The sequence below is a fragment of the Engystomops pustulosus genome, chromosome 5 (genome assembly GCF_040894005.1).
Source record: "Engystomops pustulosus chromosome 5, aEngPut4.maternal, whole genome shotgun sequence".
In the NCBI taxonomy this organism is placed as follows: Eukaryota; Metazoa; Chordata; class Amphibia; order Anura; family Leptodactylidae; genus Engystomops; species Engystomops pustulosus.
The window spans coordinates 213,787,089-213,857,790 of record NC_092415.1 but is presented as its reverse complement, the minus strand read 5'-3'; the positions used below and the strand labels follow the sequence as shown (position 1 = coordinate 213,857,790).

Below are 70,702 nucleotides of genomic sequence, written 5' to 3'. Positions count from 1 at the left end.
TGCACTGTCTCCCTTTGTCTCTGCACTGTCTCCCTCTGTCTCTGCACTGTCTCTCTCTGTCTCCGCTCTGTCTCGCTCTGTCTCCCTCTGTCTCCGCTCTGTCTCCCTCTGTCTCTGCACTGTCTCTCTCTGTCTCCGCTCTGTCTCCCTCTGTCTCCGCTCTGTCTCCCTCTGTCTCTGCACTGTCTCTCTCTGTCTCCGCTCTGTCTCCCTCTGTCTCCCTCTGTCTCCCTCTGTCTCTGCACTGTCTCTCTCTGTCTCCGCTCTGTCTCCCTCTGTCTCCGCTCTGTCTCCCTCTGTCTCTGCACTGTCTCTCTCTGTCTCTCTCTGTCTCTGCTCTGTCTCCCTCTGTCTCTGCACTATCTCCCTCTGTCTCTGCACTGTCTCTCTCTGTCTCTCTCTGTCTCCGCTCTGTCTCCCTCTGTCTCCGCTCTGTCTCCCTCTGTCTCTGCACTGTCTCTCTCTGTCTCTCTCTGTCTCTGCTCTGTCTCCCTCTGTCTCTGCACTGTCTCCCTCTGTCTCTAAACAAAATGAATTCAATAGAGACATTACCGAACAAAAACAGGTTATTGCCAAAGGTCTTAATTTTGTACCAGCTACCAATCTTTATTTATATCACACTTTGTTGGACGTAAATAAATTTGTACGACTATTAACTTTGAAAAGACATTTTTTTCAACCAAGATTTTGCAGAAATTCATCAAGCGAAACATGCACCTGAGAGATCGGATGCCACCGTATCTAATGAATACAGAGACCATGTTTTTCCTGATCAATGTGTAATCCTGGATCTACAACAATTGTCAGATAGCGGCAGAACCAAACAAGAGGATGAGCCACATATAGCTACCAAGAACAAATCCCATAGGGTCTAGAACGCATACAACGAAATATGACCAGAGCAAGGAGAAGGCGTTGAAGGAGAATATAATTGTTGGCACGGCGGACAAGGGCGGCTCCATTGTTGTTATGGACAGTGGCTTATATGAAAATGTATAATGCAAATGTTGAGTGATACTACGGTATATAAAACACTCACTAGTGATCCCACCAATAACATCAAACATAAGGTGACACAAAGCATACAGCGGGGGGTGTCCCTGGGTCTGCAGACGGAAAAAGAGGCTTCTTTTTTGGTTCCGGATTTCCCATTTTTCATGATTTTCCCAAAACACATAAAAATATTTTCCCTGTCACTACGTCCAATCATCTCAGGGGCTGATTCCATCTTGGAGCGTCTTAGTGGGTGGCTGGATTCTTATTTACAGCCAATGGTGAGAGCATTACCCGGTTACATACAGGACACCAAACACTTACTACAGATTATGGAGAGACTCGAATGGAAGGAAAGTTTCTTGTGGATCACGTGTGACATAATTTCATTATACACCAACGTACCGCACAACAAAGCATCAATAGCCCTAGAGCAGCACATGAGTCTATTTACAGACTATTCTTATGAGTTACAGCAATATATCCTCCCAGTGACACATATACTACTTACCAACAACCTCTTCTCCTTTATCAAGACCTTCTATATGCAGACCCAGGGATGTCCCATGGGATCATGTTTTTCGCCATCATTGGCTAATATTTACGTAGCCTGGTGGGAACGTAACCAACAATGTATATTGGTACGGAGGTATATAGATGACGCCCTGCTCATATGGGACGGATGTGAGCGTCATCGATTTTATGCGGTACATTAATAACAATGGGGCAGATTTACTTACCCGGTCCATTCGCGATCCAGCGGCGCGTTCTCTGCGCTGGATTCGGGTCCGGCCGGGATTCATTAAGGTAGTTCCTCCGACGTCCGCCAGGTGGCGCTGCTGCACTGAAGAGCATCGGAAAGCACTGGAGTTCACCGAGGCCGGCTGAGTGAAGGTAAGTGCATGCTCCGCAACAGATTTTCCGTTTTTAAATGCCGCAGTTTTTCCGAATCCGTCGGGTTTTCGTTCGGCCATGCCCCCCGGTTTCCGTTGCGCGCATGCCGGCGCCGAAGCGCCACAATCCGTTCGCGCACGCCAAAAAAAAAAATCGGAAAAATTTGCGCAAATCGGAAATATTCGTTTAACACGTGGGGAAAACGCGAATCAGGCCCTTAGTAAATGACCCCCAATAACTGCAATCTTTCCTTTACCTACGAGATTAACAAACATAAAATACCACATCTAGATGTTATGTTGGTAGGTAATCTGGAGACACAATCCATAGAGACGGAACTATACGGTAAAAGCACCAGTGGTAATTCGGTATTACAAGCACCCAGCTGCCACCCTCGCCATGTGATAACAAATTTGCCAGTAGGAGAGTTTATCGGCGCTCGTAGAAGTTGTGGCACAGAAGAATCCTTTTCTAGAGAATGTGACATTGTAACTAATAGATTATCTGAAAGAGGGTATCACAACCCGTCATAGATAGAGCCAAAACCAGAACCAGTCTCTGCTATCTGATAACCGGAAAAAATCTGGTACCCTACAGCAATGAATCTGAACAAATAGTGGCTATAATGAAAAATACTTACCAATGCGGACAGCAGATAGTTAACTGAAGCAGATTTTGAACAATGGATGCCAGTACATATCACGCAGGGCCCGTACAATCGCTAATGTAGTTTCCCCCATGTGTTAGGATCCATAACACACGGCTCACTGTGCTCTTACAGATGTGGGGCCAATAGATGGCACAACCATAGATGTCACATGCGCACAACCATTACTTTTTCTAATTGTACTGCGAGCAGGGAATGGAATATAAAATCATGTATTAACTGCAATAAAAATGTGTAGTATACTTGTAGGGATGTATGTGGGCAGTACCCAAGGATCGCAAGACACGACAGACGGCTCCGGGTTCCGTTTGCCAGACAAAGCCATATCCAGCTGCTCGAAACATTTTCTGGACAAAACATGATGGGGACCTGACGAGCCTCATGGTTACCGGCATAGAAAGAGTTACCGCCCCAAGTAGAGGCAGGGATCGCACTCACAAACTCCGTAACCCAGAGATGCTGTGGATTCTCCAGTTAGACACGCGCATGCCTAGTGGTCTTAACAGCAAAACTGATACAATGGGGGTCATTTACTAAGGGCCCGATTCGTGTTTTCCCAACGTGTTACCCAAATATTTCCGAATTGCGCCGATTTCCCCTGAATTGCCCCGGGATTTTGGCGCACGCGATCAGTTTGTGTCGCATCGGCGCTGGCATGCACATGACGGAAATCGGGGGGGGGGGAGGAGGGGCGTGGCCCAACGGTAACCCGACGGATTTGGAAAAACCGCCGCATTAAAAAAAAAAAAATTGGTCGCACGGGCCATACTCACATGCACCACGATGAAGACGATGAACTCCGGGGCACCTCGGCAGACTTTGGTGCAGCAGCGCCAACTGGTGGACATCGGGCGCAGGACCTTCATGAATCGCCGGAAGACCCGAACGCTCGTCAGAGAAGCCGCCGCTGGAACGCGAATGGACTGGGTAAGTAAATGTGCCCCAATGGAACAGATTTACTTACCTGGTCCATTCGCGATCCAGCGGCGCGTTCTCTGCGGAGGATTTGGGTCCGGCCGGGATTTATTAAGGTAGTTCCTCCGACGTCCACCAGGTGGCGCTGCTGCGCTGAAGTTCCCCGAGGTCCGCCGGAATGCACCATCCTATACCTGGTGAAGGTAAGCGTGAGTCCTGCGACACTTTTTTTGATTTAATTGAGTCAGTTTTTCCGAAGCCGTTGGGTTTTTGTTCGGCCACGCCCAACAATTTCCGTCGCGTGCATGCCAGCGCCGATGCGCCACAATCCGATCGCGTGCGCCAAAAACCCGGGGCAATACAGGGAAAATCGACGCAAATGGGAAATATTCGGGTAACACGTCGGGAAAACGCCAATCGGGCCTTTAGTAAATGACCCCCATTGTATCTATATTATTGTGTTTGGAGTAAAATCGCTAATTATATGTACCATTTCCTGTAACACCTAACAATCATTGTGACACAGTAACATGTCTAGCTGTTCTATTATGCGCATGTGCTAATTAGTTTGGTTCCATTCACCTGTTGTACACTTTTTTAAATGTAGGTCCTTGCTAAAGCCCCTTAGACCATGAGTAAGAACTAATGTTAATGTTCGAAACGCGTGGGTCTTATGGACTATGCACTATGGCCACCTCGTGTATTGTAATGGATTTTGAATAAAGAAGAATTATGTTTTAGAAAGCCTGGAGTGTCGATCTCTACCTCTTCCTATTTTTTGACTCCCTCTGTTTCCGCTCTGTCTCCCTCTGTCTCCGCTCTGTCTCTGCTCTGTCTCTGCACTGTCTCCGCTCTGTCTCCCTCTGTCTCCGCTCTGTCTCTGCTCTGTCTCCGCTCTGTCTCCCTCTGTCTCCGCTCTGTCTCTGCTCTGTCTCCGCTCTGTCTCTCTCTGTCTCCCTCTGTCTCCGCTCTGTCCCCTCTGTCTCCACTCTGTCTCCGCTCTGTCTCTGCTCTGTCTCCGCTCTGTCTCTCTCTGTCTCCCTCTGTCTCCGCTCTGTCTCCGCTCTGTCTCCGCTCTGTCTCCCCTGTCTGTCTCTCTCTGTCTCCTCTGTCTCCGCTCTGTCTCCGCTCTGTCCCCTCTGTCTCCGCTCTGTCTCCCCTCTGTCTCCCTCTGTCTCTGTTGCTGCTCTGTCTCCGCTCTGTCTCCGCTCTGTCTCCCTCTGTCTCCCTCTGTCTCTGTCGCTGCTCTGTCTCCCTCTGTCTCCGCTCTGTCTCCCTCTGTCTCTCTCTGTATCCTCTGTCACTCTTTGTCTCCCTCTGTCTTTGCTCTGTATCCTCTGTCTCTCTCTGTCTCCCTCTGTCTCCGCTCTGTCTCCCTCTGTCTCTCTCTGTATCCTCTGTCTTTGCTCTGTATCCTCTGTCTCTCTCTGTCTCCCTTCTGTCTCCCTCTGTCTCCCTCTGTCTCTCTCTGTCTCCCTCTGTCTCTGCTCTGTCTCCCTCTCTCTCCGCTGTGTCTCACCTCTGCCAGTCTCTCCACTCTCAAATTCACTTTCAAATATTAGCAATTACTTACAAAGCCGTCCACAGCCGGTCACTTCAATCAGGAGCGGATTAAAACAGCCATAGGCCCTGAGCCATAACAAAATTGTGGACCATAACAAGTCTAAGTATTTAATGGCCTTTATATGGTACTAGAATCAGGCTATTTGGGGAAAGAGAGAGGAACCTTCTGTCCACTTTTAGTTCTGCAGTTTGAAGAAGACCTTCAAAGATCCTACAAGGACCCTTGTATACATACGTGTTGAGAGTCTGAGGACTTTATGTCTGGAGGTTCTCGACGCTTATAGATTGGTTCATGTGGTCTTGGAAGCCGTAGAAGCTTTGGGCCCCAGCCGACCACACCTCGTGTCTCCATCTACCCTCCATATAGATTGTGTCCTCACCTCGTGTCTCCATCTCCCCTCCATATAGATTGTGTCCTCACCTCGTGTCTCCATCTACCCTCCATATAGATTGTGTCCTCACCTCGTGTCTCCATCTACCCTCCATATAGATTGTGTCCTCACCTCGTGTCTCCATCTACCCTCCATATAGATTGTGTCCTCACCTCGTGTCTCCATCTATCCTCCATATAGATTGTGTCCTCACCTCGTGTCTCCATCTATCCTCCATATAGATTGTGTCCTCACCTCGTGTCTCCATCTACCCTCCATATAGATTGTGTCCTCACCTCGTGTCTCCATCTACCCTCCATATAGATTGTGTCCTCACCTCGTGTCTCCATCTACCCTCCATATAGATTGTGTCCTCACCTCTTGTCTCCATCTAACTTGCATATAGATTGTGTCCTCACCTCGTGTCTCCATCTACCCTCCATATAGATTGTGTCCTCACCTCGTGTCTCCATCTACCCTCCATATAGATTGTGTCCTCACCTCGTGTCTCCATCTACCCCCCATATAGATTGTGTCCTCTCCTCGTGTCTCCATGTACCCTCCATATAGATTGTGTCCTCACCTCGTGTCTCCATCTACTCTCAATATAGATTGTGTCCTCACCTCGTGTCTCCATCTACTCTCCATATAGATTGTGTCCTCACCTCGTGTCTCCATCTACCCTCCATATAGATTGTGTCCTCACCTCGTGTCTCCATCTACCCTCCATATAGATTGTGTCCTCACCTCTGGTCTCCATCTAACTTGCATATAGATTGTGTCCTCACCTCGTGTCTCCATCTACTCTCAATATAGATTGTGTCCTCACCTCGTGTCTCCATCTACTCTCCATATAGATTGTGTCCTCACCTCGTGTCTCCATCTCCCTCCATATAGATTGTGTCCTCACCTCGTGTCTCCATCTACCCTCCATATAGATTGTGTCCTCACCTCGTCTCTCCATCTACCCTCCATATAGATTGTGTCCTCACCTCGTGTCTCCATCTCCCCTCCATATAGATTGTGTCCTCACCTCGTGTCTCCATCTACCCTCCATATAGATTGTGTCCTCACCTCGTGTCTCCAGCTACCCTCCATATAGATTGTGTCCACACCTCGTGTCTCCATCTCCCCTCCATATAGATTGTGTCCTCACCTCGTGTCTCCATCTACCCCCCTCCATATAGATTGTGCCCTCACCTCGTGTCTCCATCTACCCCCCTCCATATAGATTGTGCCCTCACCTCCTGTCTCCATCTACCCTCCATATAGATTGTGTCCTCACCTCGTGTCTCCATCTCCCCTCCATACAGATTGTATCCTCACCTCGTGTCTTCATCTGCCCTCCATATAGATTGTGTCCTCACCTCGTGTCTCCATCTACCCCCCTCCATATAGATTGTGACCTCACCTCGTGTCTCCATCTACCCTCCATATAGATTGTGTCCTCACCTCGTGTCTCCATCTACCCTCCATATAGATTGTGTACTTACCTTGTGTCTGCATCTACCCTCCATATAGATTGTGTCCTCACCTCGTGTCTCCATCTACCCTCCATATAGATTGTGTCCTCACCTCGTGTCTCCGTCTCCCCTTCATATAGATTGTGTCCTCACCTCGTGCCTCCATCTCCCTCCATATAGATAGTGTCCTCCACTCCTGTCTCCATCTACCCTCCATATAGATTGTGACCTCACCTCGTGTCTTCATCTGCGCTCCATATAGATTGTGTCCTCACCTCATGTCTCCATCTACCCCCCTCCATATAGATTGTGTCCTCACCTCGTGTCTCCATCTACCCTCCATATAGATTGTGTTCTCACCTCGTGTCTCCATCTCCCCTCCATATAGATTGTGTCCTCACCTCGTGCCTCCATCTCCCTCCATATAGATTGTGTCCTCCACTCCTGTCTCCATCTACCCTCCATATAGATTGTGTCCTCACCTCGTGTCTCCATCTGACCTCCATATAGATTGTGTCCTCACCTTGTGTCTCGATCGACCCTCCATATAGATTGTGTCCTCACCTCGTGCCTCCATCTCCCTCCATATAGATTGTGTCCTCCACTCCTGTCTCCATCTACCCTCCATATAGATTGTGTCCTCACCTCGTGTCTCCATCTACCCTCCATATAGATTGTGTCCTCACCTCGTGTCTCCATCTACCCTCCATATAGATTGTGTCCTCACCTCGTGTCTCCATCTACCCTCCATATAGATTGTGTCCTTACCTTGTGTCTGCATCTACCCTCCATATAGATTGTGTCCTCACCTCGTGTCTCCATCTACCCTCCATATAGATTGTGTCCTCACCTCGTGTCTCCATCTACCCCCATATAGATTGTGTCCTCACCTTGTGTCTCCATCTACCCTCCATATAGATTGTGTCCTCACCTCGTGTCTCCATCTACCCTCCATATAGATTGTGTCCTCACCTCGTGTCTCCATCTACCCTCCATATAGATTGTGTCCTTACCTTGTGTCTGCATCTACCCTCCATATAGATTGTGTCCTCACCTTGTGTCTCCATCTACCCTCCATATAGATTGTGTCCTCACCTCGTGCCTCCATCTCCCTCCATATAGATAGTGTCCTCCACTCCTGTCTCCATCTACCCTCCATATAGATTGTGACCTCACCTCGTGTCTTCATCTGCCCTCCATATAGATTGTGTCCTCACCTCATGTCTCCATCTACCCCCCTCCATATAGATTGTGTCCTCACCTCGTGTCTCCATCTACCCTCCATATAGATTGTATTCTCACCTCGTGTCTCCATCTCCCCTCCATATAGATTGTGTCCTCACCTCGTGCCTCCATCTCCCTCCATATAGATAGTGTCCTCCACTCCTGTCTCCATCTACCCTCCATATAGATTGTGACCTCACCTCGTGTCTTCATCTGCCCTCCATATAGATTGTGTCCTCACGTCATGTCTCCATCTACCCCCCTACATATAGATTGTGTCCTCACCTCGTGTCTTCATCTACCCTCCATATAGATTGTATTCTCACCTCGTGTCTCCATCTCCCCTCCATATAGATTGTGTCCTCACCTCGTGCCTCCATCTCCCTCCATATAGATTGTGTCCTCCACTCCTGTCTCCATCTACCCTCCATATAGATTGTGTCCTCACCTCGTGTCTCCATCTACCCTCCATATAGATTGTGTCCTCACCTCGTGTCTCCATCTACCCTCCATATAGATTGTGTTCTCACCTCGTGTCTCCGTCTCCCCTTCATATAGATTGTGTCCTCACCTCGTGCCTCCATCTCCCTCCATATAGATAGTGTCCTCCACTCCTGTCTCCATCTACCCTCCATATAGATTGTGACCTCACCTCGTGTCTTCATCTGCCCTCCATATAGATTGTGTCCTCACCTCATGTCTCCATCTACCCCCCTCCATATAGATTGTGTCCTCACCTCGTGTCTTCATCTACCCTCCATATAGATTGTATTCTCACCTCGTGTCTCCATCTCCCCTCCATATAGATTGTGTCCTCACCTCGTGCCTCCATCTCCCTCCATGTAGATTGTGTCCTCCACTCCTGTCTCCATCTAACCTCCATATAGATTGTGTCCTCACCTCGTGTCTCCATCTACCCTCCATATAGATTGTGTCCTCACCTCGTGTCTCCATCTACCCTCCATATAGATTGTGTTCTCACCTCGTGTCTCCATCTCCCCTCCATATAGATTGTGTCCTCACCTCGTGCCTCCATCTCCCTCCATATGGATTGTGTCCTCCACTCCTGTCTCCATCTACCCTCCATATAGATTGTGTCCTCACCTTGTGTCTCGATCTACCCTCCATATAGATTGTGTCCTCACCTCGTGCCTCCATCTCCCTCCATATAGATTGTGTCCTCCACTCCTGTCTCCATCTACCCTCCATATAGATTGTGTCCTCACCTTGTGTCTCCATCTACCCTCCATATAGATTGTGTCCTCACCTCGTGTCTCCATCTACCCTCCATATAGATTGTGTCCTCACCTCGTGTCTCCATCTCCCCTCCATATAGATTGTGTCCTCACCTCGTGTCTCCATCTACCCCCCTCCATATAGATTGTGCCCTCACCTCGTGTCTCCATCTACGCTCCATAAAGATTGTGTCCACACCTCTTGTCTCCATCGCCCCTCCATATAGATTGTGTCCTCACCTCGTGTCTCCATCTACCCTCCATATAGATTGTGTCCTCACCTCGTGTCTCCATCTACCCTCCATATAGATTGTGTCCTCACCACGTGTCTCCATCTACCCTCCATATAGATTGTGTCCTCACCTCGTGTCTCCATCTACCCTACATATAGATTGTGTCCTCATCTCGTGTCTCCATCTCCCCTCCATATAGATTGTGTCCTCACCTCGTGTCTCCATCTCCCCTCCATATAGATTGTGTCCTCACCTCGTGTCTCCATCTCCCCTCCATATAGATTGTGTCCTTACCTCGTGTCTCCATCTCCACTCCACATAGATTGTGTCCTCACCTCGTGTATCCATCTCCCCTCCATATAGATTGTGTCCTCACCTCGTGTGTCCATCTACCCTCCATATATATTGTGTCCTCACCTCGTGTCTCCATCTACCCTCCATATAGATTGTGTCCTCACCTCGTGTCTCCATCTCCCCTCCATATAGATTGTGTCCTTACCTCGTGTCTCCATCTACCCTCCACATAGATTGTGTCCTCACCTCGTGTCTCCATCTACTCTCCATATAGATTGTGTCCTCACCTCGTGTCTCCATCTACCCTCCATATAGATTGTGTCCTCACCTCGTATCTCCATCTACTCTCCATATAGATTGTGTCCTCACCTCGTGTGTCCATCTACCCTCCATATAGATTGTGTCCTCACCTCGTGTCTCCATCTACTCTCCATATAGATTGTGTCCTCACCTCGTGTCTCCATCTACCCCCCTCCATATAGATTGTGTCCTCACCTCGTGTCTCCATCTCCCCTCCATATAGATTGTGTCCTCACCTCGTGTCTCCATCTCCCCTCCATATAGATTGTGTCCTCACCTCGTGTCTCCATCTCCCCTCCATATAGATTGTGTCCTCACCTCGTGTCTCCATCTGCCCTCCATATAGATTGTGTCCTCACCTCCTGTCTCCATCTCCCCTCCATATAGATTGTGTCCTTACCTCGTGTCTCCATCTCCCCTCCATATAGATTGTGTCCTCACCTCGTGTCTCCATCTACCCTCAAAATAGTTTGTGTCCTCACCTCGTGTCTCCATCTACCCTCCATATAGATTGTGTCCTCACCTCGTGTCTCCATCTCCCCTCCATATAGATTGTCCTCACCTCGTGTCTCCATCTACCCTACATATAGTTTTTGTCCTCACCTCATATCTCCATCTACCCTCCATATAGATTGTGTCCTCACCTCGTGTCTCCATCTCCCCTCCATATAGATTGTGTCCTCACCTCGTGTCTCCATCTACCCTCCATATAGATTGTCTTCACCTCGTGTCTCCATCTACCCTCCATATAGATTGTGTCCTCACCTCGTGTCTCCATCTACCCTCCATATAGATTGTGTCCTCACCTGGTGTCTCCATCTCCCCCCCATAGAGATTGTGTCCTCACCTCCTGTCTCCATCTACCCTCCATATAGATTGTGTCCTCACCTCGTGTCTCCATCTCCCCTCCATATAGATTGTCCTCCCCTCGTGTCTCCATCTACCCTCCATATAGATTGTGTCCTCACCTCGTGTCTCCATCTACCCTCCATATAGATTGTGTCCTCACCTGGTGTCTCCATCTCCCCCCCATAGAGATTGTGTCCTCACCTCCTGTCTCCATCTACCCTCCATATAGATTGTGTCCTCACCTCGTGTCTCCATCTCCCCTCCATATAGATTGTCCTCACCTCGTGTCTCCATCTACCCTCCTTATAAATTGTGTCCTCACCTCGTGTCTCTCGTGTCTTGCTGTATGTAGATTATGTAGCGTCCCATGGAATTAATGCTGCTCTATAAGTAATAATTAATGATGTGCGCCCCAGACCCTGTTACCCGCAGCCTCATGCATGTTGTGCAGCGTGTATGGATGATGTATGTGTGATGCAGGTGTCTCCGGGGAGGGGTCAGAGTTATTACAGGGTGTATCCTGTAATAATTCCCAGGACTATCAATAACCTGCAGTGGACAATCCACAATATTCTGCAATGATCAGGGACTACGACTGCACTCGCCAAGATCGAGGGTCACTTCTGTCTCACTATTGACACAGATTCAAGGTTGTGGCCTTGGAAATTGCGACTTGTCCAGATGAATTATTAACAGACTACATAGAGCAAGCGCTGCCACATCATGGAGGACACAGGTCCAGTGCAGGCCGCAGCTGATTTGTCAGGTGCTGAGCAAGGTCAGGGGTTTTGACTTGCTGTAGGCCTTGGCCGAAGGTTTTGAGGTTCAGCAGGTCTTGGTCAGGGGGTGTGAGGTGCAGCAGGTCTTGGTCAGGGGTTGTGAGGTGCAGCAGGTCTTGGTCAGGGGTTGTGAGGTGCAGCAGGTCTTGGTCAGGGGTTGTGAGGTGCAGCAGGTCTTGGTCAGGGGTTGTGAGGTGCAGCAGGTCTTGGTCAGGGGTTATGAGGTGCAGAAGATGTTGGTCAGGGGTTGTGAGGTGCAGCAGGTCTTGGTCAGGGGTTGTGAGGTGCAGCAGGTCTTGCTCAGGGGTTGTGAGGTGCAGCAGGTCTTGGTCAGGGGTTGTGAGGTGCAGCAGGTCTTGGTCAGGGGTTGTGAGGTGCAGCAGGTCTTGGTCAGGGGTTGTGAGGTGCAGCAGGTCTTGGTCAGGGGTTGTGAGGTGCAGCAGGTCTTGGTCAGGGGTTATGAGGTGCAGAAGATGTTGGTCAGGGGTTGTGAGGTGTAGCAGGTCTTGGTCAGGGGTTGTGAGGTGCAGCAGGTCTTGGTCAGGGGTTGTGAGGTGCAGCAGGTCTTGGTCAGAGGTTGTGAGGTGCAGCAGGTCTTGGTCAGGGGTTGTGAGATGCAGCAGGCCTTGGTCAGGGGTTATGAGGTGCAGAAGATGTTGGTCAGGGGTTGTGAGGTGCAGCAGGTCTTGGTCAGCGGTTGTGAGGTACAGCAGGTCTTGGTCAGGGGTTGTGAGGTGCAGCAGGTCTTGGTCAGGTGTTGTGAGGTGCAGCAGGTCTTGGTCAGGGGTTGTGAGGTGCAGCAGGTCTTGGTCAGGGGTTGTGAGGTGCAGCAGGTCTTGGTCAGGGGTTGTGAGGTGCAGCAGGTCTTGGTCAGGGGTTGTGAGATGCAGCAGGTCTTGGTCAGGGGTTGTGAGGTGCAGTAGATATTGGTGAAGGGTTGTGAGGTGCAGCAGGTCTTGGTCAGGGGTTGTGAGGTGCAGCAGGTCTTGGTCAGGGGTTGTGGAGTGCAGCAGGTCTTGGTCAGGGGTTGTGAGGTGCAGCAGGTCTTGGTCAGGGGTTGAGAGGTGCAGCAGGTCTTGGTCAGGGGTTGTGAGGTGCAGCAGGTCTTGGTCAGGGCTTGTAAGGTACAAAATGTCTTGGTCAGGGGTTGTAAGGTGCAGCAGGTCTTGGTCAGGGGTTGTGAGGTGCAGCAGGTCTTGGTCAGGGGTTGTGAGGTGCAGCAGGTCTTGGTCACGGGTTGTGAGGTGCAGCAGGTCTTGATCAGGGGTTGTGAGGTACAGCAGGTCTTGGTCAGGGGCTGTGAGGTGCAGCAGGTCTTGGTCAAGGGTTTTGAGGTGCAGCAGGTCTTGGTCAGGGGTTGTGAGGTACAGCAGGTCTTGGTGGGTGGTTGTGAGGTGCAGCAGGTCGTGGTCAGGGGTTGTGAGGTACAGCAGGTCTTAGTCAGGGCTTGTGAGGTGCAGCAGGTCTTGGTCAGGGGTTGTGAGGTACAGCAGGTCTTGGTCAGGGGTTGTGAGATGCAGTAGATTTTGGTCAGGGGTTGTGAGGTGCAGCAGGTCTTGGTCAGGGGTTGTGAGGTGCAGCAGGTCTTGGTCAGGGGTTGTGAGGTGCAGCAGGTCTTGGTCAGGGGTTGTGAGATGCAGCAGGTCTTGGTCAGGGGTTGTGAGGTGCAGCAGGTCTTGGTCAGGGGTTGTGATGTGCAGCAGGTCTTGGTCAGGGGTTGTGGGGTGCAGCAGGTCTTGGTCAGGGGTTGTGAGATGCAGCAGGTCTTGGTCAGGGGTTATGAGGTGCAGAAGATGTTGGTCAGGGGTTGTGAGGTGCAGTAGATATTGGTCAGGGGTTGTGAGGTGCAGCAGGTATTGGTCAGGGCTTGTGAGGTGCAGCAGGTCTTGGTCAGGGGTTATGAGGTGCAGAAGGTGTTGGTCAGGTGTTGTGAGGTGCAGAAGGTCTTGGTCAGGGGTTGTGAGGTGCAGCAGGTCTTGGTCAGGGGTTGTGAGGTGCAGCAGGTGTTGGTCAGGTGTTGTGAGGTGCAGCAGGTCTTGGTCAGGGGTTGTGAGGTGCAGAAGGTCTTGGTCAGGGGTTGTGAGGTGCAGCAGATCTTGGTCAGGGGTTGTGAGGTACAGCAGGTCTTCATCAGGGGTTGTGAGGTGCAGCAGGTCTTGGTCAGGGGTTGTGAGGTGCAGCAGGTCTTGGTCAGGGGTTGTGAGGTGCAGCAGGTCTTGGTCAGGGGTTGTGAGGTGCAGCAGGTCTTGGTCAGGGGTTGTGAGGTGCAGCAGGTCTTGGTCAGGGGTTGTGAGGTGCAGCAGGTCTTGGTCAGGGGTTGTGGAGTGCAGCAGGTCTTGGTCAGGGGTTGTGAGGTGCAGCAGGTCTTGGTCAGGGGTTGTGAGGTGCAGCAGGTCTTGGTCAGGGGTTGTGAGGTGCAGCAGGTCTTGGTCAGGGGTTGTGAGGTGCAGCAGGTCTTGGTCAGGGGTTGTGGAGTGCAGCAGGTCTTGGTCAGGGGTTGTGAGGTGCAGCAGGTCTTGGTCAGGGGTTGTGAGGTGCAGCAGGTCTTGGTCAGGGGTTGTGAGGTGCAGCAGGTCTTGGTAAGGGCTTGTAAGGTACAAAATGTCTTGGTCAGGGGTTGTAAGGTGCAGCAGGTCTTGGTCAGGGGTTGTGAGGTGCAGCAGGTCTTGGTCAGGGGTTGTGAGGTGCAGCAGGTCTTGGTCAGGGCTTGTAAGGTACAAAATGTCTTGGTCAGGGGTTGTAAGGTGCAGCAGGTCTTGGTCAGGGGTTGTGAGGTGCAGCAGGTCTTGGTCAGGGGTTGTGAGGTGCAGCAGGTCTTGGTCACGGGTTGTGAGGTGCAGCAGGTCTTGATCAGGGGTTGTGAGGTACAGCAGGTCTTGGTCAGGGGTTGTGAGGTACAGCAGGTCTTGGTCAAGGGTTTTGAGGTGCAGCAGGTCTTGGTCAGGGGTTGTGAGGTACAGCAGGTCTTGGTCGGGGGTTGTGAGGTGCAGCAGGTCGTGGTCAGGGGTTGTGAGGTACAGCAGGTCTTAGTCAGGGCTTGTGAGGTGCAGCAGGTCTTGGTCAGGGGTTGTGAGGTGCAGCAGGTCTTGGTCAGGGGTTGTGAGGTGCAGCAGGTCTTGGTCAGGGGTTGTGAGGTGCAGCAGGTCTTGGTCAGGGGTTGTGAGGTGCAGCAAGTCTTGGTCAGGGGTTGTGAGGTGCAGCAGGTCTTGGTCAGGGGTTGTGAGGTGCAGCAGGTCTTGGTCAGGGGTTGTGAGGTGCAGTAGATATTGGTCGGGGGTTGTGAGGTGCAGCAGGTCTTGGTCAGGGGTTGTGAGGTGCAGCAGGTCTTGGTCAGGGGTTGTGAGGTGCAGCAGGTCTTGGTCAGTGGTTGTGGGGTGCAGCAGGTCTTGGTCAGGGGTTGTGAGGTGCAGCAGGTCTTGGTCAGGGCTTGTGAGGTGCAGCAGGTCTTGGTCAGGGCTTGTGAGGTGCAGCAGGTCTTGGTCAGGGGTTGTGAGGTGCAGCAGGTCTTGGTCAGGGGTTGTGAGGTGCAGCAGGTCTTGGTCAGGGGTTGTGAGGTGCAGCAGGTCTTGGTCAGGGGTTGTGAGGTGCAGCAGGTCTTGGTCAGGGGTTGTGAGGTGCAGCAGGTCTTGGTCAGGGGTTGTGAGGTGCAGCAGGTCTTGGTCAGGGGTTGTGAGGTGCAGTAGATATTGGTCGGGGGTTGTGAGGTGCAGCAGGTCTTGGTCAGGGGTTGTGAGGTACAGCAGGTCTTGGTCAGGGGTTGTGAGGTGCAGCAGGTCTTGGTCAGTGGTTGTGGGGTGCAGCAGGTCTTGGTCAGGGGTTGTGAGGTGCAGCAGGTCTTGGTCAGGGTTTGTGAGGTGCAGCAGGTCTTGGTCAGGGGTTGTGAGGTGCATCAGGTCTTCATCAGGGGTTGTGAGGTGCAGCAGGTCTTGGTCAGGGGTTGTGAGGTACAGCAGGTCTTGGTCAGGGGTTGTGAGGTGCCGCAGGTCTTGGTCAGGGGTTGTGAGTTGCAGCAGGTCTTGGTCAGGGGTTGTGAGGTGCAGCAGGTCTTCATCAGGGGTTGTGAGGTGCAGCAGGTCTTGGTCAGGGGTTGTGAGGTGCAGCAGGTCTTGATCAGGGGTTGTGAGGTACAGCAGGTCTTGGTCAGGGGTTGTGAGGTGCAGCAGGTCTTGATCAGGGGTTGTGAGGTACAGCAGGTCTTCATCAGGGGTTGTGAGGTGCAGCAGGTCTCGGTCAGGGGTTGTGAGGTGCAGTAGGTCTTGGTCAGGGGTTGTGAGGTACAGCAGGTCATGGTCAGGGGTTGTGAGGTGCAGCAGGTCTTGGTCAGGGGTTGTGAGGTGCAGCAGGTCTTGGTCAGGGGTTGTGAGATGCAGAAGGTCTTGGTCAGGGGTTGTGAGGTGCAGCAGGTCTTGATCAGGGGTTGTGAGGTGCAGCAGGTCTTGGTCAGGGGTTGTGAGGTGCAGCAGGTCTTGGTCAGGGGTTGTGAGGTGCAGCAGGTCTTGGTCAGGGGTTGTGAGGTGCAGCAGGTCTTGGTCAGGGGTTGTGAGGTGCAGCAGGTCTTGGTCAGGGGTTGTGAGGTGCAGCAGGTCTTGATTAGGGGTTGTGAGGTACAGCAGGTCTTCATCAGGGGTTGTGAGGTGCAGCAGGTCTTGGTCAGGGGTTGTGAGGTGCAGCAGGTCTTAGTCAGGGGTTGTGAGGTGCAGCAGGTCTTGTTGAAGGATAAGGAAGGGCAGCAGGTCTTGTTGAAGGTTAAGGAAGGGCAGCAGGTCTTGGTCAAGGATAACAAGGTGTAACAGGTCTTCTTGGTCAGAGTTCTATGAGATGCAGCAGTTTTTGGTCAGGGGTAATGGAGGTTGCCAGTCTTGTTAAATGATTGTGATGTTGTATTGAGGGGGTTTGAGGTGCAGCAAATTTTTCTGGTCAGGGGCTTGTAAATCCTCAGTTTACATTACGGGCTGGGCCCTTAAGCTCGCAATCATAGACAATGCGAGGGCCACATTCTTTTTTGTGGAGCCTGATAATGGGACCCTGTGATGAACCTGAAAGCTGCTTATCTGAAAGTTGACTATAAGAAGCTGAGGCAGGAGTCTTCCCTCCATAAATGCAGGTCCATGGTCCAGGGTCTCGCACCTTATACTGTGGTATTATCAGATGGAGAGATACCACAATCATCTGTGTGACCATCCGGGGTTACTATAGGTCAGGGCTGAATGAGCTTCTCCTAAATCATAGTCTGTTTTATGCCCGATGAAGATCTACAAGTTCTTCAAAAAACAATAAACTTCAAATATTAAAGTCTTCAATAAGCCGCTTCTTCTTTCTGCAATATTGTAGGTAACTGCCTGCAGATGGTGGGGGTTATCGAGCTCCCTGTCAGGATCAGTGGATCCTCCGGACCCCCGCTGGAGATTGTACTAGCCGACACCTGGGACCAGAGCCCACCGCAAAGCAGGTTGGACTTGCTGCGGCAGGATACCACCAGGTCGTTCCCAGGTGCGGCTAGCCTGCGGTGGCAGCCAAGGTCGAGGTACCTTAGAGGAAGACAGACTCATGGTCAGGTCCAGGCTCGGGGTCAGGGCAGGCGGCAGAGATGCAACGTCAAGTCCGGGGAAGAGCAGGATCCGGGAGAGGTGAGTGAACTGGCCGGGCTGCAGCGGGGGCACACGGAGGAGCACGGATGCGCCCGCGATCCGAGACAGGGAGTGCAGGAGCACCCGTGACACTCCCATTTTCATCTGTTTATATATTAAATTAACATTTTCTTATTTTCAGGAAAATAAAACTCATGTTCCCACAAACTTCGGCCGGACAGCGATGGGGTCTCGTCCCACCCCAAACACTTGCAATTAATGTGGCCTGGTCTAGGCCTCCATAGATGGGATGATGATCTTCCATGACCTGTCACCTGGTCTAGGCCTCCATAGACGGGATGATGATCTTCCATGACCTGTCACCTGGTCTAGGCCTCCATAGATGGGATGATGATCTTCCATGACCTGTCACCTGGTCTAGGCTTCCATAGATGGGATGATGATCTTCCATGACCTGTGACCTGGTCTAGGCCTCCATAGACGGGATGATGATCTTCCATGACCTGTCACCTGGTCTAGGCTTCCATAGATGGGATGATGATCTTCCATGACCTGTCACCTGGTCTAGGCCTCCATAGATGGGATGATGATCTTCCATGACCTGTCACCTGGTCTAGGCTTCCATAGATGGGATGATGATCTTCCATGACCTGTCACCTGGTCTAGGCCTCCATAGACGGGATGATGATCTTCCATGACCTGTCACCTGGTCTAGGCCTCCATAGATGGGATGATGATCTTCCATGACCTGTCACCTGGTCTAGGCTTCCATAGATGGGATGATGATCTTCCATGACCTGTCACCTGGTCTAGGCCTCCATAGATGGGATGATGATCTTCCATGACCTGTCACCTGGTCTAGGCCTCCATAGATGGGATGATGATCTTCCATGACCTGTCACCTGGTCTAGGCCTCCATAGATGGGATGATGATCTTCCATGACCTGTCACCTGGTCTAGGCCTCCATAAATGGGATGATGATCTTCCATGATCTATGACCTGGATTTAGATTCCTTTGATGGGGTGAAGGTCAATCAGCACTCACTAAGCTTCAACTACAGAAATCTGTTTCTAGACTATAACACGGCATATAACAGGGAATATTCGAGGGAAAACCATCACAAGTCTCTTACGTCATGAAAAGATTGAAGGGTTGTCAGAAAATGGTCTACATCTGTCCAGACTCTCTAGTGCATTTTATGTCCTGTCTGCTGAGAGCCTCATGTGTGGTCATGGCCATGGATCACTGACCGGGTCTAACAGGAGAATACAGGACAGGAGCCATGGAAGTCCACATGAGATAGACCCATGAGAAGCCACCGCTGATGTCCCCTGCATCATGGCCAGACACCTCCGCACATGAGGGAAGTCCTAGTCTACATTTCCCTGGTCCCATGGTAGATGACGATCTCCGTCAGGGACAAGTCTTTATCTAGATCTATAAGTTCATAATCCAAACCTCCAGATGAGACCGCGGCCCTCAACTCGCCGATAACTTGTACTATGTCCTAGTTCCGACCTTCACTCCTCATCCAAGTGACTGCTGGGGTTAATGACCCGGATTGTAGAAGCTCCCCCTTCCCCCCGTGACATCAGAGGCGCTGCAACAACGTGCCTGAGACGCTACAGCTAAAGGATGCAACACCGTGACCCAAGACCCCGAAACCCCTAATACAGACCCCCAAGACCCCGACACCCCTAATACAGACCCCCAGCACCCGACACCCCTAATACAGACCCCCAAAACCCAGACACCCCTAATACAGCCCTCATCACCCCGACACCCCTAATACAGAACCCCGACACCCCTAATACAGACCCCCAACACCCGACACCCCTAATACAGCCCCAACACCCCTAATACAGCCCCCAAAACCCCTAATACAGCCCTCATCACCAGGACACCCCAAATACAGCCCTCATCACCCCGACACCCCTAATACAGACCCCCAACACCCGACACCCCTAATACAGACCCCCAAAACCCATACACCCCTAATACAGACCCCCAAGACCCCGACACTCCTAATACAGACCCCCCAAACCGAGACACCCCTAATACAGACCCCTAAGACCCGGACACCCCTAATACAGACCCCCAAGACCCCGACACTCCTAATACAGACCCCCCAAACCGAGACACCCCTAATACAGACCCCTAAGACTCCGACACCCCTAATACAGCCCTCATCACCCCGACACCCCTAATACACACCCCCAACACTCAGCACCCCTAATACAGACCCCCAATACAGACCCTGACACCCCTAATATAGACCTCAAGAGCCCAACACCCCTGATACAGACCCCAACATCCCAGCAGCCCTAATACATACTCCCAACACCCTGACACATCACTTGTCCCCAGTAGCCAATAGTCATAGTCACAGTGCTTGTCCCCAGTAGCCAATAGTCATAGTCACAGTGCTTGTCCCCAGTAGCCAATAGTCATAGTCACAGCACTTGTCCCCATTAGCCAATAGTCATAGTCACAGCACTTGTCCCCAGTAGCCAATAGTCATGGTCACCCTGCTTGTCCCCAGTAGCCAATAGTCATAGTCACAGCACTTGTCCCCAGTAGCCAATAGTCATAGTTACCCTGCTTGTCCCCAGTATCCAATAGTCATGGTCACCCTGCTTGTCCCCAGTAGCCAATAGTCATGGTCACCCTGCTTGTCCCCAGTAGCCAATAGTCATGGTCACCCTGCTTGTCCCCAGTAGCCAATAGTCATGGTCACCCTGCTTGTCCCCAGTAGCCAATAGTCATGGTCACCCTGCTTGTCCTCAGTAGCCAATAGTCATAGTTACCCTGCTTGTTCCCAGTAACCAATATTCATAGTCAAGGCACTTGTCTACTGTAGCCAATAGTCATAGTCACAGTACTTGTCCCCTGTAGCCAATAGTCATGGTCACAGTGCTTGTCCCCAGTAGCCAATAGTCATAGTCACCCTGCTTGTCCCCAGTAGCCAATAGTCATAGTCACAGCGCTTGTCCCCAGTAGCCAAGAGTCATAGTCACAGTGCTTGTCCCCAGTAGCCAATAGTCATAGTCAAGGCACTTGTCTCCAGCAGCCAATAGTCATAGTCACAGCACTTGTCCCCAGTAGCCATTAATCATAGTCACCGTGCTTGTCCCCAGTAGCCAATAGTCATAGTCTCAGTGTTTGTCTCTAGTAGCCAATAGTCATAGTCATAGTGCTTGTCCCCGGTAGCCAATAGTCATAGTCTCAGTGTTTGTCCACAGTAGCCAATAGTCATAGTCACAGTACTTGTCCCCAGTAGCCAATAGTCATAGTCTCAGTGTTTGTCTCCAGTAGCCAATAGTCATAGTCACAGTGCTAGTCCCCGGTAGCCAATAGTTACAATCACAGCACTTGTCCCCAGTAGCCAATAGTCATAGTCTCAGTGTTTGTCCCCAGTAGCCAATAGTCATAGTCACAGTACTTGTCCCCCGTAGCCAATAGTCATGGTCTCCCTAATACAGACCCCCAACAACCCAACACCCCTAATACAGCCCTCATCACCCGGACACCCCTAATACAGACGCCCGACACCCCTAATACAGACCCCAACACCCCGACACCCCTAATACAGACCCCCAACAACCCAACACCCCTAATACAGACCCCAACACTCCGACACCCTAATACAGACCCCCGACACCCCTGATACAGACCCCAAAATCCCAGCACCCTTAATACAGACCCCCAACACCCCTAATACAGACCCCAACACCCCGACACCCCTAATACAGACCCCCAACACTCAGCACCCTTAATACAGACCCCCAATACAGACCCTGACACCCCTAATTTAGACCTCGAGAGCCCAACACCCCTAATACAGACCCACAACACCCCTAATACAGACCCCAACACTCCGACACCCCTGATACAGACCCCAACATCCCAGCACCCCTAATACATACTCCCAACACCCTGACACAGCACTTGTCCCCAGTAGCCAATAGTCATAGTCACAGTGCTTGTCCCCAGTAGCCAATAGTCATAGTCACAGCACTTGTCCCCAGTAGCCAATAGTCATGGTCACCCTGCTTGTCCCCAGTAGCCAATAGTCATAGTCACAGTACTTGTCCCCTGTAGCCAATAGTCATGGTCACAGTGCTTTTCCCCAGTAGCCAATAGTCATAGTCACCCTGCTTGTCCCCAGTAGCCAATAGTCATAGTCACAGTGCTTGTCCCCAGTAGCCAATAGTCATAGTCACTGCGCTTGTCTCCAGTAACCAATAATCATAGTCACCGTGCTTGTCCCCGGCAGCCAATAGTCATAGTCACAGCACTTGTCCCCAGTAGCCATTAATCATAGTCACCGTGCTTGTCCCCAGTAGCCAATAGTCATAGTCACAGCACTTGTCCCCAGTAGCCAATGGTCATAGTCTCAGTGTTTGTCTCCAGTAGCCAATAGTCATAGTCACAGTGCTTGTCCACGGTAGCCAATGGTCATAGTCTAAGTGTTTGTCCCCAGTAGCCAATAGTCATAGTCACAGGACTTGTCCCCAGTAGCCAATAGTCATAGTCTCAGTGTTTGTCCCCTGTAGCCAATAGTCATAGTCACAGTACTTGTCCCCAGTAGCCAATAGTCATGGTCTCAGTGTTTGTCCCCAGTAGCCAATAGTCATAGTCACAGCACTTTTCCCCAGTAGCCAATAGTCATAGTCTCAGTGTTTGTCCCCAGTAGCCAATAGTCATAGTCTCAGTGTTTGTCCCCAGTAGCCAATAGTCATAGTCACAATGCTTGTCCCCAGTAGCCAATAGTCATTGTCAAAGCACTTTTCCCCAGTAGCCAATAGTCATAGTCACAGCACTTGTCTCCAGTAGCCAATAGTCATAATCACAGTGCTTGCCCCAGTAGCCAATAGTTATAATCACAGTGCTTGTCCCTAGTAGCCAGTTTTCATAGTCACAGCACTTGTCCCCTGTAGCCAATAGTCATAATCACAGTGCTTGCCCCAGTAGCCAATATTCATAGTCAGAGCACTTTTCCCCAGTAGCCAATAGTCATAGTCTCAGTGTTTGTCCCCAGTAGCCAATAGTCATAGTCACAGTACTTGTCCCCAGTAGCCAATAGTCATAGTCACAGCACTTGTCCCCAGTAGCCAATAGTTATAATCACAGCACTTGTCCCCTGTAGCCAATAGTCATAATCACAGTGCTTGTCCCCGGTAGCCAGTTTTCATAGTCACAGCGCTTGTCCCCAGTAGCCAATATTCATAGTCAGAGCACTTTTCCCAAGCAGCCAATAGTCATAATCACAGTACTTGTCCCCAGTAGCCAATAGTCATAGTCTCAGTGTTTGTCCCCTGTAGCCAATAATCATAGTCACAGTGCTTGTCCCCAGTAGCCAATAGTAATAGTCACAGCACTTGTCCCCAGTAGCCAAGAGTCATAGTCACAGTACTTGCCCGGGAAACTAAAATTCATGGTCACAGTCAGGGGCGGATGAAAGGAGGGGCTCCTGGGGCTCGAGCCCAGGGGCCCCCACCACTTTCACTTTTAAAGGGGCCCCCACCAGTTTCAGACAGTCAGTGACTCAGCTCGGCCACATCGCACATAGGGATCTAGGATGTCAGCTGTGTCAGTGAGGCTGGTGGCTGTATCCTACTGGGGGCTAGTGGCTGTATACTACATAGGGCTGCCTGGCTGTATACTACTAGGGGCAGGCTGTATATGACTGGGGACTGACGGCTGTATACTACTGTGGGCTGGCTGTATGCTACTGGGGGCTGGTGGCTGTATACTACATAGGGCTGCCTGGCTGTATACTACTGGGGACTGGTGGCTGTATACTACTGGGGGCAGGCTGGCTGTATACTACATGGGGACTGGTGGCTGTATACTACTGGGGGCTGGCTGGCTATATACTACAGGGGCTGGTGGCTGTATACTACAGGGGGCTGGTGGTTGTATACTACAGGGGGCTGGAGGCTGTTTTCTACTGGGGGCTGGTGGCATTATACTACATGGGGCTGGTGGCTGTATACTACAGGGGGCTGGCTGTATACTACATGGGGGCTGGCTGGATGTATATAACTGGGGGCTGGTGGCTTTATAACACTGGGGGCTGGTGGCTGTATTCTACAGGGGGCTGGTGGCTATATATTACAGGGGCTGGTGGCTGTATACTACAGGGGGCTGGCTGTATACTACAGGGGGCTGGTGGCTGTATTCTACAGAAGGCTGGCAGGCTATATATTAAAGGGGGCTGGCAGGCTATATACTACAGGGGGCAGGCAGTTATATTCTACAGGGGGCTGGCAGGCTATATACTACAGGGGGCAGGCAGCTATATTCTACAGGGGGCTGGCAGGCTATATACTACAGGGGGCAGGCAGCTATATTCTACAGGGGGCTGGCAGGCTATATATACAACAGGGGGCTGGAAGCTATATTCTACAGGGGGCTGGCTCTATTCCACAGGGGGCTGGCTGTATTCTACGGGGGGCTGGCAGGCTATGCACTATAAGGGGCTGGTTGTATACTACAGGGGGCTGGCTGTATTCTACAGGGGGCTGGCAGGCTATATACTACAACGGGCTGGCTGTATTCTACAGGGGGCTGGCAGGCTATATACTACAGGGGGCTGGCTGTATTCTACAGGGGGCTGGCAGCCTATATACTATAGGGGGCTGGTTGTATACTACAGGGGGCTGGCTGTATTCTACAGGGGGCTGGCTGGCTATATACTATAGGGGGCTGGCTGTATACTACAGGGGGCTGGCAGGCTATATACTACAGGGGGCTGGCTGTATTCTACAGGGGGCTGGCTGTATTCTACAGGGGGCTGGCAGGCTATATACTGCAGGGGCTGGCTGTATTCTACAGGGGGCTGGCAGGCTATATACTAGAGGGGGCAGGCAGCTATATTCTACAGAGGCTGGCAGGCTGTATTCTACATGGGGCTGACTATATTCTACAGGGGGCTGGTGGCTATATACTACAGGGGGCTGGCTGTATTCTACAGGGGGCTGGCTGTATACTACGGGGGGCTGGCTGGCTATATACTAGAGGGGGCAGGCAGCTATATTCTACAGAGGCTGGCAGGCTGTATTCTACATGGGGCTGACTATATTCTACAGGGGGCTGGCAGGCTATATACTACTGAGGGCTGACTATATTCTACTGGGGGCTGGTGGCTTTATACTACTGTGGGCTGGTGGCTGTATACTAAAGGGGGCTGGTGGCTGTATACTACAGGGGGCTGGCTGTATTCTATAGGGGGCTGGCAGGCTATATACTACAGGGGGCTGGCTGTATTCTATAGGGGACTGGCAGGCTATATACTACAGGGGGCTGGCAGGCTATATACTACAGGGGGCTGGCTGTATATATACTACAGGGGGCTGGCAGGCTATATACTACGGGGCTGGCAGGCTATATACTACAGGGGGCAGGCAGCTATATTCTACAGAGGCTGGTAGGCCGTATACTACAGGGGGAAGGCAGCTATATTCTACAGAGGCTGGTAGGCCGTATACTACAGGGGGCTGACTATATTCTACAGGGGTCTGGCTGGCTATATACTACAGGGGTCTGGCTGGCTATATACTACAGGGGGCTGGTGGCTATATACTACAGGGGGCTGGTGGCTGTATACTACAGGGGGCTGGGGGCTGTATACTACATGGGGACTGGTGGCTGTATTCTAAACAGGCTGACTGGCTATATACTTCCAAAAACATTGTTGGAAGGGCCGCCATCAGTTTGTGCCCAGAGGCCCCCACCACTCTTAATCTGGCCCTGGTCACAGTGCTTGTTCCCAATAGCCAATAGTCATAGTCACAGTGCTTGTCCCAAGTAGCCAAAAGTCATAGAGCTTACCCCTAGTAGCCAATAGTCTCAGTCCTTGCCCTCAGTAACAAATAGTCACATTCTTGCTTCCAGTAGCCAAAATTCTCAGTAATTGCCCCCCAGTAGCCATTTGTCATAGTCACAGTGCTTGTCCTGAGTAGCCAGTAGTGATAGTCATAGTACTCTGCCCCAATAGCTAATAGTAGTCATAGTCACAGTGCTTGCCCCCAGTAGCCATAGATATAGTCACAGTACTCTGCCCCAATAGCTAATAGTAGTCATAGTCACAGTGCTTACTCCTAGAAGCCAATAGTCATAGTCTTAGTACTCTGCCCCAATAGCTAATAGTAGTCATAGTCACAGTGCTTGCCCCCAGTAGCCATAGATATAGTCACAGTGTTTACCCCTAGTAGCCAATAGCCTTATTCACAGTAACCTCAAAAGCCAATAGTCACAGTGCTTGCCCATAGTAGCCAAAAGACAGAGTAATAATACTTTCCACCAGAACCCAATAATCACAGTACTACTGGCCACAAGCCAAAGGTCATGGTCACAGTGCTTTCCCCTAATGCCAACAGCCCCCCCCCCCCCCCACTCCCCGAGTGCCAATAGTTATAATCACTTGCCTCAGAACAAAATAGTCATTGTCACAGTGATTGCCTATGCAGCAGGGAGGGAAGGGGTTAATCCATACCCTGTGCAGCAGGGAGGGAAGGGGTTAATCCATACCCTGTGCAGATAAGGAGGGAAGGGGTTAATCCATACCCTGTGCAGATAAGGAGGGAAGGGGTTAATCCATACCCTGTGCAGATAAGGAGGGAAGGGGTTAATCCATACCCTGTGCAGATAAGGAGGGAAGGGGTTAATCCATACCCTGTGCAGATAAGGAGGGAAGGGGTTAATCCATACCCTGTGCAGATAAGGAGGGAAGGGGTTAATCCATACCCTGTGCAGATAAGGAGGAGGAGGGACAGAGGAGAATAACCAGAGGCAGAAGCTCAAACCCTCAGATCAGCCGGAGGGTCCACACAGAGAGCAGGTGAGCGCTGACACACTGTGACGACACCGAGAGAGCTGCGCTCCAGGCTGGGACTGACACACTGTGACGACACCGAGAGAGCTGCGCTCCAGGCTGGGACTGACACACTGTGACGACACCGAGAGAGCTGCGCTCCAGGCTGGGACTGACACACTGTGACGACACCGAGAGAGCTGCGCTCCAGGCTGGGACTGACACACTGTGACGACACCGAGAGAGCTGCGCTCCAGGCTGGGACTGACACACTGTGACGACACGAGAGAGCTGCGCTCCAGGCTGGGACTGACACACTGTGACGACACGGAGAGAGCTGTGCTCCAGGCTGGGACTGACACACTGTGACGACACCGAGAGAGCTGCGCTCCAGGCTGGGACTGACACACTGTGACGACACGGAGAGAGCTGTGCTCCAGGCTGGGACTGACACACTGTGACGACACCGAGAGAGCTGCGCTCCAGGGGGCTGGCTGTATTCTACGGGGGGCTGGCAGCCTATATACTATAGGGGGCTGGTTGTATTCTACAGGGGTCTGGCTGGCTATATACTATAGGGGGCTGGCTGTATACTACAGGGGGCTGGCAGGCTATATACTACAGGGGGCTGGCTGTATTCTACAGGGGGCTGGCTGTATACTACGGGGGGCTGGCTGTATTCTACAGGGGGCTGGCTGTATTCTACAGGGGGCTGGCTGTATACTACGGGGGGCTGGCTGTATTCTACAGGGGGCTGGCAGGCTATATACTACAGGGGGCTGGCAGGCTATATACTACAGGGGGCTGGCAGGCTATATACTACAGGGGGCTGGCAGGCTATATACTACAGGCGGCTGGCAGGCTATATACTACAGGGGCTGGTGGCTGTATTCTACAGGGGGCTGGCTGTATACTACAGGGGGCTGGCTGGCTATATACTATAGGGGGCTGGCTGTATACTACAGGGGGCTGGCTGTATTCTATAGGGGGCTGGCAGGCTATATACTACAGGGGGCTGGCTGTATTCTATAGGGGGCTGGTAGGCTATATACTACAGGGGCTGGCTGTATTCTACAGGGGGCTGGCAGGCTATATACTAAAGGGGGCTGGCAGGCTATATACTACAGGGGCTGGCTGTATTCTACAGGGGGCTGGCAGGCTATATACTAGAGGGGGCAGGCAGCTATATTCTACAGAGGCTGGCAGGCTGTATTCTACATGGGGCTGACTATATTCTACAGGGGGCTGGCAGGCTATATACTACTGGGGGCTGACTATATTCTACTGGGGGCTGGTGACTTTATACTACTGTGGGCTGGTGGCTGTATACTACAGGGGGCTGGTGGCTGTATACTACAGGGGGCTGGCTGTATTCTATAGGGGGCTGGCAGGCTATATACTACAGGGGGCTGGCTGTATTCTATAGGGGACTGGCAGGCTATATACTACAGGGGGCTGGCAGGCTATATACTACAGGGGGCTGGCTGTATTCTATAGGGGACTGGCAGGCTATATACTACAGGGGGCTGGCAGGCTATATACTACAGGGGTCAGGCAGCTATATTCTACAGAGGCTGGTAGGCCGTATACTACAGGGGGCTGACTATATTCTACAGGGGTCTGGCTGGCTATATACTACAGGGGGCTGGTGGCTATATACTACAGGGGGCTGGTGGCTGTATACTACAGGGGGCTGGGGGCTGTATACTACATGGGGACTGGTGGCTGTATTCTAAACAGGCTGACTGGCTATATACTTCCAAAAACATTGTTGGAAGGGCCGCCATCAGTTTGTGCCCAGAGGCCCCCACCACTCTTAATCCGGCCCTGGTCACAGTGCTTGTTCCCAATAGCCAATAGTCATAGTCACAGTGCTTGTCCCAAGTAGCCAAAAGTCATAGAGCTTACCCCTAGTAGCCAATAGTCTCAGTCCTTGCCCTCAGTAACAAATAGTCACATTCTTGCTTCCAGTAGCCAAAATTCTCAGTAATTGCCCCCCAGTAGCCATTTGTCATAGTCACAGTGCTTGTCCTGAGTAGCCAGTAGTGATAGTCATAGTACTCTGCCCCAATAGCTAATAGTAGTCATAGTCACAGTGTTTGCCCCCAGTAGCCATAGATATAGTCACAGTACTCTGCCCCAATAGCTAATAGTAGTCATAGTCACAGTGCTTACTCCCAGTAGCCATAGATATAGTCACAGTACTTACTCCTAGAAGCCAATAGTCATAGTCACAGTACTCTGCCCCAATAGCTAATAGTAGTCATAGTCACAGTGCTTGCCCTCAGTAGCCATAGATATAGTCACAGTACTCTGCCCCAATAGCTAATAGTAGTCATAGTCACAGTGCTTGCCCATAGTAGCCAAAAGACAGAGTAATAATACTTTCCACCAGAACCCAATAATCACAGTACTACTGGCCCCAAGCCAAAGGTCATGGTCACAGTGCTTTCCCCTAATGCCAATAGTCACAGCACGTGCCTCCCACCCCCCCCGCCCCCCCGCCAGTGCCAATAGTTATAATCACTTGCCTCAGAACAAAATAGTCATTGTCACAGTGATTGCCTATGCAGCAGGGAGGGAAGGGGTTAATCCATACCCTGTGCAGCTGGGAGGGAAGGGGTTAATCCATACCCTGTGCAGATAAGGAGGGAAGGGGTTAATCCATACCCTGTGCAGATAAGGAGGGAAGGGGTTAATCCATACCCTGTGCAGATAAGGAGGGAAGGGGTTAATCCATACCCTGTGCAGCTGGGAGGGAAGGGGTTAATCCATACCCTGTGCAGATAAGGAGGGAAGGGGTTAATCCATACCCTGTGCAGATAAGGAGGGAAGGGGTTAATCCATACCCTGTGCAGATAAGGAGGGAAGGGGTTAATCCATACCCTGTGCAGATAAGGAGGGAAGGGGTTAATCCATACCCTGTGCAGATAAGGAGGAGGAGGGACAGAGGAGAATAACCAGAGGCAGAAGCTCAAACCCTCAGATCAGCCGGAGGGTCCACACAGAGAGCAGGTGAGCGCTGACACACTGTGACGACACCGAGAGAGCTGCGCTCCAGGCTGGGACTGACACACTGTGACGACACCGAGAGAGCTGCGCTCCAGGCTGGGACTGACACACTGTGACGACACCGAGAGAGCTGCGCTCCAGGCTGGGACTGACACACTGTGACGACACCGAGAGAGCTGCGCTCCAGGCTGGGACTGACACACTGTGACGACACCGAGAGAGCTGCGCTCCAGGCTGGTACTGACACACTGTGACGACACCGAGAGAGCTGCGCTCCAGGCTGGGACTGACACACTGTGACGACACCGAGAGAGCTGCGCTCCAGGCTGGGACTGACACACTGTGACGACACCGAGAGAGCTGCGCTCCAGGCTGGGACTGACACACTGTGACGACACCGAGAGAGCTGCGCTCCAGGCTGGGACTGACACACTGTGACGACACCGAGAGAGCTGCGCTCCAGGCTGGGACTGACACACTGTGACGACACCGAGAGAGCTGCGCTCCAGGCTGGGACTGACACACTGTGACGACACCGAGAGAGCTGCGCTCCAGGCTGGGACTGACACACTGTGACGACACCGAGAGAGCTGCGCTCCAGGCTGGGACTGACACACTGTGACGACACCGAGAGAGCTGCGCTCCAGGCTGGGACTGACACACTGTGACGACACCGAGAGAGCTGCGCTCCAGGCTGGGACTGACACACTGTGACGACACCGAGAGAGCTGCGCTCCAGGCTGGGACTGACACACTGTGACGACACCGAGAGAGCTGCGCTCCAGGCTGGGACTGACACACTGTGACGACACCGAGAGAGCTGCGCTCCAGGCTGGGACTGACACACTGTGACGACACCGAGAGAGCTGCGCTCCAGGCTGGGACTGACACACTGTGACGACACCGAGAGAGCTGCGCTCCAGGCTGGGACTGACACACTGTGACGACACCGAGAGAGCTGCGCTCCAGGCTGGGACTGACACACTGTGACGACACCGAGAGAGCTGCGCTCCAGGCTGGCACTGACACACTGTGACGACAGGGAGAGAGCTGCGCTCTAGGCTGGGACTGACATACAGCAGTATTATCCGGGCTGTGTATTAGGGGGTATATGGCGGTATTATCCGGGCTGTGTGTCAGGGGTATATGGCGGTATTATCTGGGCTGTGTATTAGGGGGTATATGGCGGTATTATCCGGGCTGTGTATTAGGGGTATATGGCGGTATTATCCGGGCTGTGTATTAGGGGTATATGGCGGTATTATCCGGGCTGTGTATTAGGGGGTATATGGCGGTATTATCCGGGCTGTGTATTAGGGGTATATGGCGGTATTATCCGGGCTGTGTGTCAGGGGTATATGGCGGTATTATCCGGGCTGTGTATTAGGGGTATATGGCGGTATTATCCGGGCTGTGTATTAGGGGGTATATGGCGGTATTATCCGGGCTGTGTATTAGGGGTATATGGCGGTATTATCCGGGCTGTGTATTAGGGGTATATGGCGGTATTATCCGGGCTGTGTATTAGGGGGTATATGGCGGTATTATCCGGGCTGTGTATTAGGGGGTATATGGCGGTATTATCCGGGCTGTGTATTAGGGGTATATGGCGGTATTATACGGGCTGTGTATTAGGGGGTATATGGCGGTATTATCCGGGCTGTGTATTAGGGGTATATGGCGGTATTATCCGGGCTGTGTATTAGGGGTATATGGCGGTATTATCCGGGCTGTGTATTAGGGGTATATGGCGGTATTATCCGGGCTGTGTATTAGGGGTATATGGCGGTATTATCCGGGCTGTGTATAGGGGGTATATGGCGGTATTATCCGGGCTGTGTATTAGGGGTATATGGCGGTATTATCCGGGCTGTGTATTAGGGGTATATGGCGGTATTATCCGGGCTGTGTATTAGGGGGTATATGGCGGTATTATCCGGGCTGTGTGTTAGGGGGTATATGGCGGTATGATCCGGGCTGTGTATTAGGGGTATATGGCGGTATTATCCGGGCTGTGTATTAGGGGTATATGGCGGTATTATCATGGCTGTGTGTTAGGGGGTATATGGCGGTATTATACGGGCTGTGTATTAGGGGTATATGGCGGTATTATCCGGGCTGTGTGTTAGGGGGTATATGGCGGTATTATCCGGGCTGTGTATTAGGGGGTATATGGCGGTATTATCCGGGCTGTGTATTAGGGGGTATATGGCGGTATTATCCGGGCTGTGTGTTAGGGGGTATATGGCGGTATTATCCGGGCTGTGTATTAGGGGGTATATGGCGGTATTATCCGGGCTGTGTATTAGGGGTATATGGCGGTATTATCCGGGCTGTGTATTAGGGGTATATGGCGGTATTATCAGGGCTGTGTATTAGGGGTATATGGCGGTATTATCCGGGCTGTGTATTAGGGGGTATATGGCGGTATTATCCGGGCTGTGTATAGGGGGTATATGGCGGTATTATCCGGGCTGTGTATTAGGGGTATATGGCGGTATTATCCGGGCTGTGTATTAGGGGTATATGGCGGTATTATCCGGGCTGTGTATTAGGGGGTATATGGCGGTATTATCCGGGCTGTGTGTTAGGGGGTATATGGCGGTATTATCCGGGCTGTGTATTAGGGGGTATATGGCGGTATTATCCGGGCTGTGTATTAGGGGTATATGGCGGTATTATCCGGGCTGTGTATTAGGGGGTATATGGCGGTATTATCCGGGCTGTGTATTAGGGGTATATGGCGGTATTATCCGGGCTGTGTATTAGGGGGTATATGGCGGTATTATCCGGGCTGTGTATTAGGGGTATATGGCGGTATTATCCGGGCTGTGTGTTAGGGGGTATATGGCGGTATTATCCGGGCTGTGTATTAGGGGGTATATGGCGGTATTATCCGGGCTGTGTGTTAGGGGGTATATGGTGGTATTATCCGGGCTGTGTGTTAGGGGTTATATGGCGGTATTATCCGGGCTGTGTATTAGGGGGTATATGGCGGTATTATCCGGGCTGTGTATTAGGGGTATATGGCGGTATTATCCGGGCTGTGTGTTAGGGGTTATATGGCGGTATTATCCGGGCTGTGTATTAGGGGGTATATGGCGGTATTATCCGGGCTGTGTGTTAGGGGGTATATGGCGGTATTATCCGGGCTGTGTATTAGGGGGTATATGGCGGTATTATCCGGGCTGTGTATTAGGGGTATATGGCGGTATTATCCGGGCTGTGTATTAGGGGTATATGGCGGTATTATCCGGGCTGTGTATTAGGGGGTATATGGCGGTATCATCCGGGCTGTGTGTTAGGGGTATATGGCGGTATTATCCGGGCTGTGTATTAGGGGGTATATGGCGGTATTATCCGGGCTGTGTATTAGGGGGTATATGGCGGTATTATCCGGGCTGTGTATTGGGGGTATATGGCGGTATTATCCGGGCTGTGTATTAGGGGGTATATGGCGGTATTATCCGGGCTGTGTATTAGGGGGTATATGGCGGTATTATCCGGGCTGTGTATTGGGGGTATATGGCGGTATTATCCGGGCTGTGTATTAGGGGGTATATGGCGGCATTATCCGGGCTGTGTATTAGGGGTATATGGCGGTATTATCCGGGCTGTGTATTAGGGGTATATGGCGGTATTATCCGGGCTGTGTATTAGGGGTATATGGCAGTATTATCCGGGCTGTGTATTAGGGGTATATGGCGGTATTATCAGGGCTGTGTATTAGGGGGTATATGGCGGTATTATCCGGGCTGTGTATTAGGGGGTATATGGCGGTATTATCCGGGCTGTGTGTTAGGGGGTATATGGCGGTATTATCCGGGCTGTGTATTAGGGGGTATATGGCGGTATTATCCGGGCTGTGTGTTAGGGGGTATATGGAGGTATTATCCGGGCTGTGTGTTAGGGGTTATATGGCGGTATTATCCGGGCTGTGTATTAGGGGGTATATGGCGGTATTATCCGGGCTGTGTATTAGGGGTATATGGCGGTATTATCCGGGCTGTGTATTAGGGGGTATATGGCGGTATTATCCGGGCTGTGTATTAGGGGGTATATGGCGGTATTATCAGGGCTGTGTGTCAGGGGTATATGGCGGTATTATCCGGGCTGTGTATTAGGGGTATATGGCGGTATTATCCGGGCTGTGTATTAGGGGGTATATGGCGGTATTATCCGGGCTGTGTATTAGGGGGTATATGGCGGTATTATCCGGGCTGTGCATTAGGGGTATATGGCGGTATTATCCGGGCTGTGTATTAGGGGTATATGGCGGTATTATACGGGCTGTGTATTAGGGGGTATATGGCGGTATTATCCGGGCTGTGTATTAGGGGGTATATGGCGGTATTATCCGGGCTGTGTATTAGGGGGTATATGGCGGTATTATCCGGGCTGTGTGTTAGGGGGTATATGGCGGTATTATCCGGGCTGTGTATTAGGGGGTATATGGCGGTATTATCCGGGCTGTGTATTAGGGGTATATGGCGGTATTATCCGGGCTGTGTATTAGGGGTATATGGCGGTATTATCAGGGCTGTGTATTAGGGGTATATGGCGGTATTATCCGGGCTGTGTATTAGGGGGTATATGGCGGTATTATCCGGGCTGTGTATAGGGGGTATATGGCGGTATTATCCGGGCTGTGTATTAGGGGTATATGGCGGTATTATCCGGGCTGTGTATTAGGGGTATATGGCGGTATTATCCGGGCTGTGTATTAGGGGGTATATGGCGGTATTATCCGGGCTGTGTATTAGGGGTATATGGCGGTATTATCCGGGCTGTGTATTAGGGGGTATATGGCGGTATTATCCGGGCTGTGTATTAGGGGTATATGGCGGTATTATCCGGGCTGTGTATTAGGGGGTATATGGCGGTATTATCCGGGCTGTGTATTAGGGGTATATGGCGGTATTATCCGGGCTGTGTGTTAGGGGGTATATGGCGGTATTATCCGGGCTGTGTGTTAGGGGTTATATGGCGGTATTATCCGGGCTGTGTATTAGGGGGTATATGGCGGTATTATCCGGGCTGTGTATTAGGGGTATATGGCGGTATTATCCGGGCTGTGTATTAGGGGGTATATGGCGGTATTATCCGGGCTGTGTATTAGGGGGTATATGGCGGTATTATCAGGGCTGTGTGTCAGGGGTATATGGCGGTATTATCCGGGCTGTGTATTAGGGGGTATATGGCGGTATTATCCGGGCTGTGTGTTAGGGGGTATATGGCGGTATTATCCGGGCTGTGTATTAGGGGGTATATGGCGGTATTATCCGGGCTGTGTATTAGGGGTATATGGCGGTATTATCCGGGCTGTGTATTAGGGGTATATGGCGGTATTATCCGGGCTGTGTATTAGGGGGTATATGGCGGTATTATCCGGGCTGTGTGTTAGGGGTATATGGCGGTATTATCCGGGCTGTGTATTAGGGGGTATATGGCGGTATTATCCGGGCTGTGTATTAGGGGGTATATGGCGGTATTATCCGGGCTGTGTATTGGGGGTATATGGCGGTATTATCCGGGCTGTGTATTAGGGGGTATATGGCGGTATTATCCGGGCTGTGTATTAGGGGGTATATGGCGGTATTATCCGGGCTGTGTATTGGGGGTATATGGCGGTATTATCCGGGCTGTGTATTAGGGGGTATATGGCGGCATTATCCTGGCTGTGTATTAGGGGTATATGGCGGTATTATCCGGGCTGTGTATTAGGGGTATATGGCGGTATTATCCGGGCTGTGTATTAGGGGTATATGGCAGTATTATCCGGGCTGTGTATTAGGGGTATATGGCGGTATTATCAGGGCTGTGTATTAGGGGGTATATGGCGGTATTATCCGGGCTGTGTATTAGGGGGTATATGGCGGTATTATCCGGGCTGTGTGTTAGGGGGTATATGGCGGTATTATCCGGGCTGTGTATTAGGGGGTATATGGCGGTATTATCCGGGCTGTGTGTTAGGGGGTATATGGAGGTATTATCCGGGCTGTGTGTTAGGGGTTATATGGCGGTATTATCCGGGCTGTGTATTAGGGGGTATATGGCGGTATTATCCGGGCTGTGTATTAGGGGTATATGGCGGTATTATCCGGGCTGTGTATTAGGGGGTATATGGCGGTATTATCCGGGCTGTGTATTAGGGGGTATATGGCGGTATTATCAGGGCTGTGTGTCAGGGGTATATGGCGGTATTATCCGGGCTGTGTATTAGGGGTATATGGCGGTATTATCCGGGCTGTGTATTAGGGGGTATATGGCGGTATTATCCGGGCTGTGTATTAGGGGGTATATGGCGGTATTATCCGGGCTGTGTATTAGGGGTATATGGCGGTATTATACGGGCTGTGTATTAGGGGGTATATGGCGGTATTATCCGGGCTGTGTATTAGGGGGTATATGGCGGTATTATCCGGGCTGTGTATTGGGGTATATGGCGGTATTATCCGGGCTGTGTATTAGGGGGTATATGGCGGTATTATCCGGGCTGTGTATTGGGGTATATGGCGGTATTATCCGGGCTGTGTATTAGGGGGTATATGGCGGTATTATCCGGGCTGTGTATTAGGGGTATATGGCGGTATTATCCGGGCTGTGTATTAGGGGGTATATGGCGGTATTATCCGGGCTGTGTATTAGGGGTATATGGCGGTATTATCCGGGCTGTGTGTTAGGGGGTATATGGCGGTATTATCCGGGCTGTGTATTAGGGGGTATATGGCGGTATTATCCGGGCTGTGTGTTAGGGGGTATATGGCGGTATTATCCGGGCTGTGTATTAGGGGGTATATGGCGGTATTATCCGGGCTGTGTGTTAGGGGATATGGCGGTATTATCCGGGCTGTGTATTAGGGGGTATATGGCGGTATTATCCGGGCTGTGTATTAGGGGTATATGGCGGTATTATCCGGGCTGTGTATTAGGGGTATATGGCGGTATTATCCGGGCTGTGTATTAGGGGTATATGGCGGTATTATCCGGGCTGTGTATTAGGGGTATATGGCGGTATTATCCGGGCTGTGTATTAGGGGTATATGGCGGTATTATCCGGGCTGTGTATTGGGGGTATATGGCGGTATTATCCGGGCTGTGTATTGGGGGTATATGGCGGTATTATCCGGGCTGTGTATTGGGGGTATATGGCGGTATTATCCGGGCTGTGTATTAGGGGTATATGGCGGTATTATCCGGGCTGTGTATTAGGGGTATATGGCGGTATTATCCGGGCTGTGTATTAGGGGGTATATGGCGGTATTATCCGGGCTGTGTATTAGGGGGTATATGGCGGTATTATCCGGGCTGTGTATTAGGGGGTATATGGCGGTATTATCCGGGCTGTGTATTAGGGGTATATGGCGGTATTATCCGGGCTGTGTATTAGGGGTATATGGCGGTATTATCCGGGCTGTGTATTAGGGGTATATGGCGGTATTATCCGGGCTGTGTATTAGGGGGTATATGGCGGTATTATCCGGGCTGTGTATTAGGGGTATATGGCGGTATTATCCGTGCTGTGTATTAGGGGTATATGGCGGTATTATCCGGGCTGTGTATTAGGGGGTATATGGCGGTATTATCCGGGCTGTGTATTAGGGGGTATATGGCGGTATTATCCGGGCTGTCTGTTAGGGGTATATGGCGGTATTATCCGGGCTGTGTATTAGGGGTATATGGCGGTATTATCCGGGCTGTGTATTAGGGGTATATGGCGGTATTATCCGGGCTGTGTATTAGGGGTATATGGCGGTATTATCCGGGCTGTGTATTAGGGGTATATGGCGGTATTATCCGGGCTGTGTATTAGGGGGTATATGGCGGTATTATCCGGGCTGTGTGTCAGGGGTATATGGCGGTATTATCCGGGCTGTGTGTCAGGGGTATATGGCGGTATTATCCGTGCTGTGTATTAGGGGGTATATGGCGGTATTATCCGTGCTGTGTATTAGGGGGTATATGGCGGTATTATCCGGGCTGTGTGTCAGGGGTATATGGCGGTATTATCCGGGCTGTGTGTCAGGGGTATATGGCGGTATTATCCGGGCTGTGTGTCAGGGGTATATGGCGGTATTATCCGTGCTGTGTATTAGGGGGTATATGGCGGTATTATCCGGGCTGTGTATAGGGGGTATATGGCGGTATTATCCGGGCTGTGTGTCAGGGGTATATGGCGGTATTATCCGGGCTGTGTATTAGGGGGTATATGGCGGTATTATCAGGGCTGTGTATTAGGGGTATATGGCGGTATTATCCGGGCTGTGTATAGGGGGTATATGGCGGTATTATCCGGGCTGTGTATTAGGGGGTATATGGCGGTATTATCCGGGCTGTGTATAGGGGGTATATGGCGGTATTATCCGGGCTGTGTATTAGGGGGTATATGGCGGTATTATCCGGGCTGTGTATTAGGGGGTATATGGCGGTATTATCAGGGCTGTGTGTTAGGGGGTATATGGCGGTATTATACGGGCTGTGTATTAGGGGTATATGGCGGTATTATCCGGGCTGTGTGTTAGGGGGTATATGGCGGTATTATCCGGGCTGTGTATTAGGGGGTATATGGCGGTATTATCCGGGCTGTGTATTAGGGGGTATATGGCGGTATTATCCGGGCTGTGTGTTAGGGGGTATATGGCGGTATTATCCGGGCTGTGTATTAGGGGGTATATGGCGGTATTATCCGGGCTGTGTATTAGGGGTATATGGCGGTATTATCCGGGCTGTGTATTAGGGGTATATGGCGGTATTATGAGGAGGGGGATGCAGGATGAGGAATGTCCCGGCTGGGGGGGGGGGGGGGGTCCTGGTTCCTCTCTATACAGAAGGTATTTCCTTCCTCTCTGCAGGATTTACTGGAATTTATGCTCCAGTCACATCCAAAGCTGCAGTCACAACACTGCTCTTAGTTCCTTTGTCACAGGACACCAGTCACATTCATGTACTCGGGCCCTGCAGCTCTGGTTGTATCTAGTGTATAGAGGCTCTGTGTGATTGGTTGCAGCTCTGGGTGTGACTAGTGTGATCGGATGCAGCTTCAGATGTGACTATTGTGTAGAGGATTTGTGTAATTGGATGCAGCTCTGGGTGTGACTAGTGTGATCGGATGCAGCTTCAGATGTGACTAGTGTGTAGAGAATCCGTGTGATTGGATGCAGCTCTGGATGTGCATAGTGTATAGAGGATCTGTGTGTTTGGATGCAGCTCTGGATGTGCATAGTGTATAGAGGATCTGTGTGTTTGGATGCAGCTCTGGATGTGCACAGTGTATAGAGGATCTGTGTGTTTGGATGCAGCTCTGGATGTGCATAGTGTATAGAGGATCTGTGCAGCTCTGGATGTAACTAGTGTGGATTGCCATCCTCCACCTTTTGGGTCTTCTCCTTGTGTGGACCCACTAGAACCTCTCAGATCTCATTATGTCTGTACATTTGAATCTTTTCCTGTTGCTCTTGTGTTGGGGCAGCTCTGGATGTGACTGGAGCATGTGTAAAGGCTTCTGTCTTGTGTCTTGCAGCCTCGCCATGGCTCTGTTCCTCCCGATCCTCCTGGCCTTATTGGCCTCCGTTCTTGGGGGTCTCTACATGTTGGGGATGTTCCGGAAGAGAAGAGCCAATGAGCCCCCCCTGGATAAAGGCGCCATCCCGTGGCTGGGATACGCGCTGGACTTCAGGAAAAGCACCGCAGAGTTCCTGAAGAAGATGCAGAAGAAGCACGGGGACATCTTCACAGTCCAGATCGGGGGCTACTACTTCACCTTCGTCACGGACCCCCTGTCCTTCAGCCCCATCATAAAGGAGTCCCGGAACCGGCTGGACTTTGAGCAGTTTGCCATGGAGCTGGTGGCCCGGGTGTTCGGTTACCACTCCGGCACCAATGACCACAAGCTGCTGGAGAAGGCAAGTACGAAGCATCTGATGGGGGACGGTCTGGTGGTCATGACCCAGGCCATGATGGAGAACCTTCAGAACCTGATGCTTCATAGTGTCGGATCTGGGAAAGCGGAGAACAAATGGCAGCAGGACGGACTCTTCAACTACAGCTACAGCATTGTCTTCCGGGCCGGGTACCTGGCCCTGTTCGGGAATGAGTCTGCCAAGAGTCAAGGAGGCTTGGAGAAGGCCAAGAAATTTGACCGCGACCACTCAGAAGAATTGTTTGTGGAGTTCAGAAAGTACGATAAGCTGTTCCCGCGCTTGGCCTACGCCGTCCTCCCTCCCAAAGACAAGCTGGAGGCCGAGAGGCTGAAGAGACTCTTCTGGAACATGCTGTCTATCAAGAGGACCCTTCAGAAGGAGAACATCAGTGGCTGGATCCTTGACCAGTTCCAGGACCGCACAGAGAATGGCATGCCGGAACACATGCAGGACCGCTTCATGTTCCTGCTGCTGTGGGCCTCTCAGGGGAACACGGGCCCCGCTTGTTTCTGGCTTCTTCTCTATCTACTGAAGCATCCAGAAGCCATGGAGGCCGTTCGCGGAGAAGTTGAAAGGGTCCTGAAGGAAAATGGACAAGTGGTGAAGCCTGGAGGTGCCCTGATCAACCTCACCAGAGACATGCTGCTGAAGACGCCCATCCTGGACAGTGCCGTAGAAGAGACTCTGAGGCTGACCGCTGCCCCGGTGCTGATCCGAGCTGTCAAGGAGAACATGACCCTCAAAATGTCCAGCGGAAAGGAGTATGCCATCCGCAAAGGAGACCGCGTGGCCCTTTTCCCGTACACCGCCGTCCAGATGGATCCAGCAGTTCATCCAGAACCTGAGAAGTTCAAGTACAACCGATTCCTCAACGAAGATGGAACCAAAAAGACTGAGTTTTACAAAGACGGGAAGCGGCTGAAGTTCTTCACCATGCCGTGGGGCGCCGGCAGCACCATCTGTCCCGGCCGATTCTTCGCCATCAATGAACTCAAGCAGTTTGTCTTCCTGATGTTGAGCTACTTTGAGTTTGAGCTCGTCAATCCCGAAGAAGAGATCCCAGGCATCGACCCGAACCGCTGGGGGTTTGGCACCATGCAGCCCACCTACGACGTGCCGTTCCGGTATCGCTTACGTTACTAGCTGCTGAGGGACCACCAAGCTACAGGTGGAAGCATCTGCTACAACGTCCCCAGCTGATGATTCCAGGATCCCCCAGATACACCAAAGGGGGACCCACTACCGAAATCTGGGCGCAAAGTGTTTTATGATATTTATCAGGTGATTGTCCAACAGGGCATCATCTACTCTGCACTCTGAGCTCCACCCCAGGCAGGTGAGGACCCTCCGGCCCCCTACATAACATGGGGCACTGCCTGAAGATCTGCACCATCTCCGGGACCCCACTATGGATCGTCCCACCAGTATTAATAGGAACCTGGTCCCCTCCCCCTTCCACATTTCGGATGGCGCCTCCTGTGGCCATCACGGACACGACTCCTGAAAAAGACTTGAGTGTTTTATGTGTGAGCTGGGCCCAGTATCTGTTATGATGGGGGCCCCCCACGTCCCTCATGTGCCCCCCTGACCTCTCTGATTAGTGAGAGGTGGAGGTCCCCTTTATGTATAGAGCCTCTCCCTGTCTGCACCACTCTCCTGCTCTCTATGACACACGATTATAACGTTATTATGTACAATAAAGCTGATTATAATGAAACCAGAGTCTCCTTGTGTTTCCACTGCCAGACTCATTAAGAGCGACCCCCCCCCCTCCTATGGTCACGGGGGCCTCCTCCCCGGCTCACTGGGGGCCTCCTCCCCGGGCTCACTGGGGGCCTCCTCCCCGGGCTCACTGGGGGGGCCTCCTCCCCGGGCTCACTGGGGGGGCCTCCTCCCCGGGCTCACTGGGGGGGCCTCCTCCCCGGGCTCACTGGGGGGGCCTCCTCCCCGGGCTCACTGGGGGGGCCTCCTCCCCGGGCTCACTGGGGGGGCCTCCTCCCCGGGCTCACTGGGGGGGCCTCCTCCCCGGGCTCACGGGGGGCCTCCTCCCGGTCACAGTGTAACCTCCTTGGGTTCGCAGGGCGTTCTGGCCCAGTGCGGAGCAGTCCAGGGCTCCTCTTATGGCTTCTCCCCTGCTGCCTGCTCGGGGGACCAGCGCAAGCTGCACTGCATGGTCCTGGGCAAACAGTCTGAGAGAACCGCACACCTACACACTGTGTATAGCAGGGGGCGCTATAACACATGGAGAACTGACATGAACCAAAGATACAGCACAGAACACAGATTACTACATAGATACAACACCAGAACCAAGATTACTATATAGTTACAGCACCAGAACCAAGATTATTATATGGATACAGCACCAGAACCAAGATTACTATCTAGATACAGCACTAGAACCATGATTACTATATAGCTACAGCACCAGAACCAAGATTATTATATGGATACAGCACCAGAACCAAGATTACTATCTAGATACAGCACTAGAACCATGATTACTATATAGATGCAAAAATAGAACCATGAGTACTATATAGAAACAACCCAGAACCTGTAGAACCTCAGGCCTCAGTCACACCAGGCTGTAGCTTCTCAGACCACAGTCACACCAGGCTGTAGCTCCTCAGGCCTCAGTCACACCAGGCCGTAGCTCCTCAGGCCTCAGTCCCTCCAGGCTGTAGCACCTCAGGTCTCAGTCACACCAGGCTGTAGCTCCTCAGACCTCAGTCACACCAGGCTGTAGCACCTCAGGCCTCAGTCACTCCAGGCTGTAGCACCTCAGGCCTCAGTCACACCAGGCTGTAGCTCCTCAGACCTCAGTCACACCAGGCTGTAGCTCCTCAGGTCTCAGTCACACCAGGCTGTAGCTCCTCAGACCTCAGTCACACCAGGCTGTAGCTCCTCAGGTCTCAGTCACACCAGGCTGTAGCACCTCAGACCTCAGTCACACCAGGCTGTAGCTCCTCAGGCCTCAGTCACACCAGGCCGTAGCTCCTCAGGTCTCAGTCACACCAGGCTGTAGCACCTCAGGTCTCAGTCACACCAGGCTGTAGCTCCTCAGGCCTCAGTCACAACAGGCCGTAGCTTCTCAGGCCTCAGTCACACCAGGCTGTAGCTCCTCAGGCCTCAGTCACACCAGGCTGTAGCTCCTCAGGCCTCAGTCACACCAGGCTGTAGCACCTCAGGCCTCAGTCACTCCAGGCTGTAGCTCCTCAGGTCTCAGTCACACCAGGCTGTAGCTCCTCAGGCCTCAGTCACACCAGGCTGTAGCTCCTCAGGTCTCAGTCACACCAGGCTGTAGCACCTCAGACCTCAGTCACACCAGGCCGTAGCTCCTCAGGTCTCAGTCACTCCAGGCTGTAGCACCTCAGGCCTCAGTCACACCAGGCTGTAGCTCCTCAGGTCTCAGTCACACCAGGCTGTAGCACCTCAGGCCTCAGTCACACCAGGCCGTAGCTCCTCAGGTCTCAGTCACTCCAGGCTGTAGCACCTCAGGCCTCAGTCACACCAGGCCGTAGCTCCTCAGGTCTCAGTCACTCCAGGCTGTAGCACCTCAGGCCTCAGTCACACCAGGCTGTAGCTCCTCAGACCTCAGTCACACCAGGCCGTAGCTCCTCAGGTCTCAGTCACACCAGGCCGTAGCTCCTCCACTGCCGGACTCATTAAGAGCGACCCCCCCCCCCTCCTATGGTCACGGGGGGCCTCCTCCCCGGGCTCACTGGGGGCCTCCTCCCCGGGCTCACTGGGGGGGCCTCCTCCCCGGGCTCACTGGGGGGGGCCTCCTCCCCGGGCTCACTGGGGGCCTCCTCCCCGGGCTCACTGGGGGGGCCTCCTCCCCGGGCTCACTGGGGGGGCCTCCTCCCCGGGCTCACTGGGGGGGCCTCCTCCCCGGGCTCACTGGGGGGGGCCTCCTCCCCGGGCTCACTGGGGGCCTCCTCCCGGTCACAGTGTAACCTCCTTGGGTTCGCAGGGCGTTCTGGCCCAGTGCGGAGCAGTCCAGGGCTCCTCTTATGGCTTCTCCCCCGCTGCCTGCTCGGGGGACCAGCGCAAGCTGCACTGCATGGTCCTGGGCAAACAGTCTGAGAGAACCGCACACCTACACACTGTGTATAGCAGGGGGCGCTATAACACATGGAGAACTGATATGAACCAAAGATACAGCACAGCTCCTCAGGTCTCAGTCACACCAGGCTGTAGCTCCTCAGGTCTCAGTCACACCAGGCTGTAGCTCCTCAGGTCTCAGTCACACCAGGCTGTAGCACCTCAAGCCTCAGTCACTCCAGGCTGTAGAACCTCAGACCTCAGTCACACCAGGCTGTAGCTCCTCAGGCCTCAGTCACACCAGGCTGTAGCTCCTCAGGCCTCAGTCACACCAGGCTGTAGCTCCTCAGACCTCAGTCACACCAGGCTGTAGCTCCTCAGGCCGCAGTCACACCAGGCTGTAGCTCCTCAGACCTCAGTCACACCAGGCTGTAGCACCTCAGACCTCAGTCACACCAGGCCGTAGCTCCTCAGGTCTCAGTCACACCAGGCCGTAGCTCCTCAGGCCTCAGTCACTCCAGGCTGTAGCACCTCAGGCCTCAGTCACACCAGGCTGTAGCTCCTCAGACCTCAGTCACACCAGGCCGTAGCTCCTCAGGCCTCAGTCACTCCAGGCTGTAGCACCTCAGGCCTCAGTCACAGCAGGCTGTAGCTCCTCAGACCTCAGTCACACCAGGCCGTAGCTCCTCAGGTCTCAGTCACACCAGGCTGTAGCTCCTCAGACCTCAGTCACACCAGGCTGTAGCTCCTCAGACCTCAGTCACACCAGGCTGTAGCTCCTCAGGTCTCAGTCACACCAGGCTGTAGCTCCTCAGGCCTCAGTCACACCAGGCCGTAGCTCCTCAGGTCTCAGTCACACCAGGCTGTAGCTCCTCAGGCCTCAGTCACACCAGGCTGTAGCTCCTCAGGCCTCAGTCACACCAGGCCGTAGCTCCTCAGGTCTCAGTCACACCAGGCTGTAGCTCCTCAGGCCTCAGTCACACCAGGCTGTAGCTTCTCAGACCACAGTCACACCAGGCTGTAGCTCCTCAGGCCTCAGTCACACCAGGCTGTAGCTCCTCAGGCCTCAGTCACACCAGGCCGTAGCTCCTCAGGCCTCAGTCACTCCAGGCTGTAGCACCTCAGGCCTCAGTCACTCCAGGCTGCAGCACCTCAGGCCTCAGTCACACCAGGCTGTAGCACCTCAGACCTCAGTCACTCCAGGCTGTAGCACCTCAGGCCTCAGTCACACCAGGCTGTAGCTCCTCAGACCTCAGTCACACCAGGCTGTAGCTCCTCAGGTCTCAGTCACACCAGGCTGTAGCTCCTCAGGTCTCAGTCACACCAGGCTGTAGCTCCTCAGACCTCAGTCACACCAGGCTGTAGCACCTCAGGTCTCAGTCACACCAGGCTGTAGCACCTCAGGCCTCAGTCACACCAGGCTGTAGCTCCTCAGACCTCAGTCACACCAGGCTGTAGCTCCTCAGGTCTCAGTCACACCAGGCTGTAGCTCCTCAGGCCTCAGTCACACCAGGCTGTAGCTTCTCAGACCACAGTCACACCAGGCTGTAGCTCCTCAGGCCTCAGTCACACCAGGCTGTAGCTCCTCAGGCCTCAGTCACACCAGGCCGTAGCTCCTCAGGCCTCAGTCACTCCAGGCTGTAGCACCTCAGGCCTCAGTCACTCCAGGCTGTAGCACCTCAGGCCTCAGTCACACCAGGCTGTAGCACCTCAGACCTCAGTCACTCCAGGCTGTAGCACCTCAGGCCTCAGTCACACCAGGCTGTAGCTCCTCAGGTCTCAGTCACACCAGGCTGTAGCTCCTCAGGCCTCAGTCACACCAGGCTGTAGCTCCTCAGGCCTCAGTCACACCAGGCTGTAGCACCTCAGGTCTCAGTCACTCCAGGCTGTAGCTCCTCAGGCCTCAGTCACACCAGGCTGTAGCTCCTCAGACCTCAGTCACACCAGGCTGTAGCTCCTCAGGTCTCAGTCACACCAGGCTGTAGCTCCTCAGGTCTCAGTCACACCAGGCTGTAGCTCCTCAGACCTCAGTCACACCAGGCTGTAGCACCTCAGGCCTCAGTCACACCAGGCTGTAGCTCCTCAGACCTCAGTCACACCAGGCTGTAGCTCCTCAGGTCTCAGTCACACCAGGCTGTAGCACCTCAGACCTCAGTCACACCAGGCCGTAGCTCCTCAGGTCTCAGTCACACCAGGCTGTAGCACCTCAGGCCTCAGTCACACCAGGCTGTAGCTCCTCAGACCTCAGTCACACCAGGCCGTAGCTCCTCAGGTCTCAGTCACACCAGGCCGTAGCTCCTCAGGCCTCAGTCACACCAGGCTGTAGCTCCTCAGGTCTCAGTCACACCAGGCTGTAGCTCCTCAGGTCTCAGTCACCTCAGGCTGTAGCACCTCACACCTCAGTCACCGCAGGCTGTATCTCCTCAGACCTCAGTCACCTCAGGCTGTAGCTCCTCAGGCCTCAGTCACTCCAGGCTGTAGCTCCTCAGGCCTCAGTCACACCAGGCTGTAGCTCCTCAGGCCTCAGTCACACCAGGCCGTAGCTCCTCAGGCCTCAGTCACCTCAGGCTGTAGCTCCTCAGGCCTCAGTCACACCAGGCTGTAGCTCCTCAGGCCTCAGTCACACCAGGCTGTAGCTCCTCAGGCCTCAGTCACACCAGGCTGTAGCTCCTCAGGCCTCAGTCACACCAGGCCGTAGCTCCTCAGGCCTCAGTCACACCAGGCTGTAGCTCCTCAGGCCTCAGTCACACTAGGCCGTAGCTCCTCAGGTCTCAGTCACTCCAGGCTGTAGCACCTCAGGCCTCAGTCACACCAGGCTGTAGCTCCTCAGGCCTCAGTCACACCAGGCTGTAGCACCTCAGGCCTCAGTCACACCAGGCCGTATCTCCTCAGGTCTCAGTCACACCAGGCTGTAGCTCCTCAGGCCTCAGTCACTGCAGGCTGTAGCACCTCAGGCCTCAGTCACACCAGGCTGTAGCACCTCAGACCTCAGTCACACCAGGCTGTAGCTTCTCAGGTCTCAGTCACACCAGGCTGTAGCTCCTCAGGTCTCAGTCACACCAGGCTGTAGCTCCTCAGGCCTCAGTCACACCAGGCTGTAGCTCCTCAGGCCTCAGTCACACCAGGCCGTAGCTCCTCAGGTCTCAGTCACACCAGGCTGTAGCTCCTCAGGCCTCAGTCACCTCAGGCTGCAGCTCCTCAGGTCTCAGTCACACCAGGCTGTAGCTCCTCAGGTCTCAGTCACACCAGGCTGTAGCTCCTCAGGTCTCAGTCACTCCAGGCTGTAGCTCCTCAGGTCTCAGTCACACCAGGCTGTAGCTCCTCAGGCCTCAGTCACACCAGGCTGTAGCTCCTCAGGTCTCAGTCACACCAGGCCGTAGCTCCTCAGACCTCAGTCACACCAGGCCGTAGCTCCTCAGGCCTCAGTCACACCAGGCCGTAGCTCCTCAGGCCTCAGTCACACCAGGCCGTAGCTCCTCAGGCCTCAGTCACACCAGGCCGTAGCTCCTCAGGCCTCAGTCACACCAGGCTGTAGCACCTCAGGCCTCAGTCACACCAGGCTGTAGCTCCTCAGGTCTCAGTCACACCAGGCTGTAGCTCCTCAGGTCTCAGTCACACCAGGCCGTAGCTCCTCAGGCCTCAGTCACACCAGGCCGTAGCTCCTCAGGCCTCAGTCACACCAGGCCGTAGCTCCTCAGGCCTCAGTCACACCAGGCTGTAGCACCTCAGGTCTCAGTCACCTCAGGCTGTAGCACCTCAGGCCTCAGTCACACCAGGCTGTAGCTCATCAGGCCTCAATAAGACCAGGCTGTAGCTCCTCAGGCCTCAATCAGACCATGCTGTAGCACCTCAGGCCTCAGTCACACCAGGCTGTAGCACCTCAGGCCTCAGTCACACCAGGCTGTAGCACCTCAGACCTCAGTCACACCAGGCCGTAGCTCCTCAGGTCTCAGTCACACCAGGCTGTAGCACCTCAGGCCTCAGTCACACCAGGCTGTAGCTCCTCAGACCTCAGTCACACCAGGCCGTAGCTCCTCAGGTCTCAGTCACACCAGGCCGTAGCTCCTCAGGCCTCAGTCACACCAGGCTGTAGCTCCTCAGGTCTCAGTCACACCAGGCTGTAGCTCCTCAGGTCTCAGTCACCTCAGGCTGTAGCACCTCACACCTCAGTCACCGCAGGCTGTATCTCCTCAGACCTCAGTCACCTCAGGCTGTAGCTCCTCAGGCCTCAGTCACTCCAGGCTGTAGCTCCTCAGGCCTCAGTCACACCAGGCTGTAGCTCCTCAGGCCTCAGTCACACCAGGCCGTAGCTCCTCAGGCCTCAGTCACCTCAGGCTGTAGCTCCTCAGGCCTCAGTCACACCAGGCTGTAGCTCCTCAGGCCTCAGTCACACCAGGCTGTAGCTCCTCAGGCCTCAGTCACACCAGGCTGTAGCTCCTCAGGCCTCAGTCACACCAGGCCGTAGCTCCTCAGGCCTCAGTCACACCAGGCTGTAGCTCCTCAGGCCTCAGTCACACTAGGCCGTAGCTCCTCAGGTCTCAGTCACACCAGGCTGTAGCTCCTCAGGTCTCAGTCACACCAGGCTGTAGCTCCTCAGGTCTCAGTCACTCCAGGCTGTAGCACCTCAGGCCTCAGTCACACCAGGCTGTAGCTCCTCAGGCCTCAGTCACACCAGGCTGTAGCACCTCAGGCCTCAGTCACACCAGGCCGTATCTCCTCAGGTCTCAGTCACACCAGGCTGTAGCTCCTCAGGCCTCAGTCACTGCAGGCTGTAGCACCTCAGGCCTCAGTCACACCAGGCTGTAGCACCTCAGACCTCAGTCACACCAGGCTGTAGCTCCTCAGGTCTCAGTCACACCAGGCTGTAGCTCCTCAGGTCTCAGTCACACCAGGCTGTAGCTCCTCAGGCCTCAGTCACACCAGGCTGTAGCTCCTCAGGCCTCAGTCACACCAGGCCGTAGCTCCTCAGGTCTCAGTCACACCAGGCTGTAGCTCCTCAGGCCTCAGTCACCTCAGGCTGCAGCTCCTCAGGTCTCAGTCACACCAGGCTGTAGCTCCTCAGGTCTCAGTCACACCAGGCTGTAGCTCCTCAGGTCTCAGTCACTCCAGGCTGTAGCTCCTCAGGTCTCAGTCACACCAGGCTGTAGCTCCTCAGGCCTCAGTCACACCAGGCTGTAGCTCCTCAGGTCTCAGTCACACCAGGCCGTAGCTCCTCAGACCTCAGTCACACCAGGCCGTAGCTCCTCAGGCCTCAGTCACACCAGGCCGTAGCTCCTCAGGCCTCAGTCACACCAGGCCGTAGCTCCTCAGGCCTCAGTCACACCAGGCTGTAGCACCTCAGACCTCAGTCACTCCAGGCTGTAGCTCCTCAGGTCTCAGTCACACCAGGCTGTAGCTCCTCAGGCCTCAGTCACACCAGGCTGTAGCTCCTCAGGTCTCAGTCACACCAGGCCGTAGCTCCTCAGACCTCAGTCACACCAGGCCGTAGCTCCTCAGGCCTCAGTCACACCAGGCCGTAGCTCCTCAGGCCTCAGTCACACCAGGCCGTAGCTCCTCAGGCCTCAGTCACACCAGGCTGTAGCACCTCAGGCCTCAGTCACACCAGGCTGTAGCTCCTCAGGTCTCAGTCACACCAGGCTGTAGCTCCTCAGGTCTCAGTCACACCAGGCCGTAGCTCCTCAGGCCTCAGTCACACCAGGCCGTAGCTCCTCAGGCCTCAGTCACACCAGGCCGTAGCTCCTCAGGCCTCAGTCACACCAGGCTGTAGCACCTCAGGTCTCAGTCACCTCAGGCTGTAGCACCTCAGGCCTCAGTCACACCAGGCTGTAGCTCATCAGGCCTCAATAAGACCAGGCTGTAGCTCCTCAGGCCTCAATCAGACCATGCTGTAGCACCTCAGGCCTCAGTCACACCAGGCTGTAGCACCTCAGGCCTCAGTCACACCAGGCTGTAGCTCCTCAGGTCTCAGTCACACCAGGCTGTAGCTCCTCAGACCTCAGTCACACCAGGCCGTAGCTCCTCAGGCCTCAGTCACACCAGGCCGTAGCTCCTCAGGCCTCAGTCACACCAGGCCGTAGCTCCTCAGGCCTCAGTCACACCAGGCTGTAGCACCTCAGGCCTCAGTCACTCCAGGCTGTAGCACCTCAGGTCTCAGTCACCTCAGGCTGTAGCTCCTCAGGTCTCAGTCACACCAGGCTGTAGCTCCTCAGACCTCAGTCACACCAGGCTGTAGCTTCTCAGACCACAGTCACACCAGGCTGTAGCTCCTCAGACCTCAGTCACACCAGGCTGTAGCTCCTCAGGCCTCAGTCACACCAGGCTGTAGCTCCTCAGGCCTCAGTCACCTCAGGCTGTAGCACCTCAGGCCTCAGTCACACCAGGCTGTAGCTCCTCAGGCCTCAGTCACACCAGGCTGTAGCTCCTCAGGTCTCAGTCACACCAGGCTGTAGCTTCTCAGACCACAGTCACACCAGGCTGTAGCTCCTCAGACCTCAGTCACACCAGGCTGTAGCTCCTCAGGCCTCAGTCACACCAGGCTGTAGCTCCTCAGGCCTCAGTCACCTCAGGCTGTAGCACCTCAGGCCTCAGTCACACCAGGCTGTAGCTCCTCAGGCCTCAGTCACACCAGGCTGTAGCTCCTCAGGTCTCAGTCACACCAGGCTGTAGCACCTCAGGTCTCAGTCACACCAGGCCGTAGCTCCTCAGGTCTCAGTCACACCAGGCTGTAGCTCCTCAGGTCTCAGTCACACCAGGCTGTAGCTCCTCGGACCTCAGTCACACCAGGCTGTAGCTCCTCCGGCCTCAGTCACACCAGGCTGTAGCCCCTCAGGCCTCAGTCACACTAGGCTGTAGCTCCTCAGGCCTCAGTCACACCAGGCTGTAGCTCCTCAGGCCTCGGTCACTCCAGGATGTAGCTCCTCAGGCCTCGGTCACTCCAGGCTGTAGCTCCTCAGGCCTCAGTCACTCCAGGCTGTAGCTCCTCAGGTCTCAGTCACTCCAGGCTGTAGCTCCTCAGACCTCAGTCACACCAGGCCGTAGCTCCTCAGGCCTCAGTCACACCAGGCTGTAGCACCTCAGGCCTCATTCACCTCAGGCAGTAGCTCCTCAGGTCTCAGTCACACCAGGCCGTAGCTCCTCAGACCTCAGTCACACCAGGCTGTAGCTCCTCAGACCTCAGTCACACCAGGCTGTAGCTCCTCAGGTCTCAGTCACACCAGGCTGTAGCTCCTCAGGCCTCAGTCACACCAGGCCGTAGCTCCTCAGGTCTCAGTCACACCAGGCTGTAGCTCCTCAGGCCTCAGTAACACCAGGCTGTAGCTCCTCAGGCCTCAGTCACACCAGGCTGTAGCTCCTCAGGTCTCAGTCACACCAGGCTGTAGCTCCTCAGGCCTCAGTCACACCAGGCTGTAGCTTCTCAGACCACAGTCACACCAGGCTGTAGCTCCTCAGGCCTCAGTCACACCAGGCTGTAGCTCCTCAGGCCTCAGTCACACCAGGCCGTAGCTCCTCAGGCCTCAGTCACTCCAGGCTGTAGCACCTCAGGCCTCAGTCACTCCAGGCTGTAGCACCTCAGGCCTCAGTCACACCAGGCTGTAGCACCTCAGGCCTCAGTCACCTGAGGCTGTAGCACCTCGGGCCTCAGTCACCTCAGGCTGTAGCACCTCAGGACTCAGTCACCTGAGGCTGTAGCACCTCAGGCCTCAGTCACACCAGGCCGTAGCTCCTCAGGCCTCAGTCACCTCAGGCTGTAGCTCCTCAGGCCTCAGTCACCTCAGGCTGTAGCTCCTCAGGCCTCAGTCACTCCAGGCTGTAGCTCCTCAGGCCTCAGTCACCTCAGGCTGTAGCTCCTCAGGTCTCAGTCAACTCAGGCTGTAGCTTCTCAGGCCTCAGTCACACCAGGCTGTAGCTCCTCAGGTCTCAGTCACACCAGGCTGTAGCTCCTCAGGTCTCAGTCACACCAGGCTGTAGCTCCTCAGACCTCAGTCACACCAGGCTGTAGCTTCTCAGACCACAGTCACACCAGGCTGTAGCTCCTCAGACCTCAGTCACACCAGGCTGTAGCTCCTCAGGCCTCAGTCACACCAGGCTGTAGCTCCTCAGGCCTCAGTCACCTCAGGCTGTAGCACCTCAGGCCTCAGTCACACCAGGCTGTAGCTCCTCAGGCCTCAGTCACACCAGGCTGTAGCTCCTCAGGTCTCAGTCACACCAGGCTGTAGCTTCTCAGACCACAGTCACACCAGGCTGTAGCTCCTCAGACCTCAGTCACACCAGGCTGTAGCTCCTCAGGCCTCAGTCACACCAGGCTGTAGCTCCTCAGGCCTCAGTCACCTCAGGCTGTAGCACCTCAGGCCTCAGTCACACCAGGCTGTAGCTCCTCAGGCCTCAGTCACACCAGGCTGTAGCTCCTCAGGTCTCAGTCACACCAGGCTGTAGCACCTCAGGTCTCAGTCACACCAGGCCGTAGCTCCTCAGGTCTCAGTCACACCAGGCTGTAGCTCCTCAGGTCTCAGTCACACCAGGCTGTAGCTCCTCGGACCTCAGTCACACCAGGCTGTAGCTCCTCCGGCCTCAGTCACACCAGGCTGTAGCCCCTCAGGCCTCAGTCACACTAGGCTGTAGCTCCTCAGGCCTCAGTCACACCAGGCTGTAGCTCCTCAGGCCTCGGTCACTCCAGGATGTAGCTCCTCAGGCCTCGGTCACTCCAGGCTGTAGCTCCTCAGGCCTCAGTCACTCCAGGCTGTAGCTCCTCAGGTCTCAGTCACTCCAGGCTGTAGCTCCTCAGACCTCAGTCACACCAGGCCGTAGCTCCTCAGGCCTCAGTCACACCAGGCTGTAGCACCTCAGGCCTCATTCACCTCAGGCAGTAGCTCCTCAGGTCTCAGTCACACCAGGCCGTAGCTCCTCAGACCTCAGTCACACCAGGCTGTAGCTCCTCAGACCTCAGTCACACCAGGCTGTAGCTCCTCAGGTCTCAGTCACACCAGGCTGTAGCTCCTCAGGCCTCAGTCACACCAGGCCGTAGCTCCTCAGGTCTCAGTCACACCAGGCTGTAGCTCCTCAGGCCTCAGTAACACCAGGCTGTAGCTCCTCAGGCCTCAGTCACACCAGGCTGTAGCTCCTCAGGTCTCAGTCACACCAGGCTGTAGCTCCTCAGGCCTCAGTCACACCAGGCTGTAGCTTCTCAGACCACAGTCACACCAGGCTGTAGCTCCTCAGGCCTCAGTCACACCAGGCTGTAGCTCCTCAGGCCTCAGTCACACCAGGCCGTAGCTCCTCAGGCCTCAGTCACTCCAGGCTGTAGCACCTCAGGCCTCAGTCACTCCAGGCTGTAGCACCTCAGGCCTCAGTCACACCAGGCTGTAGCACCTCAGACCTCAGTCACTCCAGGCTGTAGCACCTCAGGCTTTAGTCACCTCAGGCTGTAGCACCTCAGGCCTCAGTCACCTCAGGCTGTAGCACCTCAGGCCTCAGTCACCTCAGGCTGTAGCACCTCAGGCCTCAGTCACCTCAGGCTGTAGCTCCTCAGACCTCAGTCACACCAGGCCGTAGCTCCTCAGGCCTCAGTCACACCAGGCTGTAGCTCCTCAGGTCTCAGTTCCACCTATCTACAATATGAAGGCCTCAGTCACACCAGGCTGTAGCTCCTCAGGCCTCAGTCACACCGGGCTGTAGCTCCTCAGGCCTCAGTCACACCAGGCTGTAGCACCTCAGGCCTCAGTCACACCAGGCTGTAGCTCCTCAGGCCTCAGTCACACCAGGCTGTAGCTCCTCAGGTCTCAGTCACACCAGGCTGTAGCTCCTCAGGTCTCAGTCACACCAGGCTGTAGCACCTCAGGTCTCAGTCACACCAGGCTGTTGCTCCTCAGGTCTCAGCTCCACCTATCTACAATATGAAGGCCTCAGTCACACCAGGCTGTAGCTCCTCAGGTCTCAGTCACACCAGGCTGTAGCTCCTCAGGCCTCAGTCACACCAGGCCGTAGCTCCTCAGACCACAGTCACACCAGGCTGTAGCTCCTCAGGCCTCAGTCACACCAGGCTGTAGCTCCTCAGGTCTCAGTCACACCAGGCTGTAGCTCCTCAGACCTCAGTCACACCAGGCTGTAGCACCTCAGGTCTCAGTCACACCAGGCTGTAGCACCTCAGGCCTCAGTCACACCAGGCTGTAGCTCCTCAGGTCTCAGTCACACCAGGCTGTAGCTCCTCAGGCCGCAGTCACACCAGGCTGTAGCACCTCAGGCCTCAGTCACACCAGGCTGTAGCTCCTCATACCTCAGTCACCTCAGGCTGTAGCTCCTCCGGCCTCAGTCACACCAGGGTGTAGCTCCTCAGACCTCAGTCACACCAGGCTGTAGCTCCTCAGGCCTCAGTCACACCAGGCTGTAGCTCCTCAGGTCTCAGTCACTCCAGGCTGTAGCTCCTCAGGTCTCAGTCACACCAGGCTGTAGCTCCTCAGGCCTCAGTCACACCAGGCCGTAGCTCCTCAGGCCTCAGTCACACCAGGCTGTAGCTCCTCAGACCTCAGTCACACCAGGCTGTAGCTCCTCAGGCCTCAGTCACACCAGGCTGTAGCTCCTCAGGTCTCAGTCACACCAGGCTGTAGCTCCTCAGGCCTCAGTCACACCAGGCCGTAGCTCCTCAGGCCTCAGTCACACCTATCTATGATAAGAAGGCCTCAGTCCAGCCAGTCACTCCCTCCACTTTTTACCCTCTTGGGGGTGTGGTGAGTCATTTAGTGGCGGGGTAAAGTGAGCTGAAGGGCGCCGACTCTTGTCGCTCATGCGGACGACCCATCAGTACTTGATGCCAGTTGTAGTCACAGATTCACTCGGGTCTCTGCTATCGCCCCTGCTCCATACTCCACACCAACTAGAATGTCTCCCCACCAGCCGAAACTACCCCTCACCATGGAAAGTGCTCTCTCCTGTCCCTGCTGTGCTCTGCTCTGTGTGATGCTCTCTCCTGTCTCTGCTGTGCTCTGCCCTGTGTGATGCTCTCTCCTCTCCCTGCTGTGCTCTGCTCTGTGTGATGTCCTCTCCTGTCTCTGCTGTGCTCTGCTCTGTGTGACGCTCTCTCCTCTCCCTGCTGTGCTCTGCTCTGTGTGACGCTCTCTCCTCTCCCTGCTGTGCTCTGCTCTGTGTGACGCTCTCTTCTCTCCCTGCTGTGCTCTCCTCTGTGTGACGCTCTCTCCTCTCCCTGCTGTGCTCTGCTCTGTGTGATGCTCTCTCCTCTCCCTGCTGTGCTCTGCTCTGTGTGACGCTCTCCCCTATCCCTGCTGTGTTCTGCTCTGTGTGATGCTCTCTCCTTGCTGTGCTCTGCTCTGTGTGACGCTCTCTCCTCTCCCTGCTGTGCTCTGCTCTGTGTGACGCTCTCTCCGCTCCCTGCTGTGCTCTGCTCTGTGTGACGCTCTCTCCTCTCCCTGCTGTGCTCTGCTCTGTGTGACGCTCTCTCCTCTCCCTGCTGTGCTCTGCTCTGTGTGACGCTCTGTCCTGTCCCTGCTGTGCTCTGCTCTGTGTGACGCTCTCTCCTGTCCCTGCTGTGCTCTGTGTGACGCTCTCTCCTCTCCCTGCTGTGCTCTGCTCTGTGTGATGCTCTCTCCTGTCCCTGCTGTGCTCTGCTCTGTGTGATGCTTTCTACTCCCCCTACGGTGCTCTGCTCTGTGTGACGCTCTCTCCTCTCCCTGCTGTGCTCTGCTCTGTGTGATGCTCTCTCCTCTCCCTGCTGTGCTCTGCTCTGTGTGATGTTCTCTCCTCTCCCTGCTGTGCTCTGCTCTGTGTGATGCTCTCTCCTGTTCCTGTTGTGCTCTGCTCTGTGTGACGCTCTCTCCTGTACCTGCTGTGCTCTGCTCTGTGTGATGTTCTCTCCTCTCCCTGCTGTGCTCTGCTCTGTGTGACGCTCTCTCCTGTACCTGCTGTGCTCTGCTCTGTGTGATGTTCTCTCCTGTCCCTGCTGTGCTCTGCTCTGTGTGACGCTCTCTCCTGTCCCTGCTGTGCTCTGCTCTGTGTGACGCTCTCTCCTGTCCCTGCTGTGCTCTGCTCTGTGTGACGCTCTCTCCTTTCCCTGCTGTGCTCTGCTCTGTGTGACGCTCTCTCCTGTCCCTGCTGTGCTCTGTGTGATGCTCTCTCCTGTCCCTGCTGTGCTCTGCTCTGTGTGATGTTCTCTCCTGTCCCTGCTGTGCTCTGCTCTGTGTGACGCTCTCTCCTGTCCCTGCTGTGCTCTGCTCTGTGTGACGCTCTCTCCTCTCCCTGCTGTGCTCTGCTTTGTGTGACGCTCTCTCCTGTCCCTGCTCTGCTCTGTGTGATGTTCTCTCCTCTCCCTGCTGTGCTCTGCTCTGTGTGATGCTCTCTCCTGTCTCTGCTGTGCTCTGCTCTGTGTGATGTTCTCTCCTGTCCCTGCTGTGCTCTGCTCTGTGTGATGCTCTCTCCTCTCCCTGCTGTGCTGTGCTCTGTGTGATGCTCTCTCCTCTTCCTGCTGTGCTCTGCTCTGTGTGATGCTCTCTCCTCTCCCTGCTGTGCTCTGCTCTGTGTGACGCTCTCTCCTCCCCCCGCTGTGCTCTGCCCTGTGTGATGCTCTCTCCTGTCCCTGCTGTGCTCTGCTCTGTGTGATGCTCTCTCCTCTCCCTGCTGTGCTCTGCTCTGTGTGACGCTCTCTCCTGTCCCTGCTGTGCTCTGCTCTGTGTGATGTTCTCTCCTGTCCCTGCTGTGCTCTGCTCTGTGTGATGCTCTCTCCTGTCCCTGCTGTGCTCTGCTCTGTGTGACGCTCTCTCCTCTCCCTGCTGTGCTCTGCTCTGTGTGATACTCTCTCCCTGCTGTGCTCTGCTCTGTGTGATGCTCTCTCCTTTCCCTGCTGTGCTCTGCTCTGTGTGATGTTCTCTCCTGTACCTGCTGTGCTCTGCTCTGTGTGATGCTCTCTCCTCTCCCTGCTGTGCTCTGCTCTGTGTGACGCTCTCTCCTGTACCTGCTGTGCTCTGCTCTGTGTGATGCTCTCTCCTCTCCCTGCTGTGCTCTGCTCTGTTTGACGCTCTCCCCTATCCCTGCTGTGCTCTGCTCTGTGTGATGCTCTCTCCTGTCCCTGCTGTGCTCTGCTCTGTGTAACGCTCTCTCCTCTCCCTGCTGTGCTCTGCTCTGTGTGATGCTCTCTCCTCTCCCTGCTGTGCTCTGCTCTGTGTGATGCTCTCTCCTCTCCCTGCTGTGCTCTGCTCTGTGTGATGCTCTCTCCTCTCCCTGCTGTGCTCTGCTCTGTGTGACGCTCTCTCCTCCCCCCGCTGTGCTCTGCCCTGTGTGACGCTCTCTCCTGTCCCTGCTGTGCTCTGCTCTGTGTGACGCTCTCTCCTGTCCCTGCTGTGCTCTGCTCTGTGTGACGCTCTCTCCTCCCCCCGCTGTGCTCTGCTCTGTGTGACGCTCTCTCCTCTCCCTGCTGTGCTCTGCTCTGTGTGACGCTCTCTCCTGTCCCTGCTGTGCTCTGCTCTGTGTGATGTTCTCTCCTGTCCCTGCTCTGCTCTGCTCTGTGTGATGTTCTCTCCTCTCCCTGCTGTGCTCTGCTCTGTGTGATGCTCTCTCCTCTCCCTGCTGTGCTCTGCTCTGTGTGATGCTCTCTCCTCTCCCTGCTGTGCTCTGCTCTGTGAGATGTTCTCTCCTGTCCCTGCTGTGCTCTGCTCTGTGTGATGCTCTCTCCTTTCCCTGCTGTGCTCTGCTCTGTGTGACGCTCTCTCCTCTCCCTGCTGTGCTCTGCTCTGTGTGATGCTCTCTCCTCTCCCTGCTGTGCTCTGCTCTGTTTGACGCTCTGCCCTATCCCTGCTGTGCTCTGCTCTGTGTGACGCTCTCTCCTCTCCCTGCTGTGCTCTGCTCTGTGTGATGCTCTCTCCTCTCCCTGCTGTGCTCTGCTCTGTTTGACGCTCTCCCCTATCCCTGCTGTGCTCTGCTCTGTGTGACGCTCTCTCCTGTCCCTGCTGTGCTCTGCTCTGTGTGACGCTCTCTCCTGTCCCTGCTGTGCTCTGCTCTGTGTGACGCTCTCTCCTCTCCCTGCTGTGCTCTGCTCTGTGTGATGCTCTCTCCTCTCCCTGCTGTGCTCTGCTCTGTGTGATGCTCTCTCCTGTCCCTGCTGTGCTCTGCTCTGTGTGATGCTCTCTCCTCTCCCTGCTGTGCTCTGCTCTGTGTGATGCTCTCTCCTCTCCCTGCTGTGCTCTGCTCTGTTTGACGCTCTCCCCTATCCCTGCTGTGCTCTGCTCTGTGTGACGCTCTCTCCTGTCCCTGCTGTGCTCTGCTCTGTGTGACGCTCTCTCCTGTCCCTGCTGTGCTCTGCTCTGTGTGACGCTCTCTCCTCTCCCTGCTGTGCTCTGCTCTGTGTGACGCTCTCTCCTCTCCCTGCTGTGCTCTGCTCTGTGTGACGCTCTCTCCTCTCCCTGCTGTGCTCTGCTCTGTGTGATGTTCTCTCCTGTCCCTGCTGTGCTCTGCTCTGTGTGATGCTCTCTCCTGTCCCTGCTGTGCTCTGCTCTGTGTGACGCTCTCTCCTTTCCCTGCTGTGTTCTGCTCTGTGTGATGCTCTCTCCTGTCCCTGCTGTGCTCTGCTCTGTGTGACGCTCTCTCCTCTCCCTGCTGTGCTCTGCTCTGTGTGATGCTCTCCTCTCCCTGCTGTGCTCTGCTCTGTGTGACATTCTCTCCTGTCCCTGCTGTGCTCTGCTCTGTGTGACGCTCTCTCCTCTCCCTGCTGTGCTCTGCTCTGTGTGATGCTCTCTCCTCTCCCTGCTGTGCTCTGCTCTGTGAGATGTTCTCTCCTGTCCCTGCTGTGCTCTGCTCTGTGTGACGCTCTCTCCTCTCCCTGCTGTGCTCTGCTCTGTGTGACGCTCTCTCCTGTCCCTGCTGTGCTCTGCTCTGTGTGATGCTCTCTCCTTTCCCTGCTGTGCTCTGCTCTGTGTGATGCTCTCTCCTCTCCCTGCTGTGCTCTGCTCTGTGTGACGCTCTCTCCTCTCCCTGCTGTGCTCTGCTCTGTGTGATGCTCTCTCCTCTCCCTGCTGTGCTCTGCTCTGTTTGACGCTCTCCCCTATCCCTGCTGTGCTCTGCTCTGTGTGACGCTCTCTCCTCTCCCTGCTGTGCTCTGCTCTGTGTGACGCTCTCTCCTCTCCCTGCTGTGCTCTGCTCTGTGTGACGCTCTCTCCTCTCCCTGCTGTGCTCTGCTCTGTGTGATGCTCTCTCCTGTCCCTGCTGTGCTCTGCTCTGTGTGACGCTCTCTCCTGTCCCTGCTGTGCTCTGCTCTGTGTGACGCTCTCTCCTGTCCCTGCTGTGCTCTGCTCTGTGTGATGCTCTCTCCTTTCCCTGCTGTGCTCTGCTCTTTGTGATGCTCTCTCCTCTCCCTGCTGTGCTCTGCTCTGTGTGACGCTCTCTCCTCTCCCTGCTGTGCTCTGCTCTGTGTGATGCTCTCTCCTCTCCCTGCTGTGCTCTGCTCTGTTTGACGCTCTCCCCTATCCCTGCTGTGCTCTGCTCTGTGTGACGCTCTCTCCTCTCCCTGCTGTGCTCTGCTCTGTGTGATGCTCTCTCCTCTCCCTGCTGTGCTCTGCTCTGTTTGACGCTCTCCCCTATCCCTGCTGTGCTCTGCTCTGTGTGACGCTCTCTCCTGTCCCTGCTGTGCTCTGCTCTGTGTGACGCTCTCTCCTGTCCCTGCTGTGCTCTGCTCTGTGAGATGTTCTCTCCTCTCCCTGCTGTGCTCTGCTCTGTGTGATGCTCTCTCCTCTCCCTGCTGTGCTCTGCCCTGTGTGACGCTCTCTCCTGTCCCTGCTGTGCTGTGCTCTGTGTGATGCTCTCTCCTCTCCCTGCTGTGCTCTGCTCTGTGTGACGCTCTCTCCTGTCCCTGCTGTGCTCTGCTCTGTGTGATGCTCTCCTCTCCCTGCTGTGCTCTGCTCTGTGTGACATTCTCTCCTGTCCCTGCTGTGCTCTGCTCTGTGTGATGCTCTCTCCTTTCCCTGCTGTGCTCTGCTCTGTGTGATGCTCTCTCCTCTCCCTGCTGTGCTCTGCTCTGTGTGACGCTCTCTCCTCTCCCTGCTGTGCTCTGCTCTGTGTGACGCTCTCTCCTCTCCCTGCTGTGCTCTGCTCTGTTTGACGCTCTCCCCTATCCCTGCTGTGCTCTGCTCTGTGTGACGCTCTCTCCTCTCCCTGCTGTGCTCTGCTCTGTGTGATGCTCTCTCCTCTCCCTGCTGTGCTCTGCTCTGTTTGACGCTCTCCCCTATCCCTGCTGTGCTCTGCTCTGTGTGACGCTCTCTCCTGTCCCTGCTGTGCTCTGCTCTGTGTGACGCTCTCTCCTGTCCCTGCTGTGCTCTGCTCTGTGAGATGTTCTCTCCTCTCCCTGCTGTGCTCTGCTCTGTGTGATGCTCTCTCCTCTCCCTGCTGTGCTCTGCCCTGTGTGACGCTCTCTCCTGTCCCTGCTGTGCTGTGCTCTGTGTGATGCTCTCTCCTCTCCCTGCTGTGCTCTGCTCTGTGTGACGCTCTCTCCTGTCCCTGCTGTGCTCTGCTCTGTGTGATGCTCTCTCCTGCCCCTGCTGTGCTCTGCTCTGTGTGACGCTCTATCCTCTCCCTGCTGTGCTCTGCTCTGTGTGATGCTCTCTCCTCTCCCTGCTGTGCTCTGCTCTGTGTGACGCTCTCTCCTGTCCCTGCTGTGCTCTGCTCTGTGTGATGCTCTCTCCTCTCCTCTCCCTGCTGTGCTCTGCTCTGTGTGACGCTCTCTCCTGTCCCTGCTGTGCTCTGCTCTGTTTGACGCTCTCCCCTATCCCTGCTGTGCTCTGCTCTGTGTGATGCTCTCTCCTCTCCCTGCTGTGCTCTGCTCTGTTTGACGCTCTCCCCTATCCCTGCTGTGCTCTGCTCTGTGTGACGCTCTCTCCTCTCCCTGCTGTGCTCTGCTCTGTGTGACGCTCTCTCCTCCCCCCGCTGTGCTCTGCCCTGTGTGATGCTCTCTCCTGTCCCTGCGGTGCTCTGCTCTGTGTGACGCTCTCTCCTGTCCCTGCTGTGCTCTGCTCTGTGTGACGCTCTCTCCTGTCCCTGCTGTGCTCTGCTCTGTGTGACGCTCTCTCCTGTCCCTGCTGTGCTCTGCTCTGTGTGATGCTCTCTCCTCTCCCTGCTGTGCTCTGTGTGACGCTCTCTCCTCTCCCTGCTGTGCTCTGCTCTGTGTGATGCTCTCTCCTCTCCCTGCTGTGCCGTGCTCTGTGTGATGCTCTCTCCTGTCCCTGCTGTGCTCTGCTCTGTGTGATGCTCTCTCCTCTCCCTGCTGTGCTCTGCTCTGTGTGATGCTCTCTCCTGTCCCTGCTGTGCTCTGCTCTGTGTGACGCTCTCTCCTGTCCCTGCTGTGCTCTGCTCTGTGTGACGCTCTCTCCTCTCCCTGCTGTGCTCTGCTCTGTGTGATGTTCTCTCCTCTCCCTTCTGTGTTCTGCTCTGTGTGACGCTCTCTCCTGTCCCTGCTGTGCTCTGCTCTGTGTGATGCTCTCTCCTGTCCCTGCTGTGCTCTGCTCTGTGTGATGCTCTCTCCTCTCCCTGCTGTGCTCTGCTCTGTGTGATGCTCTCTCCTGTCCCTGCTGTGCTCTGCTCTGTGTGACGCTCTCTCCTGTCCCTGCTGTGCTCTGCTCTGTGTGACGCTCTCTCCTCTCCCTGCTGTGCACTGCTCTGTGTGATGCTCTCTCCTCTCCCTGCTGTGCTCTGCTCTGTGTGACGCTCTCTCCTCTCCCTTCTGTGTTCTGCTCTGTGTGACACTCTCTCCTGTCCCTGCTGTGCTCTGCTCTGTGTGATGTTCTCTCCTCTCCCTGCTGTGCTCTGCTCTGTGTGATGCTCTCTCCTGTCCCTGCTGTGCTCTGCTCTGTGTGACGCTCTCTCCTCTCCCTGCTGTGCTCTGCTCTGTGTGATGCTCTCTCCTGTCCCTGCTGTGCTCTGCTCTGTGTGATGTTCTCTCCTCTCCCTGCTGTGCTCTGCTCTGTGTGATGCTCTCTCCTGCCCCTGCTGTGCTCTGCTCTGTGTGATGTTCTCTCCTCTCCCTGCTGTGCTCTGCTCTGTGTGACGCTCTCTCCTGTCCCTGCTGTGCTCTGCTCTGTGTGACGCTCTCTCCTGTCCCTGCTGTGCTCTGCTCTGTGTGATGCTCTCTCCTGTCCCTGCTGTGCTCTGCTCTGTGTGATGCTCTCTCCTGTCCCTGCTGTGCTCTGCTCTGTGTGACGCTCTCTCCTGTCCCTGCTGTGCTCTGCTCTGTGTGACGCTCTCTCCTCCCCCCGCTGTGCTCTGCTCTGTGTGACCCTCTCTCCTGTCCCTGCTGTGCTCTGCTCTGTGTGACGCTCTCTCCTGTCCCTGCTGTGCTCTGCTCTGTGTGATACTCTCTCCTGTCCCTGCTGTGCTCTGCTCTGTGTGATGCTCTCTCCTGTCCCTGCTGTGCTCTGCTCTGTGTGATGCTCTCTCCTGTCCCTGCTGTGCTCTGCTCTGTGTGATACTCTCTCCTGTCCCTGCTGTGCTCTGCTCTGTGTGACGCTCTCTCCTGTCCCTGCTGTGCTCTGCTCTGTGTGATGCTCTCTCCCTGCTGTGCTCTGCTCTGTGTGATGCTCTCTCCTGTCCCTGCTGTGCTGTGCTCTGTGTGACGCTCTCTCCTCTCCCTGCTGTGCTCTGCTCTGTGTGATGCTCTCTCCTCTCCCTGCTGTGCTCTGCTCTGTGTGACACTCTCTCCTGTCCCTGCGGTGCTCTGCTCTGTGTGACGCTCTCTCCTCTCCCTGCTGTGCTCTGCTCTGTGTGACGCTCTCTCCTGTCCCTGCTGTGCTCTGCTCTGTGTGATGTTCTCTCCTGTCCCTGCTGTGCTCTGCTCTGTGTGACGCTCTCTCCTGTCCCTGCTGTGCTCTGCCCTGTGTGATGCTCTCTCCTGTCCCTGCGGTGCTCTGCTCTGTGTGACACTCTCTCCTGTCTCTGCTGTGCTCTGTGTGACGCTCTCTCTCCTGCCCCTGCTGTGCTCTGCTCTGTGTGACACTCTCTCCTGTCTCTGCTGTGCTGTGCTCTGTGTGACGCTCTCTCCTCTCCCTGCTGTGCTCTGCCCTGTGTGACACTCTCTCCTCTCCCTGCTGTGCTCTGCTCTGTGTGACGCTCTCTCCTCTCCCTGCTGTGCTCTGCCCTGTGTGACACTCTCTCCTCTCCCTGCTGTGCTCTGCTCTGTGTGACGCTCTCTCCTCTCCCTGCTGTGCTCTGCTCTGTGTGACGCTCTCTCCTCTCCCTGCTGTGCTCTGCTCTGTGTGATGCTCTCTCCTGTCCCTGCTGTGCTCTGCTCTTTTTGACACTCTCTCCTCTCCCTGCTGTGCTCTGCTCTGTGTGACACTCTCTCCTCTCCCTGCTGTGCTCTGCTCTGTGTGACGCTCTCTCCTGTCCCTGCTGTGCTCTGCCCTGTGTGACGCTCTCTCCTCTCCCTGCTGTGCTCTGCTCTGTGTGACGCTCTCTCCTCTCCCTGCTGTGCTCTGCTCTTTGTGACACTCTCTCCTCTCCCTGCTGTGCTCTGCTCTGTGTGACGCTCTCTCCTCTCCCTGCTGTGCTCTGCTCTGTGTGACGCTCTCTCCTCTCCCTGCTGTGCTCTGCTCTGTGTGACGCTCTCTCCTCTCCCTGCTGTGCTCTGCTCTGTGTGACGCTCTCTCCTCTCCCTGCTGTGCTCTGCTCTGTGTGACGCTCTCTCCTCTCCCTGCTGTGCTCTGCTCTGTGTGATGTTCTCTCCTCTCCCTTCTGTGTTCTGCTCTGTGTGACACTCTCTCCTGTCCCTGCTGTGCTCTGCTCTGTGTGATGTTCTCTCCTCTCCCTGCTGTGCTCTGCTCTGTGTGACGCTCTCTCCTGTCCCTGCTGTGCTCTGCTCTGTGTGACGCTCTCTCCTCTCCCTGCTGTGCTGTGCTCTGTGTGATGCTCTCTCCTGTCCCTGCTGTGCTCTGCTCTGTGTGATGTTCTCTCCTCTCCCTGCTGTGCTCTGCTCTGTGTGATGCTCTCTCCTGTCCCTGGTGTGCTCTGCTCTGTGTGATGCTCTCTCCTGTCCCTGCTGTGCTCTGCTCTGTCTGACGCTCTCTCCTGTCCCTGCTGTGCTCTGCTCTGTGTGACGCTCTCTCCTCCCCCCGCTGTGCTCTGCTCTGTGTGACGCTCTCTCCTGTCCCTGCTGTGCTCTGCTCTGTGTGACGCTCTCTCCTGTCCCTGCTGTGCTCTGCTCTGTGTGATACTCTCTCCTGTCCCTGCTGTGCTCTGCTCTGTGTGATGCTCTCTCCTGTCCCTGCTGTGCTCTGCTCTGTGTGATGCTCTCTCCTGTCCCTGCTGTGCTCTGCTCTGTGTGATGCTCTCTCCTCTCCCTGCTGTGCTCTGCTCTGTGTGATGCTCTCTCCTGTCCCTGCTGTGCTGTGCTCTGTGTGATGCTCTCTCCTCTCCCTGCTGTGCTCTGCTCTGTGTGACGCTCTCTCCTCTCCCTGCTGTGCTCTGCCCTGTGTGATGTTCTCTCCTGTCCCTGCTGTGCTCTGCTCTGTGTGATGCTCTCTCCTGTCCCTGCTGTGCTCTGCTCTGTGTGATACTCTCTCCTGTCCCTGCTGTGCTCTGCTCTGTGTGATGCTCTCTCCTCTCCCTGCTGTGCTCTGCTCTGTGTGACGCTCTCTCCTCTCCCTGCTGTGCTCTGCTCTGTGTGACGCTCTCTCCTGTCCCTGCTGTGCTCTGCTCTGTGTGATGCTCTCTCCCTGCTGTGCTCTGCTCTGTGTGATGCTCTCTCCCTGCTGTGCTCTGCTCTGTGTGATGCTCTCTCCTCTCCCTGCTGTGCTCTGCTCTGTGTGATGCTCTCTCCTCTCCCTGCTGTGCTCTGCTCTGTGTGATGCTCTCTCCTGTCCCTGCTGTGCTCTGCTCTGTGTGACGCTCTCTCCTGTCCCTGCTGTGCTCTGCTCTGTGTGATGCTCTCTCCCTGCTGTGCTCTGCTCTGTGTGATGCTCTCTCCCTGCTGTGCTCTGCTCTGTGTGATGCTCTCTCCTCTCCCTGCTGTGCTCTGCTCTGTGTGATGCTCTCTCCTGTCCCTGCTGTGCTCTGCTCTGTGTGACGCTCTCTCCTCTCCCTGCTGTGCTCTGCTCTGTGTGACGCTCTCTCCTGTCCCTGCTGTGCTCTGCCCTGTGTGATGCTCTCTCCTGTCCCTGCGGTGCTCTGCTCTGTGTGACACTCTCTCCTGTCTCTGCTGTGCTCTGTGTGACACTCTCTCCTGTCTCTGCTGTGCTCTGCCCTGTGTGACACTCTCTCCTCTCCCTGCTGTGCTCTGCTCTGTGTGACGCTCTCTCCTCTCCCTGCTGTGCTCTGCCCTGTGTGACACTCTCTCCTCTCCCTGCTGTGCTCTGCTCTGTGTGACGCTCTCTCCTCTCCCTGCTGTGCTCTGCTCTGTGTGACGCTCTCTCCTCTCCCTGCTGTGCTGTGCTCTGTGTGATGCTCTCTCCTGTCCCTGCTGTGCTCTGCTCTTTTTGACACTCTCTCCTCTCCCTGCTGTGCTCTGCTCTTTGTGACACTCTCTCCTCTCCCTGCTGTGCTCTGTGTGACGCTCTCTCCTCTCCCTGCTGTGCTCTGCTCTGTGTGACGCTCTCTCCTCTCCCTGCTGTGCTCTGCTCTTTGTGACACTCTCTCCTCTCCCTGCTGTGCTCTGTGTGATGCTCTCTCCTCTCCCTGCTGTGCTCTGCTCTGTGTGACGCTCTCTCCTGTCCCTGCTGTGCTCTGCTCTGTGTGACGCTCTCTCCTCTCCCTGCTGTGTGACAACCTATAACCTCTGTGCAGTGGATAGGGGGCCTTACCCCTGTATAGACAGGTTTTCTACTGGAGTCCCACATCCATTTCAGGTGGAGGGGATTCGATTTCTGATCCAATCACTGAATCTACAGATCATTTCTGGGGAGTTCATGGAAGTGGCGTCAGCAATGTGAGATTGGCTAAAGATCAAGGTCTGTCCAATAATTTTACTGAGATTTCTTACCGACTGGAAAATGCCATAAAATAGAGAAGCTCTTCTAGAACAAACTCTAGGTAGATCTAGAACTTTGCTGGAGCCCGGCAGATCCCTGGACAATCCGGAAACCTGTGACCTATGGTAATAATAATTAGTGATATCTAAGGGGAACGGTGTCTCCCGCTCCATATCCGATACTAGATGATCAGGGAGACGTCAGGGGAGAGATGGAGGCCATAGCGGGGGCAGAGACCTCTCCAATGGACACAGACATGGTGACAAGCAGTTATATCAGGTCTGACCCTATAGTGTGACCTAGGACCTGCCTCGGGGGCTCACTCTCACCTTACCATGGCAATGACCATGGAGATAGAGGAGAAGAAAAGGGGTTTCGCGGGAGGGCATCAGCAGCGACATGATCCGCTGGAAGGACTTTAGCGTTTTTGTAGAATTTGGTCAAACCTCTTACAGAGTAAATCACAAATAATGGGAATAGTGTGAGATGTAATGAGCAGGAATGATCCGCAGTATCTGCTGCCCTACAGAAGGTCCCGGCTGGTGGACAGGTCAGAGGCCTCATCGTGTAGGAGACACTTTACCGCTTCTACCTCCCCATAGAAGTGTCTGGGGATTATACAGTGTAGGACCTGACATCAGCGGTAACGGAGGGATCCGAATCTGGTCTCTTACTATGAAGTAACTTTGGTGAATGAGGCTCAGCAATGGTCCCTACCAGCAGGAGGGATGAGTTGTCCTGGTGTGTGGAGTCATGTAGCCCCCAGCAGTCCACATTATGGCTTCCCGTTATCCCCCCTAGAAGCATGGAGAGAGCTGTGTATAATGTCCTCCATCCTTCCTAGGGGCACGATGCCAATCCCTATAGAGAAATCGTGGTTAAAACTTAGCTTTTACTGAATTCGTTTAAAAGTGAACAAACAGTAATCTGGCTTCAAAGAAATTGTATGAACGCATAGGAAGAGACAAAGCAAGTGTGAGCCGGGTGGCTTCCTTCATACAGTTAAAGTGTATTGATGCAGCTATTAGTGAAAAGGAAAGCTCACCTCTGTGGGCTGCACATCTTGATATGTAACAGGTGAATATCTACACTCATGTTTCCGAATGTTCCTCGGTAGAGGTGCCATAAACAAAGGGTCAATCAGGTGATTGCGGGCACCCTATGTCCATAGAGAGTGTAGAGAAGAGAAAGGAAAGAGGAGGAAACAAGGTGTTGTAACTAGAGGCATGGGAGGCAAGGGTCAAGCGTGACTATCACTCTCCCTGTTAATGCCCTAGATTCAATTTCTAAAACACCCTGTTAGCCTAACCTCGGGGTTGTGGCCCTAATTGACCACGAACCCCGACCGGAACCTTACCCTAGATACCTAGCCCTGTTATTGGACCTAGTCTAGAGGTATCGTCCCAGTCAGTTGTCTGCATGTACAAGAGGTATATTAGATGGTCCGTATGTACAAGAGGTATATTAGATGGTCCTTATAGCAAGAAGTATGTCCAAAGGGCAATTGCGCAACCAAATCCCGACAGGGCCTGTTTCACCCTTTAGGGCTCATCAGGGGATAATAAGGTCCGCATTGGGAACACCCTAATGGGAAAAATATGACAAACATAGTGATTGGTATAAGTTCAGGTGTCTGTAACCTTCAAGCAAAAAAAAAGTGATATCATGTAGTATAGAGAGTATAGTCTTACCTTACACTATACTGATAGATGGTGCTGGGGTAGTAAGAATCTCCCTTGCACTGGAGTAATAGTGTGTAGGAATATGCTGATTTCCCTAGTGAGGAAACAGATTGGTTGGTAAGACTACAATCTAGGTATCCAGCAGGAGGACCAAAGTGTCTATGTAATGACCCAAATTGGTGGCGGTCTTACCTGAAGGAAAAGGATAGTTGAGCGATGAGGTGCTGCGGGGGTGCCAATGCACACAGCCCCGTTCACAGCGGGTAACCAGTGGGTCCTGTCAGATCCGGCGTGCGACTCTATGATAGGCAGGTGCGGCCGGCAGCGGGTGCAGCGTGCGCATGCGCCAAAATTCTCCTGCCCTCATTGCTTTTTGGTGCATGCGCACGCTGCACCCGCTGCCGGCCGCACCTGCCTATCATAGAGTCGCACGCCGGATCTGACAGGACCCACTGGTTACCCGCTGTGAACGGGGCTGTGTGCATTGGCACCCCCGCAGCACCTCATCGCTCAACTATCCTTTTCCTTCAGGTAAGACCGCCACCAATTTGGGTCATTACATAGACACTTTGGTCCTCCTGCTGGATACCTAGATTGTAGTCTTACCAACCAATCTGTTTCCTCACTAGGGAAATCACCATATTCCTACACACTATTACTCCAGTGCAAGGGAGATTCTTACTACCCCAGCACCATCTATCAGTATAGTGTAAGGTAAGACTATACTCTCTATACTACACCATATCACTTTTTTTTTGCTTGAAGGTTACAGACACCTGAACTTATACCAATCACTATGTTTGTCATATTTTTCCCATTAGGGTGTTCCCAATGCGGACCTTATTATCCCCTGATGAGCCCTAAAGGGTGAAAGAGGCCCTGTCGGGATTTGGTTACACAATTGCCCTTTGGACATACTTCTTGCTATAAGGATCATCCAATATACCTCTTGTACATATGGACCATCTAATATACCTCTTGTACATACGGACCATCTAATATACCTTTTGTACATGCAGACAACTGACTGGGACGATACCTCTAGACTAGGTCCAATAACAGGGCTAGGTATCTAGGGTAAGGTTCCGGTCGGGGTTCGTGGTCAATTAGGGCCACAACCCCGAGGTTAGGCTAACAGGGTGTTTTAGAAATTGAATCTAGGGCATTAACAGGGAGAGTGATAGTCACGCTTGACCCTTGCCTCCCATGCCTCTAGTTACAACACCTTGTTTCCTCCTCTTTCCTTTCTCTTCTCTACACTCTCTATGGACATAGGGTGCCCACAATCACCTGATTGACCCTTTGTTTATGGCACCTCTACCGAGGAACATTCGGAAACATGAGTGTAGATACTCACCTGTTGCATATCAAGATGTGCAGCCCACAGAGGTGAGCTTTCCTTTTCACTAATAGCTGCATCAATACACTTTAACTGTATGAAGGAAGCCACCCGGCTCACACTTGCTTTGTCTCTTCCTATGCGTTCATACAATTTCTTTGAAGCCAGATTACTGTTTGTTCACTTTTAAACAAATTCAGTAAAAGCTAAGTTTTAACCACGATTTGTATTTTTTTGCATAATTCATAGTGGGCCTAACCGTTTCTACCGATCACTTCGTGTTGAAACATTTTTGGATATTTGTTTCAATCCCTATAGAGGCTCCTGAGGATCTGATCCTCAACCTCTGAATAAATAGGGATCATCTCAGTAAGTGGAAAGTCGGACTGTGTTATCATTTCACCAGACAGTTAAGAGGTTTAATATAAACCAGACTGAAGCTATTACTCCTCTCTGTCTAAGCGTAAACCATTCAGCATATCAGTATCTGCCCCCTCACCCAGGATCTACAGCACCCGATGAGCAATAAATCCTCCCAGGAAACTATGAGCTGCCAGGTACAGAGAGGACGATCAGAGACCGCAACATCTACTAAAAACAGACCCGGGAGAAGAGACATCGGTGGACAGCCTGGAGAAGAGATGTCAGGGCGGACAGCCGAGAGAAGAGACATCAGGGGGGACAGCCGAGAGAAGAGATGTCAGGGGGGACAGCCGAGAGAAGAGATGTCAGGGGGCACAGCCGAGAGAAGAGATGTCAGGGGGGACAGCCGGGAGAAGAGACGTCAGGGGGCACAGCCGAGAGATGCCAGGAGGGACAGTAGAGAGAAGAGGCATGAGGGGGCACAGCCGGGGGAAGAGACATCAGGGGGGACAACCTGGAGAAGAGATGTCAGGAGGGACAGCCAGGAGAAGAGACATCAGGGGGGACAACCTGTAGAAGAGATGTCAGGAGGGACAGCCGAGAGAAGAGACGTCAGGAGGGACAGCCGAGAGAAGAGATGCCAGGAGGGACAGTAGAGAGAAGAGGCATCAGGGGGCACAGCCGGGGGAAGAGACATCAGGGGGGACAACCTGGAGAAGAGATGTCAGGAGGGACAGCCAGGAGAAGAGACATCAGGGGGGACAACCTGGAGAAGAGATGTCAGGAGGGACAGCCTGGAGAAGAAGCATCAGGGGGGGCCAACCTGGAGAAGAGATGTCAGGGGGGACAGCCTGGAGAAGAGATGTCAGGGGGGACAGCCTGGAGAAGAAGCATCAGGGGGGGGCCAACCTGGAGAAGAGATGTCAGGAGGGACAGCCGGGAGAAGAGGCATCAGGGGGCATAGCCAGGGGAAGATACATCAGGGGGGACAACCTGGAGAAGAGACGTCAGGAGGGACAGCCGGGAGAAGAGACATCAGGAGGGACAGCCGGGAGAAGAGACGCCAGGAGGGACAGCCAGGAGAAGAGATGTCAGGGGGAAAAGCCGTAGAAGAGACATCATAGTATAGCTGCAAGAAGAGGCATCGGTGGACAGCCTGGAGAACAGATGTCAGGAGGGACAGCCTGGAGAAGGGATGTCAGGGGAAAAAGTCGGTAAAGAGACGTCAGGAAGGACATATCTGCAATAAGAGACATCGTTGGATAACCGGGAGAAGAGATGTCAGGGGGAACACATGGGAGAAGAGATGTCAGGAGGGACATAGCTGCAAGAAGAGACATCGGTGGACAGCCAGGAGAAGGGACATCAGGGGGGACAGTTGGGAGAAGAGACATCGGTAAACAACCAGGAGAAGAGACATCAAGGGTGAAAGCTGGGAGAAGAGTCGTCAGGGAGGACAGCTGCAGAAGAGACATCAGGCAGCAAAACCTGGAGAAGAGATGTCAGGGACACAACCTGGAGTACCAAACTTCCAAATATGGGGGACAGCCAGGAGAAGTGACGTCGGAGGGACAGCAAGGAGAAGCGACATTGGGGGACAGCCAGGCGAAGAGTTCTCAGGGCGTACAGCCGGGGGAAGAGACGTCAGGAGGCAAAGCCGAGAGAAGAGACGTCAGGAGGCACAGCCGAGAGAAGAGACGTCAGGAGGGACAGCCAGGAGAAGAGACGTCAGGAGGGACAGCCGGGAGAAGAGACGTCAGGAGGGACAGCCAGAAGAAGAGATGTCAGAGGTAACAACCTGGAGAAGAGATGTCAGGGGGGACAACCTGGACAAGATGCCAGGGGGGGACAACCTGGACAAGATGTTAGGGAGGTCAGCCGGGAGAAGAGATGTCAGGGGGGACAGGCTGGAGAAGAGATGCCAGGGGGGAGAGCCTGGAGAAGAGATGTCAGGAGGGACAGCCTGAAGAAGATGCCAGGAGGGGATAGCCTGGAGAAGAGATGTCAGGAGGGACAGCCAGGAGAAGTGATATCAGGAGAGACAGCCGGAAGAAGAGATGTAAGGGGGGACAACCAGGAGAAGAGATGTAAGGGGGGACAGCCTGGAGAAGAGTTGTCAGGGAGGACAGGCTGGAGAAGAGATGCCAGGGGGGACAGCTGGAAGAAGAGATGTCAGGGGAGACAGCGTGGAGAGGAGATGCCATGGGGAA

The 70,702-nt window shown here is 54.1% G+C and overlaps 1 protein-coding gene across 1 annotated transcript; it reads left to right on the top strand.

The window, feature by feature from the left end:
• The first annotated feature begins 29,063 nt into the window (after nucleotides 1-29,063).
• CYP8B1 (cytochrome P450 family 8 subfamily B member 1) lies at nucleotides 29,064-40,831 on the top strand. Its single transcript, XM_072154574.1, has 2 exons — nucleotides 29,064-29,203; nucleotides 38,721-40,831. The coding sequence occupies exon 2, from the start codon at nucleotides 38,728-38,730 to the stop codon at nucleotides 40,261-40,263; it is 1,536 nt and encodes a 511-aa protein (XP_072010675.1). The 5' UTR covers nucleotides 29,064-29,203; nucleotides 38,721-38,727; the 3' UTR covers nucleotides 40,264-40,831.
• The last annotated feature ends 29,871 nt before the right edge of the window (nucleotides 40,832-70,702 follow it).

What these genes read in the sequence shown, in the direction of transcription:
- CYP8B1 (XM_072154574.1), top strand. Translation starts at nt 38,728, where the DNA reads ATGGCTCTGTTCCTCCCGATCCTCCTGGCCTTATTGGCCTCCGTTCTT.